Source organism: Hypomesus transpacificus, chromosome 19 (genome assembly GCF_021917145.1).
Source record: "Hypomesus transpacificus isolate Combined female chromosome 19, fHypTra1, whole genome shotgun sequence".
In the NCBI taxonomy this organism is placed as follows: domain Eukaryota; kingdom Metazoa; phylum Chordata; class Actinopteri; order Osmeriformes; family Osmeridae; genus Hypomesus; species Hypomesus transpacificus.
In genome coordinates, this window is record NC_061078.1 from 4,426,205 (window position 1) to 4,488,234 (window position 62,030).

The following is a 62,030-nucleotide window of genomic DNA, read 5'->3' on the forward strand; positions in this document are numbered from 1 at the left end:
TCCAACAGGTCTGTGATGTCGAGCTCGAGAGAGGGGAAGATCTTGTTGAACATCTTGAAGTCCTTGCCGAAGCGAGGCATTTGGATGATGAGGCAGGAGGGCGCCTGGGAGACGCACACAGGCAGAACAAGCGCACACACGCTGTCATATACGTCTACATACATCATTTCGCAGACTAATGACCAAAAGAGATGTAAAGGCACTATCTTGAGATACCACGGTCCAACAAGTGTCTGTCGTTTTTGTGTGGAACCAGTAAACAAAAAATGTGTATGTGTCTATGTGTATATATGACAGACAGGTCAGGTTACCTCAGCAAACTTGAGGTCACTGTTGATGAAAGACCACTCTATGAGCTGCTGGCTGGTGGGAACGCCCACTTTGTCCTTTTTATCCATGAAGATCTGGTAGAAGTAGCAGTCTTGGACCTTCTGCCCTGCCGACCTGAACACCACAGACAGCACTCGTCACGGCAGGCTTGGTGGAGACGTGTGTGATTGCACAAATACACCCCAGACAGCAACCCCTAGATCAGGGAACTCCATTGACGGAAACACCCAAGACTGATGATGATGAGAATGTGGGACTGACCTCAGCTTGAGTAAGGGGTCTACCCTCAGTATGTGGTGGAACAGGATGTTGAGAAACTCCTCTGGGTCTGCAACCGCAACGATAGAACCGTATGTTAGTCAGCGAGGTATTTACAGCATGTATCAGGTCCTCCCTCTGTCAGAAGCAGGCCCACATACCTTTTTCCTCCGAGGTGAAGCCTGAGGCAGCCTCCACCTTCTCCAGGATCCGCCTCAGTTTCATCACTTTAGTAGCACACACATAACCGTGTCTGAAAGGCAGGGGGTGGGGAAGAATGCTATTCATGCACGAGCAAGAGGATGGGTGAGGCTACAGTATGTAGAGATTATCGTCTCACAACACCACCACCCCCCCCCCCCCACACACACACACACGTTCACACTTCCACACACGTACATGCGAAGGGGGTTGACTATTTCTGTGCGTAGTAGCTCCTGGGTCTCTCTGTAGTACTCCACATCAGTCTTGGACTTGGGTCTCAGGAGGACTGTGTCGAGGACCGAGCTGAAGGAGAACAGACTGAAGGGTGCGGCGAGAGACAGAGAAGGGAGACAGAAACACAGACAGTCACCAATGAGCAATGACAACTAACAAAGTCACTCTGCTTGCTTCTACCTGGACTACTTGAGACATTCTGATGGAACATTAACTGTTAAAAACTAAATAAGTGATCTGTTCTCTGGCGTGTTCTCACCAGAAGAGGGTTGAGTCCAGGTAGCAGGAGTTGTAGTGGCCTTGGATTCCTTTCTTCTTGCCCACCATGACGTCCAGACCATCATTCTCAGTGCGTGGAGGCGTGTTCTCATGCACCACTTCACTCAGGTAGCCGCCAAACGCTACACACACACAAACAAAAGTTACACACAATTCCAGTTGAGCGCTGAAGGATTTCATACTCCCAAATACTCAACTCGTATTGGTCACTGAGCTTACTGACGCCAGGTACTGACCTATGGAGTTGCAGCGTTCTATGGGGTTGGAGGAATGGGGCAGGGAGGGAAAGCGGGAGTCAGGCCGGCAGCACTTGAGCTTCACAAACAGGGCCTTCTTGGGTGGGCAGCTGAAGTAGCGTGTTCCCTTGAAGGTACCATCCGTACAGCCTACACACTCTTCCTCCTGGAAGAACACAAGTTATGGCCGTTGTGATCAACACTGTAGTCACCTTCTACACTGACAGTGCAACAAACAAGGAACTCAATTCTGTGTGTGCTTCCGACGAGGCAACAATTAAACAAATGTGCCAGGTGGCAGTTGATCCAGAGTGGATCCCTCCAGCTCTGTTCCAGAGAGGACTCACCAGCTCCAGGCCAGCCAGAGGCTCCAGCAGACCCGGGGGCAGGCCCACCCAGCGGATGACCCCACACAGGGGAGGGTTCTCCTTCACCTCCACCAGGGAGCCCACCTCCAGCCCTGGCACCCCACGTGGGGGGCTGGGAGGCCGCGGGGACGAAGGGGGAGGAGGAGAGGGCTCTGGCTGCTCTCCCATCACCGATTGGACGGAGAGAGAGAGCGGCCCGTGACTCATGCTACCATTGGGCCCCGTCTTGCGGCTCAGGCTGAAGGGCAGTGAGTGGAACTTGTTGTCATTGGACAAGGAGGTGGAGGGCGGGGCCCTGGGGGGCGAGGCTTGGTTAAAGTCAGGGGGCGTGTCCGTGAGAGACTTGGCAGGGTCCTCCCCGACTGAGGGAGAAAAACAGACCAAAAATCATCTCTCACTTCTTCAGATGTTATACTCACAGACAGCATGTATGTGGAGTTATGACACGTTTAGAACCTGTTAGTATTTGCATTTAAATTGACATCCCAAAAGAGAATATCCCCTTAAACCATTAGGTTTTGTGTCGTTTTTAGTTTTTTTAGGAAAATAAATAGCCTAATACATAGCCTAACTCCACATTCATACATACTGTGCAGGCATGTTGGAAGCTGTAACCAAGATGGGGTGTTCAGACACCAATGTAGAAGAAGAAACACAGTACGTGAACAAGGTAGGCAGGGTGGCAGGAAGTGGAGCATGGTGAAAGGGGATGGGGGGGGTTCTGAGACAAGAGTGGAGAACACCAGGACAACACCTTGACAGGATCGCCTTTCAAGACCATCTCCAGAACTAGTCTAAACCTAACCCGAGATAAGGCTCAATCTATGAAAAAGAAGAGAACATTTTTTTAAATAAATATTTCTAATTATATGATGATTCAACTACATTGATATGATAAAACCCTTGGTATTGACCACATTCAATGTGACTGATTCATGTTGGTGTTTGTGATGACGATCACAGATGGAGAGAACCGAAAATCTACCCCTCATCTACATACCTGTCCCATCGACATATCACCCAGGACAATGAAGACACACCTCCTCCATAACAGCTCAGGGCTAAAGGCTTTTAATAAGCTCATAGGACTGGATATATGCATAGGAGTTATAACTTGTAATGCATTGCTTCCTCTCTGACCCCGAATAAATGTATTCTGGGAGGTATGGGACACTTGATTTAAAGGATCATTAAAAGCCTTTAGTGTTTCTGTGAAGACTGTATCACAAAACTATGATGCCATGCAGGAGGACTTGCACGTTGAATGGGAATGAAACAGGACTGAATGTAGGGTCTCGGTAGCAAGGTACTGCTCATTATTAGAGTTTACTTTTCATCCTTTCAAACCTAGTTAAAACCTAGCTCTAGGATTGTCATGGCTTTAGTTATTAATAGTAGACTCCCACTTGTTTAACTGAACATGCTCTGATTACTGATTGTTGAATCAGTGCTGGTACTAATCTACAACAAGAAACTTCAAACATTATAAATCTCCTGAAGCAAGGGCTGGAGAACAGAAAACTGAGACAGGACCTTGCTGGTAAGACTGTGGTGATTGCTTCCTGTTTGTCTTTTACCTTCATCAATGTACCATGTGCTTTTGGATTTGGACTGCGCTGGGGGATCAACAGAGCTGCCATTTAAAGTATAATAAAACTCAGACTTGCTTCTACTCCCACACTGATGACCTAGGCCTGTAAATAACACAAGTCAGATGGGGAAAGAGGGAAATAAGCAGGTGTGTGTGTGTGTGTGTGTGTGTGTGTGTGAGAGAGAAAAAGAGAGAGAACAGAGACAGCTCTCTGTGTGTGAGAGGGAGGACAGAGTGAGAGCTCTGTGTGTGCGTGGATGTTTTCCTCTGTCAAAGCAGTGCAGATGAGAGAGAGAATGGACGAGGCCCACTTACCGAACCATGCAAGAAGCTCAAATCAATATTTCTCAAGCCACACGTTTGCCTCTCCACACAACACCTTCACCTATTTTCCCCCCCAATCACTGTCGTTTCTATCACCATTTTTTTGTTGTTGAGCATTTCCAATACACAGTCAACATAACACCCCCTCTGTATTGGTCCCATCTTTTGTCCAGCAGCAGCTATGGCTAGTAATTCACATCAACTGCAGTTATTACTGTTGGGGTTAGGCTGATTGGGTGACAGCAGGCAGCACAGCAGTACCTTTGCTCTTTGGTTTGCTTTGGCCAGAGGAAGACTTGTCACTGCCGCTGCCTCTGGGGGCAAAACTGTGCTTTTGCAGCCTTTGGTCCTGCATGGCGTATTCTGCACAGCCCAGAGATACACTCACAATTAGAGGCATAACAATCCCCACCAGGACACATTGTTAGCTACTGTTAGCATCCACATCAAGCACTGTTGCTGTATCAATGCAGGGTATGGAATGAAAGCTAAATCTGGAGACTTTTCGGAGGGCATTGAATCAACGTTAATTACTCTAGTGTGTGAGGGCAGGTACTGTAGAACTTTCTAAATGTGCTACTGTCGGAACCAAGTAAGTGAAAACACTTGGGTCACACAATACACTGTAAACTGTCAACGGCGCAATACCTTTCCAGAAACGAAAAGAACACAGAATAAACGTAAGTTCTCAGGTTTGAAAGACCAAAGAGGCTATAAAAGAAGAGAATGCATTAGCGACCCCCCCATACATTTCGAGTGCATCCAAGCAGAAGCATCTAGAGAAATCTAGTTGGTGGGGAGCACAAGCAAGCGGGCAGCACACATAAACAAATCAATAAGCCAATGGCGAGAACAAAGAGGCTGAGCATCTCACTTGACTTTCAAACACAAGGCAGGCCATTACACAAAAGAGCCTCTGTGAGTCCTAGCAGTGGACCACAAACAGAGGACACACAGAGAGCCCCAGCTTAACGCCCACTGCTCATACGGCTAGACTCCCTGAATATGGCTCCAAAAACAGAACAAAATACCAATACCGCATATCAGTATTTGATTCTAGGAATTTCCCCCCCGAAAAAATGTAAACGGTTCAGAAATACGGCCGGACTCACCTGGCATTACGTCACAGATGGGTACGAGGCGAGTGTGCTCCAAGCTAGCAAAATTACACAGGAGCTTCCCATCGAAAACACCATCCCAGTCCCCGATGGGATTGTCCTGGAAGAGCGGAAGAGAGCGGCACCTTATTACCCCCGCGGGCGTTCCTCATCTCCCCAAACTGGTACTTCTGGTCCCAGCACAGTTATTATACCACAGCTCATCTCCACCCTGATGATGGGCCTGCCTTCGCACTCCCCAGCAGCACCCTCTCTCCCCTCCCCTACCGTAGGTCGAAAACACTCCAAAGTGGCTTATTTCCCCACGGGGTCAAAGTCCCCGCTACACCAGGCTAATCTCAGCAGGATGGACGAAGAGTGTTGTTGATGCTCTGTGCTCGGGGGAGGGGGCTGGAAGGCTGGCTGGTTGTAAAGAGGAGGTGATCTGACCAGTGGGCTCTCCTCAGCTGCCTGCTGCTGGCCCCATGCCATGCTGTTGGTCATACAGCAAGCCTGGGTATCTACCTCACTCCTCCGCGTGACTGACTACTGGCCTTTGTGCAAGTGGTCTGGACTAAGTAAGTGGGCGGCTGGCTAGTCAAATGCCTCGCTTCGAAGTTTAAATATCTTTGTCCAACTGCCATCTGATTCCAATAGCAACAGTAAACAAGGATATAAACACCTGACACCGAGTAAACACATCAATCATCCTAACCCAGCTGTCTTGTACATGCACTTACTTATACAAACTATTTCTAACCCTGTTTAAACTATAATTTAACTTAAAATAAAGGCAGAGCAGAATTTATTTAATGTCTTCTATCATTCCTATTCCATTATCATTGCATATGGCAAACATTACATGTGTTACCATAACTAAGGTAGCATGTCATCACAGATTTTTAACTCCATAATGCTCCAGCAACAGACTGAAGAGAATGTGTGTGTGTGTGTGTGTACCGGGGGGGGTTGGCATTGTCTTACCATATCAACTCCAACGTAGTATCCCAGGCTCTCATTGCCAGGCAGCAGGTCACAGAAGATGATGGTTCCCCTCTCGGGCCCCTCCCTGGTCTGTACCAGCACCCTGGAGTTAATCTCTAGAGGGGGGAAGTCCTGCTCCTCTTCTACTAACGTCACGTGGTCCACCTCCAGCTCGCCTTCTTCCTCGTCCTCCCACAGCTCCAGCTTGTCCAGGGCCACAAACACGCCACACTCGTCCTCGCAGCGGAACAGCTGCCGCCCCTGGTAGGAGCCCTCTGTGAAGCCCTGGCCCCGGCCCTCCTCCTAGCAGATGGGGAGGGAGATTGTCATAACAGAGGGAGAGGACGCTACAGCTAAGCTCAACCTGCCAGCTCAGCACTCTACAGGAGAGGGAAGTCAACATCACACAGCTGGGGGAGAGGGGTGGTGATCGATTACTGCGGAGGGCCCAAAGAGCTTGCTCCAAATGTTTCATGGCAGTGTTTCTGCGTAACTCTAAATAACGATTGTAATCAAGCCAAAACCCCGGGCACTGAGAAACATAAGATGGGGAACAGCCAGACGATATGAAGGTGTATTGAGTAATCTGAATTTGATAAGAGGCATTTGGTTTAATCGGGGTGTTGATCTGAAGCACATGAATGTGCGAGACACTTTCCACTGCACAGGGGTCAGGCTGCTTGTCCTCCTTCACCCACTCCTACAGCCTACAACTGGACTCCAAGGAATAAGTACAACATTGTGCTCTCCTCAACAGCCCTTTGTAGCTCTCTACTTCACTGCACAATGTCTTGCAAGAAATACTAAATTCACAAGTTTTCCAACGATAAAGACCATCGCAAAGGACTGTCTAGCTGACGCTGTTAACACATATATGGGCATGGTAATGGGAAACTAAACAAAAGGTTACGGTGGTAAAGATGACTCGCGAGTTCTCACCAACAATTCCACGCCGAACCAGATTCCAGAGAGTGCCCGGTCGGGCAGGAGCGAGCCCTTGAAGCGGACCACCCCTGGCAGAGACTCATCCCCCGAGCGGAGCTGCACACGCACCTTGGACCCACAGTCGATGTCACGGGCGCGCTCCAGGCGGGACTTGTTGCAGAGCAGAGCGTAGCGCTCCTCACAGTTGGTGATGGGGAATAGCAGCTCGACTAGCTTCTCATCCAGCTCCAGCAAGTCCCTCTCGTCTAGGCTCAGCACCACATTGGTCTGGTCCAGGATTCGCAGACTCCTCTTGCCCTTGCTGGGGGGCAGTGTGCGGCCCAGGCTGTTGCGCTCCTGGCAGGACTGGCCCAGGCTGCCACGGGGGATCCTCAGGGTCTTCTGGGCAGGTTTCTCCACTGTACATTCCTTCACTACCATGTAGAAGCGCCAGTCCTCCCTGAAGCCCCCGCTGGGTTTCTCCTGGCTCCACAGGGCAGAGCTCATGGCTGGAGATGGGGCATAGCAAGGCTGAGAAACTCCAGTGGGGAAGGCAGGTCACGCAAAGCAAGTTGAGGGGTACGCTCACGGGATCCTGGCCTGGAGTTCCCTCATGATCTCTCAACTGGCTGCTTGCATGTTCCACACCACTCCCACATAAACCCAAGCTGTACCTGTGTGTCTGCGTATCTGAAATAAAAATTCTGTCAATTAGATTTTTCAATACAAACCTCCAAGCTGTTTCATCAAAAGACAAAAAAAATGCAGTTTGATGTAATACGTAGAGACAAAACACCACAAGTCAAGATTGAAATCAAAATCACTGATCAGACTTCCACTGATTTGAAAGTAGCCCTTGTATGGTAAGAAAATGACACTGACATATTGCACACAACGCACCACCTCAGGGGGAAACATTATAATACAAGAATTAGCCACGCCAATATTGCAAACCAATTTGAGGAAAAAATATGATCCCCTAAATATTCTGAGCAAGCAATTATTCAAACACACTGGACAGACATGACTCACATTTGATTTTAAACATTGGTGATGGATAGACAAATAGTCTGAAGAAGAAGAGAGCTATGTGGGAATTCAAAATACGCAATTCCTTCCTGGTATTAGACAGGAACAGGGTCAACTAAATATGAAGGAGCTATACGTATTTCCGACTCCTCATCCAGCCACAAGATTGACGTTGTTCGTTTTGTGTAAACAGTAGGCTTGGCTACTACTAGCTAGAGACTCATTGATGCCCTAAGCACTGCATTTGTCATTACAACAGGAACACACAGGACATAATCGATAAGACAACACTGAAAAACAGTGAGACTGAAAATGAAACAGCTTTCTAGGTAGAGAGCTAAAATACATTTCCCAAGCTACTGTACATCCACTTTCGATCTTAAAGCACTGTGTAAGAGTAAAGATTCATTTAGCTATGACGACAGCTATGGTTTTGATTGTTTTCAAAGACAAGGGATGTCCTATAGGTTAGCAATCTCATGTTCAGCAGACGTTTCAATACCCATCAGTGACATCATTACACAAACTAGGCAGTCAGCTGGCAGTGATTCTAGATTCTAGGATTAAGTTGAATGTGTCACTTCCCAGCACGTAACATTATTTATGGAAATATGAATGCTGAGTGTATAATCATAAACAGTAAGACTATATTAGCTAACGACCGTAACGCCCTTTCATTGACCAACATTAGCTTTTTAGTCAAAATTAGCTAGTTGCTATCTCGATAGCATCACTTAGGCTTGGAGCAATGCTTAAGACCATGTCTTACTACCACCAGGAGGAAAAACACGCAATCGAAAATGTTTAGTGTTAAGCTATATTTCCTTACCTTATATCGATAATTTGTTATTTCAGTCCAGGGATTTATAATTTTCACGTGTTCATTTCAATTGAGTATCAACCAATGTGCTGAAAGCTCGCTAGTGTGGCTAGCCGTGGACAACGTTACCTAACTAGCTAGGCAAGATGCTAGCTCACTAGCTGTCAAAGCCAGAACTGTCAACCTCGAAAAAAGCTAACGCCGCGTTAGCTAGCTAGCAAGACAGCACTAGAAAGCTCTACGGCATTAAATGTAGCCAACCACCTAGCTAGTTTAACCGTTCTAACTGGGAATACATTACAGCAATACGTACTTATATATCAACCAATTTAAGTGACATATTAACAAAACCATGATGTAGATAAAAAGGAACCGAAATTATTTACAGGACCACTGGCCCAACCAAACTTTACTCTGTTCGTTTACGTTTCCTCAATCGTGACTCATTGGTCAATAATTGTTATTTCAGGAGGTAATAGGTTACGCCTCTTGTCACTGGGTAAGTCCCACCCCCTGGGGTTTTCCCAAGAGTTAGATTGAGATGTAGCCACAACTGCGATTGGGCTTTTGAGCAAAAGCATGATGCATATTGCAAATTATGTAGGCTACAAACTATTTTTATAAAATGTCCCCTTGGTAAACCTATCATGAAAGCTTTTATAGGTTTAGTGTGGTGTTGCAGTATACATAAGGCACAGGTGTAGAGCAGAATAGCATATTTATAGATTTTATTACACTTTTGCATTCTTCATTGTAACAATGAACCAACACAGGATGTAGGCTACTCTAAACTTTGTCTTTAGTTTAGGCCAAACACAAAATCTGAGTCACTTTTTACGCACATAAAACAAATACACATTTTTGAAAAGCCAAGAAACATTTTGAAATATTGTTATGTTACAAAAAGTTTAATAAATGGCAGGCACCAATATTTTGTTCAAACACTGTTCTCTGGGCCACTTAATCTACTGGATTTAATGTAACTAATCAGAACGTTAGTCGGGATTCTCTGAGAGTCAACTCCTCAACCTCCTTTGGACTCAGCTCGTTACCTTTCAACCTGACAGAGGAAACAATCAGTTGAATTCACACACAGTTTACTCACTGGCCTTATTCTCACAGAGATTACATGTACACATGTATTTAACAAAACCATAATAATCTGTACACTAAAAAATATACAGATATTAATGATTTGATCATCACTGTTATTTACATACCACACTGCCTCCACACTACTGTTGCTTTTAAGAGCTTGAATCAGGTATTCTATCCCCGTTTTGGTGATGCAGTTCTTTGTTAACCTACAGAGGAAATAAGAGTAAAGAGTAAATACAAAGAATGGATTTGACATAGTGAGAGGAAAATAACAAAATGCAAAGATATGTAATTATCAAACATCCTGTTTTAGTGTTTAGGGAGGGAGCCTATGTACACCATCAATTGAACAATGTTTTGAATACATAAGAATCTCTTTTCTATACTCACCACATCTCCTTTAATGTTTTACTTTTCTTTATGACTTGGGCCAGAGCACGAGCTCCTGCACTACCAACACCATTCTCTACCAAGCTGCCAGGGGGGACAACAGTTTATGAATGTATCACTGCAACCTTAACCTGCCTACTTTTAGGTACTTTGAGGACTACAGTGTATGTAAAATGACACACGCTACACTGGTACTGATTAACTTGTCGTTGCAGAGTTCTGGGACATGACTTGAGTGTCAATGAGTGTGTTGTTTGTTACCTAAGCCACACCAGGGTCTTGCTGTTCTCTAGGGCTTTGGCAATGGCATCTGCTCCTACATCCCCAATCTTATTCCCCCAAAGCCTGAGAACACATAGATAATGGAATGGAGAAACAATTGTAAACAGCACAACATAATCAGTCTTTGAAATCATCAGTCGTTATTCAATTATTCTCTAAATGGTGAGAAAGATCAAAAGTAATCTTACCCTAAAAACTGCAGTGAATGATTGAACTTCAGTCCTTCGGCTAGTTGCTTTGCCCCTTCTTCTGTGATGTTATTATTTCCCAGTCTTTTACAAGGATTCAGAGATACAGTCAGATTGACAGTAATAGGTTGGTCTGCTTTAATCACCATTTTCAATAAACAATGTGCTGACCTGAGGGAGAGGAAATTCTGTTTGGTCTTAAGGAGTTGAGCAAAGTGCTTTGTGCAGTCGTCTGTAAGCTTGTTGTTGAAGAGGCTTTTGAGAGATGCAAGATGTTATCCCACTATGAACCAATTGATAATTGGATATTTTAAATAAAAGATCTGTAAATTATATTGATAATTTAGATTACTTACGCAATCTTTTGGAAGCTTTCACACTGAATACCCTTCTCGATAAGTTTTCGGATTCCTTCATCTGATATGTTGTTGTTTCTGAGACTAATGGTGTAAAATGAAAGACAAGAAGCATGTTGGCAACTCTTGTGTTTTGTGATTCTGTTTGGTAATCCATTCAACACATTTACATAAAATATATGTAGAAATACCACAGCACAGCTTTCCTGTTTCTTTGTAAGTCACTTACTACAGAGAGCCACACACATGGAGGCAAGGAAGTAGCTGCTCCACACCGACATCACCCACAGAGTTATAGTCCAACTGAAGCCCCACAGGGCTCTTCAGGTGCTGGAGCACATAGGCCAGGGCAGTGCACTCCACAGGTCCAATGTTACAGTAGGTCAGCTTCAGATGCTCCACCTCCAGTTTCGCCATTGTTTCTCTGGCAATCTTTCTTTCCTGCATCTCGTAGATGCATTTGATGAGCCAGACAAAGCTTGGCATGGCGTGCATGCTCTTTTTTTCCCCATCCACTGGACGGGGGATAGACTTGAAGTGCTTGTGCATGCTTCTGGACAGGCACTTGAACACCTGCCTATACTTCCTGTCCAAAGATGGTGAAGGGCAGCATTGCAGCATGAGGCCACTGTGGCGTTGAGAAAGAAGCCCTGACACAAAGGTGGCGGTTATCTGAAGGTTGGGTATGTCTGCTTTGACAGTAGCCTCGGAAATTCCCTCTTGTTGGCCTGTGGAGGCCCAGCAGGGCCGCAGACACGCCGTAGTAAGATCTGGCTGCTGTCTTTCCTGGGGCCAAAAGAGCTTTGAGATGGTAAAGGCATTATTATTGTTGACAACAATGTAGACTGCTGCAAAGAAACACTGCATGGTGACATGAAGGAACTCGTAGTGTTTGCAACTCATAGAGGAGAGGTCCTTGCTGTGGATTAGGAAGCCCATAGATATGTCTTCCTCAGTCACCCCACCTCTTTCCAGCTCTGTTCCCGAGAACACATAACAGGAGGTCTCAATGCCCTCTAAGGCTAGCTGTCCAAGATGGTGTATGGTCTCCAGGTGATTGTGTAGCCAAGCATCCCCTAAAGATCTGTTCTGCGTTTGGTAGCGCTGGAAAAAGTGCTGCAGGACCATCAGGTAAACATCTGTAATGGTCTGAGGACTACCTCCTCCACAGCCCAGCAGTTCCTTATAGCACTTGGAGACAATCCAACAGAAGACAGGTTTATGGCAGAGACCCAATAGCGTTGAGTTGCTCTTTAGCGACTGAAGGACCCTGGTGGCCACTGTGGGGTCTCGATGGTGCTTCCTCACAAAGGCATCAATCCCATCTGGCGAGAAGCCCTTGAGAAGAACCTCCTTGCTCAGATATCTTTTTAGAGCTGGGCTCACAGCCTCCGGCCGACTGGTCACCACCTTACGTACCCCCTTCATCAGGGTGCCCTGGAGCAGGTTGAAAAGAAGGGTGTGCACAGGGGCAGACTGGGTTGGGCTGCAATGCCTCCGCTCGTCTGAGAAGCTCTGTTTGAGTTCGTCCAGGCCGTCCAGCGTGAAAAGGATCAAGTGTGGGTGGTCCAGGATGAACCGGAAGAGAAGATCCTGGTCCTGGTCAGGCCAGCAGCAGTGCAGGAAGAGCAGCTCCTTCAGGGACAGTTCCCTTTGTTCAGAGTTAAGTCTGCGACAGCTGAATGGAAAGAGCAGTTGGAATCCCTGCAAAGCAACTCCCTTTGCCCACTGCAGATGGATTCTCTGAAGAAGGGTGCTCTTCCCACTGCCTGCCTCCCCAGACACCATCACTGTGTCTGCATGCTCGTTCAAGGTTCCCACCATTCCGACAATGTCCTCGAGGCCCAACGCCCTCTGAGCCTCAGTGCATCCATGAGCCAGCTCCACATCACCTTCGGTGTAAATGTCATCCAGGGATAGACTACAGGTGCCATCGTATGTGCTGAGAATATGAGACTGGGCTGACACGGAGCTACGTAGCTTTTTCTGGTACTGCAAGCACACTACAAGAACAAAGAAATAAGAGAGTTTGTAAGGAAGCATGCACACAATACCACAAACTGGGATTCGTTTTAGGATACAGTAGTGTATTTTAGATTGGTTGTGACCAGTACAAGTCAACACACATTGATACTGAACGTTTCAGGGGAGTGCAGTAATGTACCTGTGGGAGGTTTCCACTCCTCTTGGTTAGTTAGTGAGTGAGGCTTCTCTTCTCTTTGAATGTATTGAAGGAGGACCTGAGCTGCAGGCTCCCCCTTTGAACTGACCAGGTCAAGCAACCGCCTTGCCTACGAGATAAAACACATTAATAACCAATAATGCGTTGCTTCAAAGACTTACCCCACCTCCGTCCTGTCTACTTACCCGTTGAGATGGGGTGTGAACACGCAGCTGCACTTCATCACAATCACACACCGTAAAGCTTCCCACTTCAAGCAGGGCCTGGAGAGCTCCGTCAATGCAGTCCCTTAGTCTCTCTACAAGACCCGGCCTCTCTGACAGGAAGATCTGGGCTACAGAGTCAGGTTTCTTCCTAGACTGTTCTAGATCCGAATCACAGTGTCCAAAGCACAGCCCAGCTCTCTGAACCTCAGGAAGGACCTGTCTGATGGAAGCCAACAGGAGAGCACAAGCTTCCTCTCCCTTCGTGTAGACCAGGTCCAGTAGTTCTCTGACGTTGGAGTACAGGGTTCTGCAAGGTACCCGGGCAGTCTGGTAGTCCTCCCAAACCAGCACACCGGTAGCCAAGAGCAGGTCCAGCACACTCTCCAGGCTCTCAGAAGACCCACTACTGCACAGGGTCTGTATCAGCTCTGCTCGCTGTCTCAGCACCAACTGCTGGGCACTCATATCTCCTCATGTTCCTGATCAGGACAAAGCTTTACACAACGTGCACAGTCTCATTTCTGAACTCGAGGCTTCATGTAACAGCAGCCACCGTCACAAAGTTAATTCTTAAATCATCTGTCAGAACGTGTCAAGAAACTTGATTCATTACTAAATTTGTGAATATAAAACAGATAATCTATTCATACATATCATCAATTGTCTGTGATTGTGCACATACAAAAAAAAGGAACCGGAAAACAAGAACAGGAAACATGACCACATGAACCAGCCTAACCAGATCGTAGATAACATAAGAAAAGATAACGCCAAACTGACAAACACCACTCTTGCCAAGTCCAGACTGTGTAGGCTATCTAATACTTATCGAGGCATAGCAAGGCCATTGTCTATATAGCCTCCTGTTTACCTATACAATATGACCATCAGGTCCACATGCAATCTGCCACTTTAAATCCTGCCAAATTTCAATCGACCCTACATTTAACTGATTATCATACTGAGGCTTTGAATAAAACTACTTACATGAGTCGATTTCTCCAATGGTGTTCTTTTGAACTCTTCCTTAGAACTTCATACAGAAACGTTGTCAAACGTACACAGCGTGAGCATCACTGTTTTACTTGTTTTACTTGTTGTAGACTTCCTCATTCTTGTGAAGTCTTACGTCATAGGGGTTTACTTCTCTACCTGAAGAATTCAAGTAATTGTAAAGGAGTTTCTGTTTGGATTGTCATACCTTGTGCTCCTTTCAAGTAATGAATGATACGCCTACACTCTGATATAACAGAGAAAGCTTCATGTTTTTAAATTTGTAAGAAATATTTGCCCACGTAGTTTGAAACAACAGGGATTTTCTAAATTGTGATTTAAAAAATCTCAAATTGACACCAGATTATTTTAATAATGTCTGGTCTACTTCCACGCCCTTTACTTGTTCAATTATGTTTTCAAAACAATGCTAGAAAATGGCTAATCTCTAAAAAATATCATGACATTTTCGAGTGTGGAAGTAGTTATTAGAATAACCTGGTGTTAATTTGAGATTTTTTATCACAATTTTGAAAAGGTTATTAAGATTAGCGTGGATTTTATGTTATTGTGAGAAATTAGCGATTTTCTGGCATTTACTTTAAAGTTTGATTGAAAAAGTAAAGGGTGTGGAAGTAGTCCAGACATTGTTAGAATAATCTGGTGTCAATTTGAAAATGTTTATCACAATTTTGAAAAGGTTATTAAGATTAGCGTGGATTTCATGCTATTTTCATAGATTAGCGATATATTTGCATTTGGTTTAAAAAGTTATTGAAAATGTAAAGGGTGTGGAAGTAAACCAGACATTGTTGGAATACTCTGGTGAAAATTTGAGTGTTTATATGCATAGAAATATTATGAAACACATACATTTTCTAAATTATACAGTTTAGTTTTCACCCGGTCCCTAATGCGACGCTGCAAAGGAGCGTCTTCCTAATGTGAGACTAATGTTGAAAGTCGAAAATGAAACTAACTTTACCTCAGTGCCTATATTTACGACACGGTTTAATTCCTTGGAAGATTACATGATGGGGCGGGTTGAACATTACACGTATATTCATATATTCCGTATTTAGATTCCGTATTTAGCCTACCCATGGTGAATCTTACAATAAAAATCAGTCAGTGAGTCGACTGCCTTCCCAATAATTGCATGGTAAAATTGCTACTGTTTAATTAATCTGTAGATTAATATTTCACTTTCATCACATTGCTGTGAAAGCATCCGTTAGTGAACATTGTTATCCATAGACTTACGAAACCAGCAGACAAGAACAAGCCTATACAGGTCAGTTTATGTAGCCTAAATCATGTTTTGTTGTATGAAGATTAGATTAGACTGCTTGGTGAAGTAACATCAAATATTTAGTTTGAGGATGCATGTTCTAACTATGGTTCAGTATGGTTGCAGTAGCATAATGCAGCCACTTGAGGGAACCATGGTGTAAAACAAGTTGACTGGTGATAAGCGATGGACCATGCTTTTCTGTCTGATACTCCGTGAAGATTCCCCTGACAGAATATCTTCCTTATCAGTCACTTGCCATTAACTATACGCTTCAAACGTTTTACAGAACTCAAGCACTAAAGCAATCCTTTCAGAAATGGGGATGATGTTTATTCCTCCACGTATCATCTCCACAGGGTTCTCCGTGATCACTTTCCAAGACATTTGGACAGTTAATTGTCAGTGGACTAATTGGGACGTCTTTGATGTCTGAACACGATTCCACGATTCAGTCTCGTAGCTAATGTGTTTGAATTAATTTGCTAAAAATAAACAGAGTAGGCTGTCCATGGTAAAAATCTTAATTCTACAAACAGTATTCAGCTGAGGTGTGAGAAACAGGACAAAATAATAGTTTATAGCTCTTGAAAGTGTGTAGCCACCATGCTGCGTTTCTGATGTAATCTTGAAGGAGCTCATAAAAACACTGGAAAATACAGCGTATTGTGATTTCCATCCACCCTTCATACTAACTTTGATCTGACAAATAAAATACAACTAATAAATAAATAAGAAACAGATTTTTGGACTGTCTGTTGTTTTATTATTATTACATTATTGTTTCCTCCTGTGCGCCATGATTGGTACATTGTTTCTCTTTTTATAATAGTCTGTGGGAGGAAATCTTCAAGGAAGGAGTAGCCTAATAAAAGATGGACTGGAGAACAACTTTTCTAAATTTGGTTTCCTTCCAAATCTGCCATGCAGGCAGACCTACCACGGGGAGGATTAATTCAGTGTCACACATATTTGTCACATATTCTCTTTAACCATCGAGAACACTGCAGGGGCATGGGTTTCATTATACACCTTTTGAACAGTGTAAATCTGACTCCTCCATCACCAGTTAGTTTATGGAGCATCTATCCACCACTGATGTCAGATGGCTGAGCGGTTAGGGAATCGGGCTATTACTCTGAAGGTTACCGGTTTGATTCCTGGCCATGCCAAATATGACGTTGTGTCCTTGGGCAAGGCACTTTACCCTACTTACCACTGGGTGAATGTCCCTGTACTATAAGTCACTCTGGATAAGAGCGTCTGCTAAATGACTAAATGTAAATGATGGATATATCCTACTCCAATAAAAGATTATTGAATCTAGTCCACAATGTTGTAACTGGAATGAAAAAGATCTCTCAGATACTACAGTCCTTCAAATCACCCTGAGAAATAGGAGGGAGACCAATAGAGGATAGAATGTCAGACAGAGATACTGTTCATTTTTTCACAATACCCAGGGCCAAATCCCAACATGGCGGAAATATTAATCAACATGGGGTTTCTTGAACATTTAAGTCTTACTCCATATGGATTCGATTCGGATCCCTTGCGCTGTACTAAAGCTGCTGGAGGGCAGTAAATATCTTTGTTCCACGCAGCCACCTCAACCTGATGGCAATGAATAACGTGAATCAGTACAGGTCCTCCTGGCTGACAGCAATGAATAACCTGGCTCTACACAGCCATTTCATCATCGCAAATTCTTACTCTCAAAGATATCCAAACCACATGTGGTGAGCTCAACAACGAGCCAGGTGCTCTGTGTGTTCACGTGTGGTGAGCTCAACACAGACAAGACACCTCATCCAGATTACGCTGGGCCAATAACAAGCCTATCTATGCGCACATTCATGTTTGACTTGAGTTGCCTTGAAGAGATTCAGCTGTTGAAATGAGGAAAGGGAATTACTGGCCCAGACAAAGTATGATAGATCAAAAAATGTGTGGTCCATTACAGGGCATTCTACTTTTTTAAAAGCAGTCACTTACAGTCACAAAGTCACAGGCCACACACTTCTAATCCAGGGACCAGCCTTAAATTGCTGCTTCTCCAAATAATGTCTTATCGTAATGTTTGTCTCGGTCAAACAGCGCACCCATAGGTCATCTACAGGAATGTAGTCTAAAACCTACCAAGTGCATCATCCCTGTATAAAATAAGGGGAGATCCTTGGAATCAGAACTATGTAATGTAAAATATGCAAAAAATGTGCAAAGTGGTTTGCAGTCTTTTATTGATACATGTTGATAAGAGTGACCAATTAGAGAGGTCTTTCCGAGGCTAGCGGGGGATGAGGCACTTAAAAGAGGAACCGGAAAGAACCGGAAAGAACTCAAAGGTAACTGTGTGTGGTAGTGGTAGTGTGCATGTGCGTGTGCGTGGGTGTGTGTGCCAATCAGGATTTAATTGACAGGAAGATTAAAGCTTACATCTGAGAGTCATCTTTTTTGTTCCGAGGGGTGGGGGGGGGGGGGGGGGGGGGGGGGGTAGCAAAGTCGAAGAAGCCCAGTCTCCAGCGCCTGCCTGGGGTTTTGGGGTGCTCCGCTCAAGGTTAGCGCAGGGCCCCTGCTGGGCGCGTGCTGTCTGAGATGGGTCCTACTTGTTGGACATTCATTATCAAACTCTGTTTGCTCCTTTCATCTGCAGCACTCCGCAGCACTCAACGTAAACTACAGAGGCACCTTGCAGCTTGACATCTCTCCATTCATGCTGTACCTTAAACAGCATGCTGCCACATCAAAGCAGCACAGCTGCCTTTGATGTTGCAAAAAGAAAGAGGCCCAATGATCCACTAAAACCAATGCAACTTTTTGGAGCTCCCTCTTATTCATCTTCAAGCCCACTTTCTTTGAGAAGGTTTCTCCTGCTTCTGAAGAACCTCTGTTCTTCTGTCCCCGAAAGTCCGGACTTTTAATTGGGACCATGACGAAAACGTTCCTCTTTTTTATCCCCAAAGTGAGCCAAACTTGCATGCCATGCGTTAGGGTTAGTGCTAAAGGTCAGAACAGGGAGGTATTCCAGAAAGCACAAAATATTCAAAAATCCAATAATGATGCCATAAAAGTCTCTCTCTCTCTCTCTCTCTCTCTCTCTCTCTCTCTCTCTCTCGCTCGCTCGCTCGCTCGCTCGCTCGCTCGCACGCACGCACGCACGCACACACACACACACACGCACACACACGCAGCATGTATCCATCTGGGATCAATCTAAACCCGTTGTTTTCCCTTTCATCCAAAGCTGCAGTAATTTGCAGATTTCTTTCAAAGCATTTTAAGATTGTGCAGACGACAAATGTCAAATGTTTATCGTTTGCTCTTTTTCTTTTAAGAGGGACCTTTAGATCAGACAGATATAAAAGGAGGATCTAGGCATTCTTTTAAATAAATAGTCTCTGGTTGACGAGAATGGCCCTTTGTTGCTATTGCTGTCCCTAATCTAAGGACAGCAAAAACGGGTCTGTTTACAGGCTGGCGCTGGTGTATCTCATGGAGAACATGATTGAGGTAGGCTGGAAACATGGGTGAGGCAGGTAGGGACCACGCTGGACCTGGTTCACCTCCCCCTACCCCTCACCCACTCCTCCTTCCCACAAACCCACCCAACCAATTCAGCCTCAACACCCAATAAGTGCAGCTACATAGATTTTTCACTTTGATGTGTGTGCTGAGACTTGTTGAATATATTTTTTTCAAACTAAGAGTAATTTCCAGTGTAAAAGCTTCAATTATAGTCTGTTGGACATAAACCCTCCAGCACTGGTCTTCTTCTTCCAAACACTGAATAATTAAGCAAACTGAATTCCTCCATTACAAACATCTTCATGTCCTCAGCAAATCCCTCAGCAAACTAACCTGTTGAAAGCTGACATCCCTGGGTAGGATTTTGCCAGCAGGAAAATACCTGAGCCATTTAGTTCCATAGCAGGCCCAGTGAAAATCAACAACTGCTGACTCTTCAATTTGTTAATCCACTAATACACCAGGCCTGGCTTTGAAGAAAAGCTAACGGTTCACAATGGAAAACTTAACAGAATGATGAGTCTAGGACACAGACCTTTGGCTCATATATATTTAAGACATAATGTTGGTGTCTCAAGGATTGACAGGTATTTGAAGCAGGAGCCTGTGGATGGCTGGGGAGTCAGAGACACAGTGGAAGTACGGGTGACACCAATGACCAATGATCATCAGCAGACACTGGATCAGAGGGGAGACGAGCCGCAAGCCCCTCCCCACAAGCCCCTCCCCACAAGGCCACTGAGTGATTATGGGGATGGCTCTTTAATCCAGTCAATTGTCATCTCATCTCATTTTTAACATGGGAGCCCAGCACAAGTGTCGACAATGAGAAATGATACCCACTGTCAGTGACTACTGGGGCAGGCGTGTTGAACTTCAACACTTTGTCAGCGTATTGCTTAATTCAATGAACTTGAAAATTATTGAAGTGCTTTATTTTTACCCTTCTCTGTACACATAAAAGGCTGCCACACCAATTAGCTTTAATTCTCTTTTTCCATTTTTCTTTTCATGCTGTTGAGTCTACGGAACCAGGCATATTCCAATCATTTGCATTATCCTGCAAATCTGCTTTGAAGTTCTCAGATACTGTAAGAAGAAGGGCCCACTCATCCTGCATGAAAAAAAGCCCATAAATACGCTGGAACAGATGTACATTATCATTGGATTTGCCTTTTTTCTCTTTGCTCCTGTATTGGTAATAGACTACCTCATGTCCTTCTCGTTCTTAGCGTTTAGCATGTTGCCACTACAGAAGCTAGCACCCTACTGTGCCAATCCGCACTTCAAAGCTCTCTGCCTATCTGCTGGAGACAAAGCACAGAGAACACATATGGCAGCCTCTCATTTTCCCACATTTAAGTCAATATCATTGCTTCTCTGCTTTTGACAACAAGAATATCGGGTTCATCTGTTGCTCAACCTACATACTCTCCTACATCAGCCCCCACCCTCCCCCCTCCCCCTTCCCAAAACCCCATCCTTCAACAACACAAATGTAACATGGCACTGAAGCAAGTAAGGGGTGTTTTTGAAAATCATGCCTGGCAGTGTAACATTCCCCAAGAAAGCCAAAGAATATTCTTACATGAGCATGAACACTGAGTGAAGATGGCAGGTACCCCGTTCCATTCTCAGGTTGATCCTAATTAGCCCCCTGACCCATTGAGCTGCATCACGCCCACTCCCGCCCCTCCTTGTCAGGCACCACCGGCTGGAGACGAAGTCATGAATGAATCACTAACAGGAAAGAATCACTGCACAAATGAATCAAATTCATTTCGTATTTCCTGTACGATATGTGCAAGAGTCCACCAGGGTATGAGAGTGATTGATGTTTGCGGGCGATGTTTAATACCCACTCTGTGATGTGAGAGCAGCTCTCTCCGTGAGTGTGCTCTCATCTCTCTCAGGGGCCGTCACACAGTAATTGCTGCCTGTAATTGCTGTACTACAGTGGGTTAGGGCTCATCCATAAATGATCATGCCTTTTTGGCTAACTCAAAAGCCTTCCACATGGTAGCCTCTTGACCTCCGCAGAGCCTTTACTCTCTCTTTCATACACACACACACATACAAAGGCCTACACGCACACACACGCACACACACACACACAAAGTACCGAAGCACCTATGCAGCACAGTGGAGATGTTGATCTGGGGTCAGCCTAATTATCCCTGTGGTTATGTCTCCATGGTGCTCATCATCCAAAGCCACCCACCCGCTCCCATCCAGCACAACAAACTGCAGACTGCACACACACTCAGCATCAGGTTTAAATAGGAATAGCAGGTAGTAAACAGGCTCTGATTCTTGGGAGTGAATATGAGGCAGAATCGACCAGCACTAAGATTCTGTCTGTGTAAGTTGTCGTTTTAGTGAAGTGTATGTCTGCATGTTCAAAAAGACATGCTGGTGACAGAGTGGTCTGTGGATGTGTCAGTGAAGGGGATGGAGGCGTTATTGCTGTGGTCTCTTCTTTTCCTTACAAGATTGTACACATGAAGATTCTAGCAGTAGAGTAGTCTGGCGTGGGACTGATGTGGTGACAGTTGAAATGAAGAAAAGTCTGGAAACGGTGAGACCAGGATGCAGAGCACATCACCAGTCTGAGTCCTGTGCATTCACAGACACAGCTCCATTTGGGAGAGGCAGGTCATGTTGCCTGAGAGGAGAACACTCTGCGGTCGTCCCAAACCAGAGATAAGCGCCTAAGCTGCATATCAAAGCGTGTGCATGTAGGGAGTGTGGCGTGCCGGGCAGCTGCGGACCGCCAGATTTGGGAGCCCTCTGAAGCACCATGGGGCAGGGTGGAAGGGATCTTTCTCCCCCCAAAACCCACATGATCCTACGTATACCCACATCAAACAAAAACACACGGGCACATCAAACACTCTCTCTCTCTCCTTTACACACACACAGAGATAAAGCTGACAAACATAAAAGCAACTAAGCCAACACCAAAATGAGGTAATGTATGCATATGAAGCCATTCCAGTTAGAGAAACACAAACACATCCAAACACAGTGTTCCCTCCTTATGGTCCACACTCACGCATCCAGTATACATCCATCGCACAGACATACACCCCCCTCCACACACACAGACAGACACATACACACAGCCCATTGAGAGGAACTGACACCAGTAGACAACTCATAGGGAACAGTTTCATACTTTAATGAAAGGGCATATTTCCCTTGGCACAGTTCTGCTTTCAAATAAATAAAGCAATTAATCAAAACCATCTATAGAAACTAAACCAAGTCATGAAAAACAGGTGGGAAGAACGCAGAAGTGAATCTGCTATTGAGAAACAGCGAGTGCTAGAATTTTTTTTCCATTTACGTCCAAAAGTACTACCCTTCCCTGCTAGCTCTGATTGGCACAGCGGATACTGCAGAGAAGTGACAGAGTAGGCAAGTAAGATAACTTGGCAGACGTTTATTCGCTCAGTCGTTCAAATATTATAAATAAGCTTATTTTTCTTCTACACAATACTGGTATAACCTTTCTGCAGTCTGCATCCTATTTACATTAGTTAAAAACAAAGATAAATGATTCTTACAAAATATAACTTAGTGGTGGGCTACATGAGGGAATGGTGTTCTGGCTGGGAACACTGCGGTTGTAAATCTGAGAAAGATTTGTTTGGCGAGTCATTTTAAAGCGTCCCATTAGAAGAGCCACTAATGTTCCCATGGAGGCACATGGCCCCATTCATCTGAAGGTGTGGATGGGGGAAGACAGAGAGGCATTAGGAAGGATGAGCGTCCTGGCAGATACCGAGTTAGCCATGGTGTCTGAAAGGAGCCGTGGATCACTCAGCTGTCCACACGTCACTGCCGGAGGCCGCGCCGCCGGCCCAGCGCCCCCATCTGAATGATACACAAGGCAGCACACACACACACACACACACCATGCCTAATGAGACCACCCAGGAAGACGCGGACGCTGTCTGGGCCTTAACAACAAGCGCTGATTTTCACGTTCTGGAAGACTATGGGTGGGGGGCAGGTGGTGGCATCATCACTCTCATAAGGGTTGTGGGGTAGGGTGAAAATGGTGACAATGGGCTGTGTGTATGCGTGAGTCCATGGGATGCCAGCAAAAGCGTCCTGAGGGGGTGTGCGGGGTGCAGCTGTGATCTCCCTGGAGAGCATGTGTGTGTGTGTGTGTGTGTGTGTGTGTGTGAGTGAGGGAGGGAGGGCCATCTCTATGGTGCCTGTGCTAATGGACAGCCTGCAGCTGTGTGCGGGCACTGCTGGGCTGGGGGCAGGCCAGGAATGCACAGGATTCCAATTTTCCTCAAAGCACACACACACACACGAACAAATGCATCCAAAGCCAATCCGAAGAATTTGGATGTTTGTTTGCATACCTGGTGTAAAGTTTAACACGCCTCTGGAGAGTTGCTATACATCTGGGTTTTACACCCTTCACACCTGCTCATAAAACACACTTAGGAGCTTTAAGTGTCCTCAACCCCGACTGGCTAACATAACCTCCACCAGATGAGGACACTGCTCCTCCAGACCCCCCCGATCGAGGCATGGATCCTGGGGGGGAAAAGAGCAGCCCGCCTACAGGGTGGGAGGTGGCTGTCCGTGACAGCAGGTCTGAGCGGGTGAGTTATGGGTGGAGTGGAGCCTGCGGGCCGGGCCCTGTGTCATGTAGCACCAGTGGAATGAGACAGCTGAGAGCCTTCGGCCGCTGCGCCTCATAAACAGAGCCTTGTTGGCTGAGCGCTGGGGACACATGGACCCCCGCTGAAGGGACTGCTGACAGCTGGGGACACTGGGGGAGTGAGGGGACAATGAGACTGGGGATGTCACTAGGACTGAGGGGACGGCCATGTGCCTCCAGCTGGACCCCGAGGACCAGGAAACGGGAACAGACTACCCCAAATCTACTTTCGGGACTGTGTGATTCTTCGTAAGAGCAAGGGGCGGTTTTTACCTCATGCTTTTGACACGTTGAGGTTTTGGGCTCAGGTCCTATGGAGGTCATAGCATGTGTGTGTGAATGTGCCAAGGACAGCCCGGGGCTCCATGAGTGTCACCGAGGTGAAGCTCCAGAGAACATCAAGACAAAGTGGTGGCCAAAACCAAACTGATCGGGTTCAAAGTGAAAAATGACAGATTTTTCCAATTGCTGATACAAACATATCACATTATCAATAAAGCTTATAATGACGATAAGAACAGTATACCTGTAGTGCTAAACATGTACATACAATATGTAAGTAATAAATGCACTATATGTCTGCAGATTGTGGCATGTTTTGAAAAAAGTTAATTAACATAGCATCTGAATAATAACAATAATCATAATACAGACAGTTATAATACTAGAGGTAGGAGCTGCTTAGCGTCTTCTATTCTGAATTAGACATTTCCTTTTCATTTTGTCGGCTGTCTCCTGTATTGCATGTTTGTCAGGGTCTTCGTTTTCCTATCCAATGCCTGTCTCCTGACAGCCCAAAGTGTCTCAAATACTACCGCACGACAAGTGCTCTTCAAGTGGTCTTCAGTGGGGACAGGGTATCTGACAGTCATTGAACACACAATCGTACACTCGCACCCACATACATATTTTGTTTGCGCACACACACACACACACACACACACACACACACACACACACACACACACACACACACACACACACACATCACATCCACACGCTCCAGGTACTGTTATCCCTTCAACTTGTTTTCCTTCATTAATTTACTTCTATACATCACAGTCTTTCTGACCCCCTCCTCTCTGAAGCAGTCATTTGAGCCAGTGGTGTGGGAGGAGAATGTTCTGGTTTGGCACTGTGAGCTCCATCAGTCTAGAGGGCTGGATGCAGAGCCACCAGAGGAGTGCTCTGTTAATACTGTTCATCCCAGGCTCCTCTGCTCAACCCTGGCACTGTCCTCCCGCCCAACATGGCGTCTGTATGTCTGGGCAACCTCAGGATGACCCCTCTTCCCACCGTGGCGGCAGTGGGGCTACAGCTCCCTCCTCCCCCATGTCCTCCTCGCACCCCTCAATCTCCCTCCCTCTCGACTCCCGCTCTGTGTCTATCTATCTTTGTGTTTCTTTCGTCTCCCTGTGTCTCCTTCTACAGTGCCAGCTCTCATGGCCCAGGGCCCAGGCCCCCACTGTCACAGTCCTGGCTGTGTTGTGTGCTTCAGGAGGGGCCTTCCTGTCTGCCAGGGGTGGAGCAGCAGGGGGCGAGAGGGAAGGCCGGCCGGCTGGCTGGGGCGGTGGGGTTCAGGATTGGTAGAAGTGGTGGTAGTGGTGGTGGTGTTCATGATGGTGGTGATGCTCGTGGCGCTGCACCACCTGGGACAGTCCCCCCTCGTAGAGCAGGACGCTGGGCAGGTCCCTGACCTGCTCCTTCTCCACCACCGGCCCAACAGACGCCCCCAGGGTGCCCAGGGGCCGATAGCCCAGCGTGGCCCCGTCCTTGGCCTTCTGCTTGTGTCTGCGGTAGGGTGCCGTGGACTGGTGAGGGGGGGTCTGGCTAGGCAGCGCTGGGGGAGGGGGCACACCCCGGCTCCTCATGACCCGGCCGGTGGCCTGCGTGGGGGGAGTGCGGCCGTGGGTCTTGGGGGAGCGAAGGGCGTGTTTTCCTGGGTCCTGGCCCGCACGGGGCTTGGCGGGACACAGGCCGTCCACAGGGCCGGCACCCTCCGGGACAGTCTGCGAGCGTCGGTGATGGGAGTAGGCGTGGCCGTTCTCGGGTTCGTGGGAGCGGGACCTGGTTTGGTTGGTTTGCCGAGTCTGGGGCTCTGCTTTCACTGGCTCTGTGGCTGCCGGGGCTGTGGAGGAGAGGGACACACACCAGCTATTCAACCCATGCTGTGTGAACAGCCCTCCTACATAAATCTTCATTTGAAACGCTGAGTCATTCTGTTAGCACTTTCAGGTCAGGGATCACTCTTCACAGGACACAATGTGACAGATAGCTTTTTACACTCGTTACAGCGGCCATGCAAAATAAGCATCATGTCAACACTGACATTTAGATCAAGGCGGCCGCTTATTAAACATAATTCAATTCACCCCAGCTCGGGCTCTTGATGGGGCTTAGCCCTGAATACATACTGTATTGTGCCTGGCTGGGTCCAGATGTTACTGCTGGCCAGACCTGCTGCAGATGATACACCTAATGGCAGCAAGCAGGTGCTGTAGTAATAAGGGAGGGAGGCAGCTCTATCTGGAAGAGACTTCAAAGGGCCGACCCTGTGGCGCTGCTGCCCCTCTCTCTCTCTGTCCCTATCTCTCTCTCCCTCTTTCCCTCTCCATTTCTCCCTCCCTCCCTCCCTCATCATTCCTCTCTGTGCTCGTCGCCCCCTCTCTCTCCATCATAGCCTTGACCCCAGCTGACCCCAGCTGACTCACCAGTACCGAAGCGGGAGGTGTAGTTCTCAATGCCAGCCAGGTCCAGGTAGTGGTTCCTCCGCTCCAGGTTCTCATCTACACAGTTCCTCTGGCATCCCTGCTGCGTGTGGTGGTCGCTGTGGTGGCGCCTGGCACGACAACGGAGACATTTCTCATCAGACACATGTGGCACTAAAGCACATGATCTCTCCAAGACACAAGGATTGTTTACTGGGTTCACCTTCTACTGTATGATACTGTTGGTCTCTTTTGCTGTTTAAATGAGGTTTCACCGTTATAAACGGTCCGTTTCAAGGCAGAGAGGGAAGAAGCTAAGTCAGTCACCTGAGGAGGGCCCGGGACTTCTTGTCTGCACTCTTGGGGTCTTCGATGCACTTGTCAGTTTTGTGTCTGGGGTGAGGCATGTCTGTGTGGCAGATAGAGGGAGAGAGAGAGGTGGAGAGAGTGAGAGAGCAGGCCATTATCAAAGAGAGCGATACAGAGCAGCCACACACAGCACTGACTACTACAGTCACACAGGCCTCAGAAGAAAGAAACCTTTGTTCACAGCCTCTTACTTTGAAGATCTATAAAAAGGGGGGAAAAACAACAATGCTTCATTTATTCTCTGTTCTACTCCAGGACTCATAAGACACAGGAAAAAACACACACCTAAAGCCAAAAGTTTATTAATGGTGTGAGATCTGATGTAGTTTGAAATTATCATGAAGAAAGCCTGCCCGACTTTCGAAACCAGCTTCTTTTGAATCACTTGACGGTTATAAATAGCCACAACAACAGGACATAAACAAACAGGAATACGTTTTTTGAACATTTATTCCCCACAATTCTTGTTTACTGAGTCGACAGTTAGAAAAGTTAAGTTGAATGTAGCTATATTTTCCCGACAGCTTGGAGGGAGAGGGGGGAAAAGAAAAAAGAAAAGGGCGGTGGTTATCAAACGTCTTAGCGCATCTCTTAAGGTTTCTCTCTGAGTATTTGAAGGCACAGGGGGGCTCTCTTGGCTCTGTCACTCCGCCCATCATTAAAAATGAACCCCATTGTGCTGGGGAGATGGAGCGATGGAGAGACAGAGGCAGAAAGAGAGAGAGAAGAGGGGGACTGACAGGCCTAAAGCAGGTGCCTTTTCTGCGTGACAACAAACATGTCACTGGATGAGCTGACAGCAGGCAACACAGGGGAACCCACACAACCCCCCTCCCCCAGTCCTCCTCCCAGCCTCCCCCTCTCTTCTACACGCCCCTGTGATCCAGGCCCGTCACCCCTGCCTGTACCTGTGACGCCCTGAGTGCAGCTCCTCCACCGCTGGCTGGAGTCTGGTGCCACGGAGAGCTTCACCCGCAGAGTCTTACTGCTGCTGGGGGAATGGTTGACGGAGGAGTCCACAACCTCGTAGATGGTGTGGAGCAAGCTGGTGATGTCCTGGAGAGAGAGAGAGAGACACAGAGAGAGAGACAGAGAGACACAGAGAGAGAGACACAGAGCGAGAGAGAGACACAGAGCAAGAGAGAGAGCGAGAGAGAGAGCGAGAGAGAGAGAGAAAAGAAAGCACAAGGTTTAAGCTCTGAAGTGACACCGCACTCCTAAGAGGTATCTCTTAGGCGTAGCTCACACAGGCAAACAGGCAGTGGAGGGAAGAACACCAAGAATGTCAGTTGTTTTAGTTCATCTCTTCCTGTAAAGTGATCGGGCAGGGGGAAAGGAAAGGGATAAATGCATGAAAAGAACTGTCTAGTAGGTAGGAGGAGAAACGCACCCGAGATGTCAAACCTGATGTACGACTTACTACACGCCCGCGACGCAATGCTCTCTTAATTTATCACGCTCACTTTTCTCTTTGACTTCAGACCTTTTTATTCTCTGTCTCTGTATGAATTCACATGCTAATCGGGGGTTTGTCTGTGTGGCTCTGGGGCATGAAATGAGAGAAGAAGAGTGAGAGAGAGAGAAGTCGGTACTGGGAGAGAAAGAGAGGGAGAGAGAGTTATAACCCCACGAGAGAAGGACACAGGGGCCAAGGAACACTCGTACAGACAGCAGACATCTGAAATATGCTCTCAGTGAAGACATGAAAGCCAGCTTAGGAAAAGCACAACATTACCATCCAAGGATTAAAATTGTATTATGTTTAATTATACATATTTCAAGTCTTGTTAGCGATTTCCCTATGAAGGTAATTACAGTCCTGCTACAAGTGCTCCCTCGACTGCTACTGGTGAGGAATGGGGGCTCTTAAAATGGCTCTGGAATGAGACTGCTCTGTTCGACTATTAACTCCAGCTCTCTCACCCAGTAATGAAGTCCAAAGTCTGAATTCTAAATTGCCTCTCTCTCTGACTAGCAGCATAAAGAACTATTATGAATTCCTCAGGGACCGGTTCCAGATACCGCTTCAAACACAGACATGTGTCATTTTTAGTTTCATTTCAAGGGAGCTGCAGAAGAAAGCAGTTTTTTCCCCTTTTTTTGGAGTGCGCTGACGCCTCATGTGCTGCGGGGCCACGGGCGATGCCAGAGAAACTGGAGATCCAGCCATACGGAGGACAGCTTTAGTCTATTCACACAGTTTCAAGAAAAATACAGGCCTTTTCGAGGGTGCCTTCAGATCTCCACAATGAGAGGGCCAGCCACGAGGTATCTTGGACATGGAGGAAAAGCAAAGAGTCTTTTTCTTTCGTTTCCTCGCTGCATGGAGGAAATGGATTAATGGGACTTAATCTGTCCGTGTCTTCTTTCAAAAACGTCTAGCTGCCATCTAGAGACGGTGGTGGGTGGGAGTGTGTGTGTGGGAGTCTGTGTGTAGGTGATTTGTATGTGTGTAGGTGTGTGTGTGTCTGTGTGTGCATGCTTGGATAGAACAAGCAGAAGCAAAGGAGACGGGTAAAAAAAGTTGGTTAATGCAACAAGAGTTAGCATTATTGGCACCAGCAGCTCTTACCTCTCTGGTGACCTTGCCATTGTTGTCAAAGTCATACAGGGTGAAGGTCCACTCCTGCCTGTTGTCCTCCTCTACCGACACTGCACACTCCAGCTCCTGAAAGAATGCAACATTTCATCAATACCGTCCTGTAGATGCAAGTGCGTGCGCAGGTGAATGCGTGTATCAGTGTGTGTTTACGTGTGTGCATGTGTGTGTTTATCTGCCCATCAGTAAAAGTGACGCACGGTGTGGTTGGCCTAGTTTCCTCCCTCCGGGGGCAGTCCTAAATGGCCCGGTCGATGTTAACACTCACTTCAAACTGGAGCTGCTTCTGTGTGCCTGCGGGCGCCTGGCTCTCCTTGCCCTGTCTCTTCTCCTCACAGCACCCGGCAGACTTCTCTGGGGGCAGAGCCACTGCGGACACACACACACACACATTAAACACAGGGTTGGGGGTTCAGAAACAAAGACTAGGGGCTTCCTTCATAACCTGGGGATGGAGAGAGAGGGGTTCTTTGAGAAGGTGCTAGCCCCAGGGCCAGGAGGATGGAGGAGGATGAATGGCTTCACACATAGCCAAGAGACAGGACAGGATATTAGGTAGGGTTTGAAAATAAAGGGCTGCACTGGAAACGGCATGCAAACATCAAAGGGCCCATGGGAGCAACCCCCCCCATCCCCCTCTGTGTTTGCTGGCATCATTGCAGCTGGGCTCATCAGTCTAGATGTGACAGGCATAATGTTCTCCCTGTATTACTGTAGGTCCCCAGATTGTACATCACACTGTATACCCGGGTCCACAGAGAGACTTCATCTGCCCCTTTTATTTTCTAGTGCTCCTCTGCCCGCTATTAACAACAACTAAAACCGTCAAAGTGCGAGCCTGGAGACTAGGTAGTGGGCCTGTGGCCCTGTGCACCTCTGCAGTGCATGCAGCATGAGGTGAGATTGAGACAAGGGAAAGAGAGCAACACAGTGCCGGCAAAGGCGTCTGATACACCCAGAGCCTCCATCTGCTAATTTTTTCCCCCGTTCAGGAGCTTAGCCGATCTGTTTAGCTTGCTATTTAGCTGCTCGCCAAATCAGGTTGATGGAGACGTTAAGAATAGGAACCCTCAGTCTGGACAGGCTGCACGTGAGGACTTTACACTGACGCCTGTGTGTCCCGCGGGTGACATACACTCATAGTGCGGAGTGTGTGCGTGTGTCTCTCTCTCCTCGTTCACCCCCCTCCCTTACCCCCCCCCCCCCTTCCCGTCCCCCGCTTCGCGCACTTTGAAGTTCCATTCTCGAACCTTTTGGACGAGGATCAGACCGCCTGTAAAACAGAATCACTAATTAATTAAGCCAAGTCAAAATCTGAAACAGTGTTTGTTGTGCGCGCCAAAAGAAGCAGACACAACAGCCCCCCGTTCTTCTCCTCCTGATCCAGGGAGATCAAAGAGGACCCGTCCCATCCCTGGGCAGACAGGCACCGGCAGAATGAAGGGCCTCCTTCCAGGGAGATTTGACCAACTTTTTTTTGTGAGAGAGGGAGAAGGGAGGGGAGGGGGTAATGTCGGGTCCTATCTTTTGATCATCTGAGGTGCTCAAAGAGAACATTGTGCATGTTAGGTAGGGGGGGGGGGGATCTGTTCAGTAGCAAGTCCAATATAGTGGAGATGCTTATCTGGAGGCTAATGAATGGCCTGGGGAGATACTGTAATCTGCCCCACACACACACACAGACAAACACACACCATGACCCCCCAATGGCTGACTTAAGCCTTGCCTTTGTAAGGGGGGAGGGGGGGGCGGGTACTGGCTGAAGATTATATCTGAAAGGGCAGAGATGGGTGTTCAGGAAGGGCTGGCACCCGCCACATTCTACCCTCTATGCTAGGCCTGTTTTCCAATGGCACCAGCTTTAACACACATTCACATACGTGCTCCCATTGATGTGGCAGTGACACATGCATCCCTACACAAACACTGCTACCAGAGCAAGAACAGGCGCACTGACACACTTTCTGCTAAGACACACTTTTTAGCGAGGCCACTGAATTACAAATGACCGATTCTAAGCCCAAATCGTTCATGTCGATTGGCCCATGTGTTTACTCTGGGAGACCGGATACAATGGCAAGTGTTCAAACATCTCAATGTAAGCGTTACCTGCGCTGATAGGGTTTCAGTCTGTGGACAAACACACTCTAACTCACTCCCCTTCACCCTTTCACACCTCACTGCTTAGTGGGCAGGATGAGACATCCTACAAACGCTTTCATCTTTGAGGCCTTTTGCTCTTCCCTTTGCAATTTTGCCAGCAAGATTTTTTTTCATCCTTACAAACTTTCTTTGCAAGTGCTTACTGAAGCCCCGAGGAGAGAATGCTTTTATATCTACTCTCCTATCATCTTCACTCCTTTCTCTCTCACTCTCTTCAAGACCCCACTTTGTCAGATGTGTGTCAGAGCTTGTAGTGGGTGGATTCTACACCAGGGTTTGAGTCAAGTCCTCACACAGATAACCCTCTAAAACACTCCGTTATTAAGGACAGTCTTCAGTTAAATTGGACTGTATCCGATTATTAACATGCACTGTTGCACTGTGTGTGAACGAATAGCTTGTACCACCAAAGTACATTTATGCCCATGACATTTAGAAGTCATAAAACTCACTATTGTATAAACACTAGTCATAGTGGGACTGCAGAAAGGACACAAGCACACCAGTTCACAAAAAGTCTCACAGCAAGGAGGTCCCGGGTTTGATTCCCGGACGGGAGCCCTGTTCAGTGCTCAGGACATGGGTAAGCAGGCTGACGTGCTGCTCACCCACTGCTCCTGGCTGCCCCTTAAGGACAGCAGGATGGGTAGAATGCAGAGGCTGTCGACACTCCGGCATGCGAGTTTGCGTGGAACACGATTGGTGTGATTAATAAACGCTTCTTTTTCTTCCACTTCCACCGTTACTCCGAGGAATAACAAAAAACGCTGTTCAGGACCGCCAGACTGGGACAAGACTCAGACTCCGGTGCCAAGCCACCTGACACGTGTGGCCCTCCACCCTCCTCTCCCCCTAAGTGCCCTCCCACTCAGAACCTAGCCATGTGTCCTTGTCTCCTATCCTCACAGAACTCTTGAGCCGGGAATCATGCCTCGCAGGAGGGGGTTGAGGACACACATGGGGGTTTGCGATGCTCGCGGGGGGATGGGTGGATGAGAGAAAGAGAGGAGGAGGAGGAGGAGGAGGGGAAAAGGGAGGAGGAGGACCGGAGGGTTTCATGCACCTCATCAGGATTTGTGGGGCTTAGTATGGGACGAGGGGAGGAGGTGGGCATACCTTCTAAACGGTAATGTTCATCACTGATCCCTTCTGCACATGCTTCACCCAAGGGGACCTGGAATGAAGGAAAGACAGAGGGAGAAAGAAAAGTCAGTGTTGACAATCTACAGACAGGCAAAAGGATCATTTCACATTGCAAAAAACAAACAGCTCTTAATGGACACCCGTAATTCTTCTAAGAGCTGTATGATACATTGCGGCAGAGTTGCATTGAAATGACGGCGGTCAGAAGTATGTGTAGAGTATCTGGCAACCGGTGACAAACGGAGGCTAAATAGAACCGGAAAATAGGCGCAGGCGGTAACAGGAAGATCTAAACGCGGCGTGTGTGTGAGGCTGCCAAGCAGGCCTGAGACGAGTGAAAAGAGCCGTCTCAATCACCACTCTCTTCCTGTCAGGGAATTCTGGGAAAAAGAAGGGGTGGCGTGGGGGTTATTTCTGCGACGGGTCTTTCGTCACCGAGGGTAGCGATACGTTCCAAGGCTTGTTATTTTTCGTTCACCAGAGCTCCGTCCTGGCAGCCGTGTGTGTGAGTGCATACCAGAGGGCTGTGTGACATGCGAGCTCCAGGGTTCAACCATGGAAAAGTCTGGCTCAGGTGTCCTCTCTGGTATTGCAGTCATCTGCACCAATAACCATTACTCACTCACATATACACACACCCAGGAAAGCAAACATGCATTCACACACACACACGGTATGATTATCTCTCAAGTGAACTAACGGTAAAAAAGTCACACTGGACACATCCCATACCCCACCAATGTGCATATGCACACCAACACTGCTTAACACGCTGAGGCGATATTACGGCACACCACATTTGGAGGATTATGGGTCAATTCCTGCAATGCTACAGCAGCCACCCATGTAAATGAAGGCCATAGCTACTAATGCTAGTCAGTGTGGAGCATTACTGGAGTTTGAAGGGTAGGGGTTCCCAGAGCGAGGACGTGTCGGAGGGATCTGTGTCTAATCCATACAGATCTAGAAGGTCAGCGGGTGTGATCCTCACCCAGTCAGCCTTGGTAGAGCTGTGCACCTCAGTGGGTGTGATCCTCACCCAGTCAGCCTTGGTAGAGCTGTGCACCTCAGTGGGTGTGATCCTCACCCAGTCAGCCTTGGTAGAGCTGTGCACCTCAGTGGGTGGCCCCCACTGGAGGCGTATACACACACACTTACACATACTGACTGGTTCTGTCTGACTCACTTAAACCTCTGACAGCTCCCTCCAAGCAGAAACCTTAGCAATATGCTATTTAAACCTTGCCTGAACCAGACTAATATGGTCAGGCTTAGAAGTTACATGGACCGGGAGATAGAAGTCAGATATTGTTTAAGAGGGGAGAGGGTGTGGGTGCTGGGAGTGGGTTACATGAAGAGGTTTTGTGTTGCTGCTTAGGGCTCAGCTTGTTTCTTTGAGCGCCAGCCAGCACTCTGCTGATAGCGAAATGGGAGAGCCTTGACGTGTGTATTCTGCTTTGGAAGGTCGACTCCAACAGGTCAGTCCAACTCTACAGAGACTTTCCCGAAGAGGAAAACACAAATCAGCAGTGCTTTTCAGAACATCTTTTAACAGACAGATATGGGAAAGCTGAAGCTGTAGGCAATTGTAAAGGGTGTGTTTGAGTATGTGTATGTGTGTGTGTGTGATTGTGAGTGACAGAGAGAGAAAAAAAGAGAGAGAGAAAGATAGAGTAAAAGAGAGAGCAAAGAATAAAGAGTGTTGACTGCACCCAAAACCTGTCCCCCCAGAGTGGCGTCAGGACCATGTCTGCAGGTCAGGTAGAGTTCCCTGGGTCAGTGGAGAGGCCAAACAGCCTCTAATACTCCTGGCTATAGCTGCAAACTATTTTTGTGGACAGACCAACCAACTGACAGAGCAAGCCATAGAGCTGGTCGTCGCAGCTAAAAATCACCCCTCAATCAACATTCCTGCAGTCTCACACCAGACCATGTGTTCTGACATCTAACAATGAACACTCTGGGCTTTAGTTACAGTAACAAACCATCCTCCAATCATGCACGCATACACACACTCATTCACACGGTATTGAGCACATTTTCGTTTTTGATGAATGACCAAAATTGTGGAGGGGTTAGCCAAGAACATGAGAACAGGGGGGAAAAGGAATGTGCTAATTGGATGTTGTCTGTGGTGATGGATGGCAGCTGTATTATTAGTATGTTGAGGTTACTCTCTGAGATGGGCTCTGCATCTTTGGTCAATTTTGAAAAAAAATCATTCAATACATTCATTCAAACCCCCTGATCTTTAGTATTCTGTTCTCTCTCTCACTCTCTCTTTCTCCTCATTCCTTCAGCTGAAATAATTGAGCACTGCATTTTCTGGGGCACTTTCTATTATTTAAATACTTCAGAGAATGCGAGTTCAAGGAACTGGTCAATTTGACACGAAGTAAATTGTGAAAAAGTCCCCATGTCTCCTCCATTCCTGGCAGCCAAATGTCCAACATTCCCTGAACTCTGAATCTTGTCCCAAAGGAACAATGAGACTAGTCTCTTTGTCCAGCTCCTGGACCTGTGGCTCCCCGGTTGGAAGCTTTAATGGCTGGAATAACCCATTTGGAGAGGCTCAGGTCCTCACCAGGCAGCGGAGGTCCATTCAGCGCTGAGAAAAAGAGCTTAATCCCCTGAACCTCACTTCTGACTCCGGTGACACCCACCGAGGCTTAGGCCCCTCCCTTCACAATTCAATGGAGGTCCTGGGCCTGCAGCCCTCCAAACCTGCAGGCCAGACCTCTGGGAATGCTCTTTTCTCCATGGAGAACTCATAAGGATCCAGGCAGCAGTTGAAAGGAGAGAAGATTAGCGACTTGGACAGCCACTGAGATACTGACCTCCCCCTCTCTAAGGAGATTCTATGTTCATTTTGGTATTGTAGCCCAAACGCAGTGGGCCAAAGTAATGCATGACCCCAAAGTGAATGGTCACAGCCAATACAGCCAGCATTCCAGAAGGTTCAAAGTTTCTTCTTCGGGTGAAACCTTGAGTTTGAATTCTTGTTTGTGTTGAATGGTTATGTTAGGCGCTAAATGCATGCTAATCAGTAGACCTTTAAAGAGTCATCAATCTTGACCTGCCCTGTCGGCGAATTAGCCAATCACTGGCTTGCTAGAAGACCTATGCAATCCTGGGGTCAAGGGTTACCGTGGGAGTGGAGTTTAAGGCAAACACAGAGAAGGGCAAGGCTAAGAGCTGATCATGCACTCCTTTGATCATCTTGAGTACGACTTAATGAACACAGCACCTTCTCAGAGTAAAACTCCAGTAAGTTTAGTGAGTAAAACTCGACATAAACACACACACACACACACACACACACAACTCCTTGCTGTTGTGGTTGCATTTGATAAAGATTTTTGAATGATAAATACCTGCATAGTTTGTGTATAATGCTGTTACTGAACCGTGTCTATGGAAAAATGTGTTTAACAACACATGTTATGAAGTGTTTATGACGTTTTAATGTGGAGCTACAATAAGGTGTCACTTTCCCAGGCCTGCAGAAAGTCTTGGCTGGTCTTAGGGCCTTACAGCATCATGAACACATAAACAAGAGCTCTCCTCCAACACTTGGGACCACCAAAAACAATTTTCCAGACATGATGTTTAATGTTCTGTGGAAACCAAAGTATAAAGCATTTCACTTTCAACAGCAGCCAGACCCTTTTGAGCTTCTTCTGTGCCTGGAGGAAGAGGATTGCAAGGCTCCAGTGTGTTTTAAAGTTGTTAGAAGCCCTTCACAGAGAGTGATTTACTCCTATAACATACATAGGAACACAGTGTGCAGCATTACAACATACCAGCTATGGGGATGGACAGTCTCTGGCGTTGTTTGATTTGGCCGTTGAATCTACATGGCAAACCAACGTCAACAACACGCACATAAATATGCATTTTCAAAAAGGAAAAACCAGATTTGCATATTTACAAACCATAATATTTTAAGAACTAGTATTGGGATAGACTGGATATACAGAGTGATTGAGGGTGAGACGTAAAGTTCCAGAAGCCATTAACTGCATGGGGCACAGAGCTCACTATAGGCTGACTGAAGTTTGGCAAGTTAGGTCATCGGGTTGCCAGGGGCCCTCCCATTAGTCTTATCCTGGCATTGTGCTCACTGAAGACTAGGCCAAGACTAGGCCAAGTGTGTGTGCATGTGTTTAAAACCCTCTTCTATTTGGCACATTAAGATGTTCGTGCCACATACTGTATAGTGAAGAGTCTCAAACAAGCAAGCACTGGTGACAAGCAGTCAAATTCTTGCCTTGAGACAAGGAGAATCATGTGTGTGCAGGTAGAGACCAACGGCTAGTGTGTTGCACACTCCAAGCAAGAGCGACTATAAGAGAGCGTGTTTACGTGTGCGAGAGAGGGAGTGTGCGGTTGCGGAAAGAACCACAAGGCTCTCGGCCTACACCGTCTGCCTCCACGCCACGCCACACAGGCTGACAATTTACACGGCCGACGACAGCTCCGCCTGATCGTGCGCCAGGGCTCCGTGGAAGCAGGCCTCTGGAGTCTCACCACTGTTGCTGGCACTCCATCAAAACCCAGGAAAAATCTCATTAGGCCTGTCTCGCCTTGCCTCCTGCACTGGAAAACACCTTCAGGTCTGACATTTACAGCGAAACAGCCAAGGCAGGGAGCGACACATGAAAGGCCGTTTAGCGAAAGCAGGCGAGACCGAAGGAGTCAGTCAGAGACGTGGAGAGGATGAGGGAATGGTAGCGATGCCTCTCTGGTTCCCTGTCTGCTCTTTTTGGCTTCACATATGGGATCACTAGAGAGTCTGACAGAAAGTTACCTGTTGATGGGAGAGGAGGTCATTCCTAGGTAAAAACTTGAAATAAGGTAACTAGGTAAAAAAATCCTGACAGACTTTTAGGGTCAAGATGAAGTTATCACATGACCAGACAAGTCATTCACAGAAGCATTTATATGAAACCATTTTAAATATTAATTTTTGCGTCACGTCTGGCAGCAAAGCAAAGATGGTGTTCATAAAAATAAACTTAAAGAAAAAAAGGTTTGTTGTGGATTGAGACCTTGACAAAGGCTGAATGCTTTGCAGCACACGAGGTGCAAACTTTGAAAACCAAGACTTAAATTTTTTTTGTTGGTATTTGTATTTTGGTATTTAGGACAGCAAAATAAATTAGCTTCAAGATAGTGTTATTAGTGCACCTTCGGAATGCAGATGTGCAACTCCCCCGCACATACAAAACTAAACTGAGATACTCTGGCTGCTGCCCGGCTTTTTCAGAGGATGGTGACCAAGCCTGGTCCAGACCTGATGCCTGAACATAGTGGAGAATCAGTCACTGGAGCAGTGGCAAGGCACAGTGGGGAAACATATACTGTCCACAGACAGACGCCCGACCCTGGCTCCAGACTCCACACGCACTGTGAACTGCTCCTCGCAACAAACATTACACAGGACTCCCGTCCCTCAAATCCGCACGTAGCGGCAGAACACGACGCCTTGAGATGGAGCCAAGATAGGGGGGTGTTGATGTGAGCTGGTGAACAGAGCACTGTGTCTGAGCTTTGGCTTCAAAGGGGATCGGTTTGCACACATGAAATTAAGATCTCTCGGATAATCATATGGAGCGAGGCTGCCTGCACATTTACCGAAGCTGAGAGACAGAGAAAAAGAGAGAGAGAAAGTAAAAGAGACGGAGACTATTAGTATGCACATTTCCAAATTAGGATGCATCTGAACTGTTATGTAAAAGTTTTCAATAATGTATGGTTTGTCTCTCAATCAGAGATTTTACTTCACAAAGGGATCTATCAGCTGAACCATCTGATACTACAGGATGTTTTGGCTCCAAAACAAAAGATACTTGGGTTCGCTCCCAAATTATAGATCTTTATTATGCAGAGACCCATAAAAGCAATTGAAAGACTATTTTTCATGGCAAGAGAATATACAACACCTGTGGTCATTTACACCACCCAATGCACACAGTCGACTCGATTATCAACGGGCTGTTGCTTAATACCTCAAAGTGTGTTGATCAGACTTTGACCTGAAGTCATTTTACCTTCAAAAGTAAGCCTGGACAGATAGGTTAAACCATTTTAGAGAAAACAAAGACCTGGTTCGACAGGACAAAAACAAAATCCCTAACGTTTGAGATGTTTCCTGTTTCGAACAGCGCTTCAGACTGAGAATAATTTGATGTCTGCCACAAAGGAGACACAGACGGCACCTCGAGCTGCAGCCTGTGGATGTCGGCAGACTCTGCGGCCCCCCTGTGTGACACCACTCAATTTCAGCACAACCACTTCTCTTCCTTTGCCAGCAGGAAGAAAATTATAGCCAGGGGCAGGGGATCCATCAGCGGCAGGGCTGGAGGGAGGAAGCTGCCCTGTGATTAGAGTGTGCGTGGTCAGCAGCACCAAGGGCCCTGGGCTGGTGGGGCCCACACATGCCAGGGGGCTTAGGCTCTTATCTCTAGTTCACTGGACAGGTCAGCCAGCCGCTCCACCAACACACACACAGCTTTGGCCACAAAGCCCTGTGTTGGACGAGGTGTGGTCTAATGTGGTCTTGTGTGCTGTAGAAGCCAAACCTCATGGTTTGCTCTGCAGGCCCATGTTTACAGATTTTAAGGCGTCAGTGCAAATTACATAAAGTTGCTGAACGCATTGACCTCATGAACTACTGTTGTGTTTTCACTAAAGTGCATTCGGTTCTCATCTCTTGATATGAGCACCCTTAACACCCCCCCCATCCCCCCTCTGCCCCCCCCCCCCCCCTCCCAAAGGACATACCATTGGATGGCTCAATTTTATGGACTTACTGTGCATGGCCTTCAGTCATTTTGCACCTCAGATTAACATTGCAAACATCCCTGGTCACGTTACCTCACCCACATCAAAGGCGGCCTCCTAAAGGCTCAGTGGAATATTAGCAGAGATTTACAGCTCTCATCTCTGTACTTCAGAAACATGCTGATTTGAGCTAATCTCCCTTCCCCACTCCCTCTTTGTGCTTCATGTGTGGAGTTAGCCAACACTTTAATGACCCATTTACAAAACTTTTACACCTGCACAGATAAGATTTTTACAGCTCCTCTAACCCCTGGGGCTGTGGAACCTGCCTGCCTCTCTAAGTGTAGGCATCTGTATAGCTTTGAAAAACATGCAACCAAAGCTATTAAGCTTTATCAGTCCTGTTTATCAAATGTGTCTCTCACAGAGGACTGGGAGAAGGAGTGAGGGATGGATCTAGATCAAGGGTCTTTAAGATCCCAGTCTACTCTCATGTGTTTTTCCTGGCAGATATGAGGTTAACAGGGGATATGAACTCTAGGTGGACTCCTCTTACACATTCTCCACCAGCCGATGAACCCGCCGCTGGAGCCGCAAGTCCCGATGGGGAGCTGGGGATCGGAGAGGAATGGAGACGGCCTGTCACTTGGCCTTGATTTACAGGTGGTCCAGTCAGCCAAGAGCAACAAATCACAACGTTATGGCCCTTTGAATACAGAGTGAAGCTCATTTCCAAAGAATGGAAGAAGGGAGCCGAGGAGGCACAGTGACACGTCACATTACAGAGGGCCCCTGGGGTTAGGGCTGCAATCAGATCCCTCCCCCCGCCACACAGGAAATTATAGAGCCATAGAACTTTGGAACATTCTAGGCTAACTGTACCTAGACTGACACTCGTTTTAAGACTGAATGTATGGGTGGTGTGTGTGTGCTGAATAGCTTCCTGAGGGCGTGACACAGTGTGTCTGCGAGTTCTGGGTAATTAGTTATGAGTTTCTCGAGAGGGAGTCATTCAAGGGTCTGTGTGGGTTCAGACACCAGTTTAAAGCACTATGAAGCGTGGGTGGGGGCAGGGGTTTAGCAGAGATCTGGTGGAAAGTGACAAGCACTTCAGCCTTTCACCACAGAGCTCTGGCAAGATGAGCCAAAACACACCTCTGCACCCTGTCATGGAATTACTTCTACACCTGCATGGCATAACCACCCATGTTACCTTTCTACCAGATAACCTCTTTCACAATTAAGTTTTGGACAGTTGAATTGCCTTATCTAGATCTTGTTGAAACATGACACAACTCCATGTGTTATCGAGTTCAGGCTGAAGGGATTGAGGTGGCTACCCACAAGAAACCTGTATACTTTCTCAGAGCAGACATCCTTCAAACCACATACCACTGCCTCTAAACATGAGATATGTCTGACCTTTCAATTTTCAGTACAGTAGCCTCTTTAATGACACACTTTTAACTTGGGAATAGACACTTCCCCTACTGTAAGCTTACTGGAACCAAGTTTCTATTCGTAGCAGAACATTTGAGAAGAATAAGGGGCTAAATAGTCACCAACAAAATCTTTCCTGAAGAATGCTCTTCGCATTGGTACTTCCACACTCACAACAAATACCAAGAGTCATGAGACACCAGATATTGCTAATAGCAGCCCTTTAATAACAACCCCGGAAGTAGGCAAGTAGTAGCAAAATAATTCTCAAAAAGTTTCAGAAACTTCGCCATTGAACGTTTTACTTTGGTTACTTCCAAAGATCTTGGAGAACGAACAGAGGCTTTGTAATCGCAAGTGAGAGCATTGCACCGACGGCATACAGCCGGATCTTTGGTCTTTGAAGCATCAAATAGAAATCAGCACAGTCAGTTTGTTCCACTTCCACTACCTGCAGGCTACCCCCTGTCTTTCATTGCTAAATCCGTGAGGTTTCACTGCAGTAGCAGAACGCCAAGGCAGAATAGCAGCACACAGCACACTTTAGCATGTGAACGATACGTTGGATACTGCTGGGGTGGATTTGTGGTGTTTGTTGTATATTCCTTCGTAGGAAATGTCAATAGGAGAAGAAATGACTCGGGGAGAAGAGGAACAGCGGTGTATGCCTATCTCTGCCTGGACGAGAGGCCTGTAGCCTGAAGCTCAGACCCCAGGATGGTGCCTTACCCTCTGGCAGACTGCTCACAACCCTGACAATGCCCTGGCAATGCCTTTGGAGACTGCCTGGAGCTGTTCAACACACACAGATTAACTATCTAAAACAACACTGTACAAACCATAATAATCCAAGGTCAATGCTAAACCAGCCATGTGCACTCCAGCAGAAAGGACAGTCCCACTGAGTGCTGGGGCGCCCTCTGCCACTTCTCAGTTCTATTCAGAGTTCAGTTCCACTCCAGCTCTGGTTAAATACTCTTCCTGTTGAGTGTGCTATGTTCAATGTGAGTGATGGGCCTAGGGTTAACAGCCGAGGCAAACGGCCCTTTGGGGAGTGCAGTGGCTGCCCTGCCCCATTGACAGTCTATGAGGTGAGGTCCTCTCCAGGGCTGTAGCACCTGTGGAGCATAAACACACCAGGGGAGGAGAGTCTTCTTTTCAGCTGGGTCGCTCCCGTGTTTGGCTTTCTCTCCACTGAAAACATCCCTCTAACAGACAATCCAGGCCACCTCCTGCCCTGGCGCCACAGGAAGAGTCCCGGCCCACCGTCAGAGAGGGAGGCACAATGCCCTCCCGGCTCTGTTTAGATAAACTCACTTCCTCCATTCTCTCTCTCAGGTGGCCGCCAGGACCTGGTCACCATAGCTCTCTCAGGCTTTAGGGGGATAAACGCTCCAGCAGAGCTGTGGCAAGCTGTGTAGCCCATCACTGGTGTCACCCTCCCTCTGTCTGACCAGCTACGAAAACAGATACAAAAGGAATGTGAGCATGCCAAATGAGGACTTATGTACGATGGTTAGCAATGCTAAGTACAGTAGGACTGTGTGTGTGCGTGTGTATTTGAGTAGATAGTAGTTTCATGCAGATGTTGATCTTGTCCTATTTATAAGAGTGCCGCGACTTGGACTGCTCAGTCAAATTATTCAATGCTTGCTACACAGGCCAGAGCGAAGCCCGCAGGGGAACTGATAAACAAACAAGAGAGAATTATTCAGGGTTTAAACGCTTAAACGCCCACTTCAGCACAGCCTTTTAAGTGGGTGATTAAAGCCGGCACAGAGCTCACATGGGAGGCTCAGTGGTACCCAATGACACCACAACAGCCGAATCCTCCACCATCTCTCCTCTCTAAATTTACCTCTCCATCACTCCCCTTCAATCTCTCCCACTCTGTTAACCAATTACTTGCTCTCTCACCTTAAATCTCTTTTCCTTTGTCACCCAGTATCCCCCACTGATATTATATTTGAACAGACTTCAAATCAAGGTCTTATAAAATATAGCTGGATAAATCACAAGCACATAAATTTACATCTGGTATCATAAACCGTCTATTAAACATTGCAATGCCCATTGGCGGGCCAATCCAGTATTATCCCAGTTGGTGGCGTATAATAGTGCAGCGCCCTTTGGCGTTTCGCGAGAGCCATGGTTCCATCTCTTAGTGCAGATCAACATCGCGGCAAACGTGTTTATGTCTATATATTTTTCGCAAATCACAACTTTCCACGTTTCATTGCACGTCATTGGGTCTTGAGAAACACACTGCCAGATTTGTTACAAATAATCCAGCAACAGAAACACAAACACACAGAGACGGACAGAGATTCCTGCCTTTATAGTTCAATAGTTTTCCATGCATCACTTCAATACTTTCCCAACTGCTTCCCTAGATTCACTCTGTAGAGATCCTGCATGCTTTTTAAGACACATTGTTATCTCCATTGTGTGGCAAAGGCCTTTTCCCTTTTAAAAACACATTAGAATGTGTCTCGACTACACACTTCAAACGGAAAGAGAAGAGAGCAACTCGGTGTGATGACATCAGCTTGATTAACTCTATTGATGGATAATCTGCTAATTAGTGCTTCTATAGACACCATTTTTATTATGCACATGCTTTTCAAATAAAAGCCAAACTGTTTAAGGGTTTAACCCACAACCGGCAGACAAAGACCTAGAAAGAGAGGAAAATACGACAGACACAACGGAGTCAGATGGCTGAGCGGTTAGGGAGTCAGGCTATTATCAGAAGGTTGTTGGTTCGATTCCCGGCCGTGCAAAATGACGTTGTGTCCTTGGGCAAGGCACTTCACCGTACTTGCCTCGGGGGAATGTCCCTGTACTTACTGTAAGTCGCTCTGGATAAGAGCGTCTGCTAAATGACTAAATGCAAAACAGCAACATCACCTTTGGACGTTAGAATATGATTTATCATTAGCATTTCCAGTCAATGTTACAGAGAAGTCTGTCTCCAGCCTACCCAGCAAATAAACAATACACAGAAAGCATCATAAAAGAGGGTGAGAACAGAGAAACACTTTGAAATGATCCAGGCCTATCCGTTGCTCCACAGTTAGGAGATATTTGGGAAAACAAAGGCTGAATCTCAGCTGCTAATCCCAGGAGGATTCTGAGCACATTCCCGGGGACTCCTTTGATCTCCGGAGTGCATCCGGACAGCCAACCCCACACACACGCACACACACAGGCGCCACTCCACCCCCCTGCACGCCCCCATATCTCACATAGCAAATCCCTATTTTTAACTGTCTGTAAACATAAAGTGTCACGCATCACAAAAATTACAGCCATGAAATTCATGACATGAACAATGAAGTGACATTCAATAGAAGGCACAGCACTGACTGAAAATAAACTCCACCTTCAGAAAATATACATAATAGGGGTAAGAAAAAGAATCTGCTGGGGGCAACCTGATCAGATATCAGTATTGATACCTTTGCCTCACTAAAAACATTCTCAGGTTTCCCTCACAGGAACCTGTCCAGGCACCATCATTCACAAGAGCAAATAAGGGATATCCGCTTCACATTGTCACTTTGGACAAGTTCCGCCAGCTAAGTAATCCATGTGACATAATATCAGAGGTGACATTAATGCCACCCGCGTCTCTTCTCTCTTCTGCTCATGGGAAAATCACAAAAGCCAGGTGCTGTGCCCCCTCTCCCCAGAGGCAAACCCTTTATTTTCTTAGACCGCAACTCCCAGCTTCTCTTAGACTCTTCAAAGATCAACAACAGGCCTGCGGTCCAATGGAAGTGGACAGGGGTAGATCCTGGTGGGAGAGGGGGCATACGACACAACTCTGGGGACAGCTGGTGGGAAAAGCACAGACATGGGGAGAGGACAGAAAGAGGGAGAGAAAAAGAAGAGTCTGCATTTGAAAGGTGCTTTCAGCTTCTAGACAAGGGCCGTGCGCATTGTGAAGACAAGAAAGGAGAACACAACAGGAGAAGTGCAAAAGTAAAGGGGGGAAAGAAACCTGCCGTGTCTTTTAGAAGACTTGAAGGCTTGCATATACAAAAAAGTAAGTACACATACATTTGCAAAAAGAGCATCAGGGCCTACTTCGAAAAATATTTCGACTTCTGCAAGACCCATAAACAATTGCCAGGCACCTAGTGAGAAACACATGGGTCAAGGGCAGAGGCTGCACAGTATTTTTAATGATCACTGATTTTAGTCAAGAGTTCTTAAATGTCATAAAAGGTGCTATGGAATTTTTGAAAGCAGTGTCTTGAGAGACTCCAACAGAGCTCTGGCTTCATTGGGGGGGGCTCTTTTTACTACAGAGAGGCCAGGGCCTCTCACCAGAGGAGGGGCCCTCACCAGAGGAAGGGCTCTCACCAGAGGAGGGGCTCTCACCAGAGGAGGGGCCCTCACTAGAGGAGGGACTCTCACCAGAGGAGGGGCCCTCACCAGAGGAGGGGCTCTCACCAGAGGAGGGGCCCTCACCAGAGGAGGGGCCCTCACCAGAGGAGGGGCCCTCAGTGTCATTGCATCCACCTCCCTGCAACACCCACTTCAGATGCAGCCTTTTTTCATCAGCAACAACCAACAAGGCCACAGGGTAAACGCAAGAAACAGATGGAGCCTTGGAGGAAAAGAGGGAAGCTAGGGAGAGGAGAAGAGAAGTGGAATAGGGGGAGGGGGCTTTGGGGAGTAGGAGAGGAGGACTTGGCAAAGGAGAGGGAAAATGCTTTAACAAATCATCAAATGAAATCTTTCAAGTTGCTTTCAACACATTGCAAATTCCCTGGACCATAAGCTAAAGGAGTCCAACTCACAACGCTGATTCCCCATTCCAACTCCTACGAACACTGAGCCTTCAGCAAACTCGGTTAGAGAGGCCTTAAGGCTTTACAAAACCATGCTAAAGAAATATTAACTGGCAAGTTGTAGCATTGGTTGTGGTGGTCGGTACTCCTTCTTCTGTGAGCTCCAACGTTTTACAAGGGATAAAATTAAGTCTCACACTTTGAGGGTGGGGGTGAATTCCAAGTCTAAAAAGTAAATGTGTCCTGACTCCCATGCTGTGGCCCCTTAAATGACAAATCAGCATAGCCACCTGTTCTTACAGTCCAGCAACTTAATAAAAGTGGAGACAAATTTTGATTAAATGTGATCAAAATGGCATTTTGTTAGTTTAACTAATAAGCGTACTGAAAAAATAAAAACTTCCCAGAGCTCTGGAGTCTCACATCTCTTCCCACCCACGACTTACCACTTAGCTCAATTCAATATAGCCACTGATGAAAACAAGCTTGCTAATGTAATCAGCTCAACTAAACAAACATGTGTTCTATAAAAAAAAGGGGCATTTAGCATGGCAGAAATCGCGTTTCAAAAAAATGTGGTTTGGGAGATTCAGATCAAAAGAATTCCAAGGCTGGACTCCCCACTGCTGCCACCATCTGACCCACATTCTCTTGGACCCCAATTCAGCTGGGAGGCTAGAAGAACAAGGGCTATAAATAGCTATCTCACCAGGTATCCTATACAACATGGACACATTTTAAAGCCAAGAGGGTTGACTTGCATTATCACCTAAGAGGTTTTATCCTATAGTCCTCTCAGTCCACAAGGGTTGGGCTATTTAACCCTATTCATTGAGGACAACAACTTCAGCTTGTCTGTGACACCGAAGTGTGTTTACAGGTTATTTAATACTGAATCAGTTACCTCAAAATCAAACAGTCTCAATATATATTAAAAACAATCTAAATCTTATAAAGGCAACACTCAACTGATTTGTCAGAGCAGCCAAACTTTTAAATAAAATATTAATGTTGTTTTGTTCCATTTTCCAAGACAATAGAAAACAAAAGTAAACAACGTCAGGAAAACATCCTAGTAAATATTGATGTAAGGCACACCTTTGTCCTATTTTATTCATTTTTCCTCAGAGCTGTAAAAGCCATTAGGCACACGGAATTCAATTATTTAGAAAACTGAACTCCACAGAGTCCAAATTGTTCAAACCATCCAACTTTTTCAGCGGGGTTCCTTTTTCAAGCTCGCCAAATCTCACTTCACACCATCTGGGAAATGAAAACATGCTCTACCAAACAATCCCACCCTTTCAGATGTTTCCCACAATGCCCTTCACTGGGCTGAGGCGAAGAGAGCTCCCGGTACATACTCCACCCAGGGGGCTGCGTTAGAACGCTTCTCTCATGATGTCATGGACAGAGTCCAATTACAATACGAAGATGTATAAACAAGCCAGAGCACACGTCAACCATAGTGACTTTGACACCATGTGCGTGCAACATGCAGACCTGGGCCTGACCCCTCATGACACTCAGTGCCACACTCGATCACGGGCACGTCATCTTAAACTGGGCCAGTCATAAAAGCCCGCTGGTTTTCTCATCAGCCTCCCGGCCTCACACGGTTGTGACCTGACTGGCTGTGTTTGTTATTAAAAATACCTCACAGAAAGGAAAACAACCGAGGACTTTAGACAAGACTTTGATCAAGAGATTTCGCCACCCTGCTCGATTGTGGTTGTTACTTCCTGAAGGAGTTCACGGCTGGCTTACCCTGTGTCTTCCTGGATTCCAAGCACATGGAATCCCTATTGAACTGGTCTGGCATGTGCTGTCTGTGCATGGTGGTTCTCTTTTAAAGATGCCAGCATGTCAGTTAAGCTGCATAACATCGCATGAAGAGATGTACTGAAGGCGGGTATCCCTTTCAGAGGATATATGCTCAGAAAATGTAAGACGTTTTAACATAGTAAAAAACCAAACAAATAAAAGGAAACCTTCACACATCTAACACAAGCAGCATGGCATTTTGTGTAGCATGATGGCTACTTGCTGGACTGGGTGTCTGAGACGCCCTGCTGAAGGAGTGGGTGGGGGAAGCGGAGAGTCCTGGTGGATTTTTTATGAGCACTCAATCCTCAAAAATTCTGTCTTTGAGAAGCATCCCTAACCAAAGAGGCTTATGGTTCGTCTGAAGCAATTCCAAAGGATTTCTTCTTGCTCTTGTCAACAACAAAACTGTGTGTGTTTACCAGCATGCCAAATACGAAACAGACATGACCTCCACCACCTCGCTCCAGCCTTACAATGCAACCCTGTCACCAGTCTGTCAGCCTGCAATGCTTTCAACTTTGGTGTGATCTATTACCTACTGAAGAACCAAGCATCTGTTCATAGTCTGACTCATTTGTTTCCACTACAGTCCAATGGGACATTTACCAAACCATAATGAAATGGTAAATTGTCAGGACTTCTATTGTTTGTAAAAAGTTAAATCCGTAAAAGGGGCTCCTGTTCATGAAAGGGTTGAGGACAAGTGAAGTTTGAGGTATTAAATGCATGTTTTGTTCGTTTTTTTTATTTGTATTCTAACCAAATTTGTCTTACTTTTCATAATGGTTGTGATTGTGTGTGTAGGCTGTGTTCAGGTTGGTGTTTTCTATACAAATGTCTGTATGATTGTCAATTACTATCTTTACACTGCCTTTGAATATTGATTAGCATTAAACACCTCAATTTTCTTCAATACAGACAACAAATGTTTTAGCAACTGGACAGCAATACTTAAGTTAGCCACTTCTGGTAGGTGAAGCATACTGACTAATTTGACATATTAGTCAGGACCCCAATTACTGTCGACCCATTGCATCCCTGCATATCTCTATTTTCGGTCTAGTTAAATAAGCAACCGAAATTCTCTCATTAAATTTGATATCATAATTAAAACACTGAAGTGTGTGAATTTTGCTCATACCAACAACGATTTTTTGTTCCAAACTGCCAAAGCAAATAAAACTGAGGCACATTCTTTGAGAACGCCTTTGAAGACCCCTGTCGGACTGGCCGATGAGGTTGCGTGATGTTGTAATATAAGCGGGTAACTTGAAGATTTCAATGCCAAAACATATAGCCTGGTTTCCCGCAACTGTCTTTTGCTGGTGACTTAATGGCGGTAACCGAAAAAGTTAATACATTTCAGTATACTTATTATCTTGAAGCCTAAATTAGGCGAAGTTACCTAACTTAGGCTACAAACCATTCGCTATACCTCGCTACAAGAAGAAAGTTGATGTTCGATAGCCCTAGTCATCATTGTGTCTAGACGGCTTCATATACAATGTAACGACTACAACAATAAAGAACTTAACACAATATCCAATACGTTACATGTAGTCACAGTAAAATTCATTGCTTACCCTTGTAGACAATCCGCAGCTATTCTTATGATGACAGTCCTGTTGCTCCAGCCGCGAGCCCGAGCAATAGTATTTCTGTTTCACGAGCCAGTCGTCGATCCCTTTCCTCGCCAAACAGGCATTGACTACAAAACTGTCGCCTGAAACCGAAAATAACAGACGCATTATAAGTAGGCTATGTTCACATTCATAGTAACTTCCACCACATCATGTTTTCAAGTATCTCTGTAACTATTTCCAATGTTTACCCGCTAAACTCTAGGCGTACGAGTAGGCTACCTGACAAAACAAGGCAGATTGAAAATAGATCTTTCAGTTAAATAAAACATTGGAAAAGACTATGTAGCCCAATATTAGTCTACTCACCTTCTGGACTCTCCCTCGGTTTACAAATAGCAGCTTTTGAGATCATTTGTGAGAAAAAAAGGAGAAAAGAATTAGTTGAATTACTCGAAAGTATCCCTGCAAGTGAGCATTCATTACGTCGACCATAGTGCATGTCACAGGAAAATGCTGAATCTTACCATGCTTAGAATGAAGTTTACCCATGTCTCTGCATTGAGTTGAGAATGTAAAACATCAGATTGATTTATAATCCAGAAATCAGCTATATCCAGATACGAGCGTCCGTAAGAAAGCAGCTTGCGCGCTCAGTACATCATACAGCAAAAGAGGCACACTGCCTTTGATCGGAGCAAGCTTTCCCCCTCGTCTCTCTTCTAAGCGTACAGGAGGCGGTTACCAAAACCCGCACTTCAACCACTGAAGGGACATGATTGACACCTCGCCCAAGATTAAACGACCAGCAGGCCGTCTCTGTGTTTTATTGGACCAAGGCGGCACATGAAAGCCAGCCGGGATTCTTACAGAATCTCAGAATATAAAAACAGTAAACCCGGCACAATAGCCAACCAGTCTAACAGACGCATTAGAAGTGTGGATGGTATTGTATTATAAAGATAGGTAGGGAATACTATTTCATTGATAAATTAAAACACATTATTTTTGTATGAAGAATTTGAGAGCATTTCTAAAGTTTCTCATTTTACAAATGCTTGAGTTTGTAAACTTGAGTATAACGTGACAGCTTGTTGGATGGAACCCACAATACAAATCTGAATTTGTATATCATTAATTCAGTTTACAAATCAAATTCTAAAATGTTCTCTTGAAGTCCCATCTCATCTAAAGATGTTAAAGATATAACAAAAATTTAAAAAAAGATAAACAATTTACATTATTAAAGTGCTTCTTAAAAAACAGAGGTGAACCATTCCACAGGATGGCTCCCACATGCACTGAATGTAATGGCCCCTAAATTACCCTGGGCCTCTTCGGTCAAGGCTATGTTTAAGTTTAAAGGCCTGCCATGCCCTGCTCTGGTTTACCCAGCCACCTGCATCCATCCACTAACAGACGCTGTCTCTCTCCTCCAACTCTAAAGACACCAGGCCAGCCTCTCTCCAACATCCTTCAGAGCATGTGCTTTCTCCTCAGGGCTTCAGACCATGCACCATTACCAGTCAGTCAGACACTGTGGCAGCAGATAACATCACTGGCACCGTTATGACTTCAGGCAGGCAGCCGCCGAAAATCCACTCCAGTGGACGACTACTCGCTCTCAGACATGGTGTAGTTGGGCCAAGAGGGTTGTGTCTTCAGCAGTCTGGAGATCTGTCTGGATAAGACAGGCTGAGTTACGAGGACACTGCTACTGGCGTCCATCTTTAAATGGGCCTCGTCTTTTCACTGGAGACATTTGGTCTCACAATTTTTTCTCCCTTTACTTTTTTTCTCTCTGTCTCTGTTTCACTCCCAAGCCTGAAAGAGACACATGTGAGAGCAGTTCCATGTGGGAGGTCTTAGAGCGTCTGACAAACAGGCACTCATCAGGTCTTTCTTTACCAGTTACCTGAACATGTAGCTGAGGCACATCACAGGCAAAAGTGGCTATGTACAGTGGATACATGCCCTTGACACAGCCGCCCCAGTGCATTTCTGCTAAGCAGCGCTTTCCGCATCCTGAGTCTATCATCACATGTTTTACCAGAGGAATCAGACTCCTCTTTGAACTTTCCTGCCACAGACACGCAGATGAGCTTGTTATTATAGCCGCTCGCCTGCATTTGCTGGGAAAGAGGGACTGTCCCTCTGACACACTTCCTGTACTTTGAAGAGGCCAATGGAGAGATGGCTTTGCGGGCCTTATTTCCAAGCCTGGCCTTTGATGCCAGGCAGAGAGGAGATGGAGGGGGTTTAAACCAGAATTTCATCTCATGGATCTCCAACCACACCCACTGATCCTGTACTTGGTAAAAATCAGTCTGGAAAATGTTTAGTGATGGGGTCATCTAATTTTCATTATTGAATAAATAAAATTTCTGACTGAAGAGTGTAACGGTCATGCGGAGGTCAAACCAGGGTGCTATCAGCCACACACTAGCCAAGAGCAGAGGATATGGTTTAAAGACCTGCCTTCCGTCCTGTGTATTCATTAACCTGGGAGAGCACCTACCCTGGTGGTCAGACAGAGTTCATTTCGCCATAAAACCCAGCATTCTCCCTGGAAACGGGGGACATAAAAGGGGACATTCAGCCTGCCGGATTGGGGGGATCTAATGGTTTGTCTGTGTTTATGTCCTTGTAACAATGTTAGGAGGCTGCCCGGGGAGCCCACTGGAGGCAGAGAGGAGGGAGAAGGGTTTGATGGGGGAGAGGGGGCGGGGGGTGTGAAGCATATAGAGAGAAGAGGGAGCAGCTGCCGGCCGCTTAGAGCGCAAACATGTGACTGTTGCCTTTCTCTAAGGGGACAAAAGGGGGTGGATGTTGTAAAGGGCAGAAGACAATCGTGATTGAAGTACAGTGTTGATTCCTGCAGCGCCGCTGACTCAGCTCATTGTGGCGGCCCAGCGTGCGACGTGTCGGACGAGGGGTCTGCGACGTGGCGACAGCGGCCTGTCGTGTGGATGCCTCTCCATATGGACAGCGGCTATGGTTCTCCAGTCTTTCTCCCTTTCATTGACTTAACGGCATACAGATATTTTATGAATATGTCCTGTGTTGTGCGGGCCAGTGTCTGCCAGACAAAGCCAACTGACATTTTCCCTTTGCAGTAATATGAAAGTGTCTATCTATGGACTTAATTGGTAAAGAGTGTGCCACTTAGCCTGTTAGAAGACCATTGATACACTGATGAATGAAAAAAATATCAACATTTTCAAGGCAATCCATTAACGGTAGAGTTTTCATTATTTAAAGGAGTGTTGGGACCATGTACACACAGTATCATAGTTCTATCTTGAGGTACATTTCTTTAAATCAATTTTAAAAACTTGGCAAAATAAAAATGACAGCTCTGCAAACTGTAATATATGCAATACCTTAAAATAAAGAATCCTCCGGATGGCGCTTTCTTTGAAAGACTATCTTAATTAGCTGCTGATCCAGAGTTTTATGTTATGGGCTTGTGGTGTAAGAGGGTAAAATGCTGGTGTCCCACTTAAAAATTCCTTTTTATCTGATAAAGGCAGCATGTAAAAACATTCTTAATAGGGCCTTAAGCCCATTAAATCTTTTCTGCTAAATGTTCTGAAGTAGAGACGAGTAGTGTAACTGATGGTACATAGTATAATGAAGTAAACTCACATTTTTTCTGACTGGAGTCATGGCACTGAGTGTTTGTGTTAATTTCCCCCGTCAGAAAACTCTGCCCAAATTTAGCTCTATAATCAATACTTTCTGCTTCCGTACCTCTCTTTGCTATCTGCACCCGGCACTTGCTTCTTTTTGAAGCGGTGGGGGAGTAGCCCCATCCAGAACGAGGACACAATTAGTGTATTCAGACGAAAACAGTAGGGAACCCCCTTTGATGTGGGGATCAAATGAAGGAGCTGTGTGTTTTTGTCCAAAATGACAGGCTTGCCAGGTTTACTAATGGGTAGCTAATAGAAAGAGAGGTTTATGATGCTCATTAATTACACGGCCTGTCATGTGCTGGAAGGGGAGAAGAGAGGAGATAGGAGGAAAGAAAAGGAGAAGGGGTGCAACAGAGGAAAGGGAAGAGATGGGGTGGGGGTCGAGGTGGAAGTGAGGGAGGCTGGGTGTACCGTGAAAGGAGAGGAAATTGGAATGGGGCGTATTGAAAGAGTGCAGGGAGACTCAGGGACAGAGGCAGAGACACTGAGGAGCGGGATGGGGGAGGAAAAAGGTCTTCTGGGGGGAGAGTTCTGCTGGGGGCACAACCTGAGGAGACCAAGAACGGAGCAAGAGAAAAATGAAAGTGTGGAACAGAGAGAGAAGAGAGAGAGAGAGGAAACAAGAAAGCTGAAGGAGAAAAGAGAGTAAAGGAAGGAGATAAAATAATCCTTTCCTGAGATAAGAGAAGCCACCAAGACAGGAGCTTCAAAGAGCTGGAGACGCTCTCGTGGGAGCACGCTGTAAACCTTTTCCACATCTTCAGAGGAAATTCAGTCCCTGATCCAAACACACGCCCTGGCTCTCAGCACCCACGACTCTGCAGGCGTCCGAGGCCTGGTACCTCCCGGGGTGGCTCACACACTTCCAAGCAACACAGGTTTTGAACTGTCTGGCCCCCACGTTGCGCAGCGATGGTGATCTACACACAAGGTGCAAATGTGAATGGTTAATGAAGAGAACCACAAAATAAATCACAGCCTGCCACTCCCACCAGTGGGAAAAGCAGTGATCTCTCATATCAGCTCCAACCAGTTCATCCCACATCCACCCTCCACAGACAGGGTTTGTCATTTCAAGCTGAGGCATTAACAATCCCCAAGCCTGACTAACTGCCTGCTATCCCACATGACAGAGGAGTGTGACTTGTGGGGCCAATGGACTTGGGTATTAGCAGTGGAACTGGCTAAATGGGCATCACAGTGCAGTGTTGGGCCGACCAGTGACCTGTGAGTGACCAGGCTGCCCTCCTCCCAATAGGGCCAGGCACCATCAGGCTACTCAGCCAGACTAGGTTTATTTAGCTAAGCTCAGAGTCTCCCACATATTGAGGCCCGGATGGCCATGGAATTCATTATCCCTGGCTGGAAACCGGCCTCCCATGTTTTGAATAGTTTCAGCACTCTTTGAAAGTGCACTTCTCGCTCTAGGTTCAGGTGCGGCAGATGCGATCGGATTGCGGCCCAAGTGCTATATCATCTTCAAGATATTCGCCTTGAGCCGCAAGGCTGTGGCCCACACAGAAACACAATGGCCCGCTAATGCCCAAATATTTACCAGGGCCTTCCTAGGCTCCAGATAGAAGGCTTTTTGGAATAATAAGAACAGGGGGGTTGCCAGGGTAGACCCGCAAGCTCTGGTTACAGACAGGCTTCCTCTCTATAAGCCTGGGATACGATGACCTTTCACCTACAGACACACGGGAAGTCAGGAAGACAAGCTTTCCCCATAACACGATGAGAGAAAAAGGAGCAGGAACATGGAACCATGGGAGGAAAACACAAGATCAGATGGACCACTACAACAGAGGAGAAGGTGAGAGAGAAAAATGGAGAAAGAAAGGGAGAATGTGAAGTCCATCATATCTCTCATCTAAATGCAGGACAAAATCACCCAGAAATCCCTGGGGCCCACACCCAAGGGGGAGGTGAGGGGGAGGGGCTTGCCTGGACTGGGGGGGGAGGGGGTTGATGCTGAATTCCCTGTTTGCCTCTCGACTCTTATTTCAGTCTGAATGCAACACCTCAGCACCACAACTCGTCCTGAGAAAACCCAGATATGTTTGTTGTCGTCATCTGTCTATAATTAGCTCCTGTAATGAATTGGTGCACACGTCCTATGTTCAGGCAAAGTAACAGGGTAATGTACAATAAAACACTTAAATCCTTGTATATCATCTATGTGCAACATGTTGCCTTCTAATCAAAACAGGATTTAGCTTAGATATTGATGAAAGCATGGTCTCTGTCTGTCAAATTTGCTAAAAGTATGGAGGAAAACACCTGTCCTACATTTGAATATGACAGTTGTGAATGGGATCCATGAGTGCCACCAGAAAAATATTAATGTTATTTGTTCCTCACAGGTGTGACTGGTCAATTCAAATTCTGTTGTCATATCAATTGTTTTTGATGTCACTTCATGAACTAACTAAACTGAAATGAGGAAACCCTGAAAAGCACAGAGCAATGCAGACACTTGAAGAGTCAAACCTTCTTTCGACCAAATACTGGGAAAACAGAGTAATAAGGCTCACTTTTAGAATGGATCTCTTTATTTTGTAGAAAAACACCCATCGGCCATATGCTTTGACATTGTTTTGACATTGTTTTTTATTTATTTGTTTACTTAAACACTTCTTTAAAACTGTTCTTGGTTTTAGCCACAGACGCAAGCTTTACAATGCTGACAGCAGAAATTAGAATGCCTCAAGCAGCATTGTAAAACAAGCACTTAAAATAATTTTTCCACAATAATAAAACATTTCTAAGTTGGCTCGTAGCCACCCCCACAGAATTATTGCCTGTGGTAGTTGAGCAAGAGCGCAGTGAGCAGAGAACAGTGAGGACATTTCAGGAAAAACAATAAACGTAATACTAATTCTTTATGGGCAGATTTCTACCACAATAAAATGTTTAAACAACAGCATGTTACGACGTACAAATATTAAAACAGATTTTATGTCTTTTATAGCAATAACCCTATTTTGGACTCAAAGCTTGCAATATATGACAGTTGAAATGCCTGAGTTTCTTTCTACAATAATGAGGTATAATATTTTCTAAGAAGCCACTTGCCAAGATTCAGCCCAGTTTATTTTGAGGTTTGTGCCAATCCAAACACTTTTGTCTGCAGCACTGGTGATTCATATATTTTCTTAGAGTTTAAAAAGATCCATTGAATTACTTGTATACTTCCTTACAGATCCACAGTATACCTCCACTTCATTCCTGTCTCTTCTCTATTCGTTTTCTCTTACACATAATGTGAGAAGAGGACTGGATCTTTGTCATCCTCTGGAGGAAATCTTTACTTCCCTCATGAGCTGATCAAACTTTTCAAACTTGGACCAGACGGTTCTACAGATGTCTGCGTTCTTTTGCTTGCGTGTCTTGTGGGAACCTTTGCTTCCCACCCCCAATGCGGAAGGGGGCAAAGTTTGCTGTCAACACAATACTGATGATTTGTGTCCAAAACCCCTGAGCTGAAAATGTCTCCTTGTTCCCACAGTGGCACACAAGCTTAGCTCCACATCCTAAAAGGTGCCTCCTGCCCACCATCAAAGACCTTGAAGCCTACTCATACACCAAGCCAACTCACTGAACTTGAACCATTTTCAACCATGAACACAAACACAGTCCAGCATCCCCAAAGACACAGGATGCTGAAGATGACACTGCATAGAGAAGGGCTCCAAGTCATTAAACAAGCCACATTTCACACCTATCGGTACATATTGTTTCTGGGCCTTTGGATTAACACCTAAACATTTAGATGGGGGGCGGGGGAGTGGGGGCATTGGCCACAATTCCACTGTCCATGAATTAAAGGCAAATGTTTTTTCTTACTAGGCAGGATTTAGCTTCAGCTTGGCGAAATAGATTTGAAGGACATATTGTATTAGAAAAAAAGGCATTTTGCTGGATCAAGCCAAACAATGAGATTGAAAATAAATGAAGTTACTGCTGTTCCCCTGGGCTTGGCCTGAAAGAGGTCATGTGATCCCTCTGAGAGGAAGGGGTGGTCCAGTGATCCGTTACATGAGATGTTTTTGAAACACTGGGTGAGCTGACCCTTGAAGCTGCGTCGCGGCACGATGCCCTGATGTCCAGTGAGGCCCCACCCTGGCCTGTGAGCTGGGCAGTTGGCTCTTGACAATAAGACAATTCATCCCCCTAATGAAGCTGTGCTCCTTGAACAGCGCAGAGCAGAGCGAGAGAGAGGATGGAGGGGGGACTGGCTGGCAGCCCTGTCTCAGCTGGGCCAACTTCTTTTGTTCAGGGACTCAGAGGGAGGGGAGCGGGGGGCGTGGATCAGGAGGGGGCGCAACTGGAGGGGCCAGTGATGTCATCTCGCTGGACGCCAGGCTCTTTGTTGCCCACTTGTGCCTGGGAAAACGCTGCACGGGGAGAGAGGCTGGTTGATTAGAACGAAACAATTCCATGTGAAGAGCTGTGGTCCTAGACAGAGTGAACGTGAGGAGAGAGATGGGAGGAGTGAGAATGGGAAGAGGAAAGTGGAGAGAAAGAAAGGGAGGGAAAGAGGGTGGGAGATTAGGGGTTTGGACAGAGGTGGGAGGAGACAGAGAGGGAGGAGGTCGAGGAGAAAGAGAAAACAATTCGTTTAAAAGTGTTTTCATCCTCAGTGGCCAAGGTTAGTTTTATGCTCTCTTTGCACAATCTTTCACTCACTTATTCCCTTCCTTACTACCTAGGGCACACGCAAATATTAGACTATATAAATGAATACATTACAGATACAAATACGTTTTATTTTTAATTTGGCTTGTAACTGACTATCAACTGATCACATCTTTTAGACCTACTGTAAATACTAATTCTCAGGGCCAGTAGGCAGTTTCTGCAAATAGTCATGCAAGCCAGCCTTGCCTTGCTGAGGGCTGAGGGCCAAACTCTGTTTCTCAAACCCTGCTGCCTGTATCCCTACCTAGCATGCAAGGAAACATCTGGACAGCGCATGGGCCTCCACAGCACCATCCACTCAAACATAACAGCCCTTAAAATCACCTGTGAAAACACAGTGTGTGCCAGCTACTTACCTCACACAACAGTACTCACTTCACACAATAGTATTTACTCAACACATCTTCCCCCCATTCTCATCAGTGCTGAGACATTGTTAGCATGGCTGGACCATAGTTGGGCTGTTGGATGGTTCCACAAAGCCCGTCACAAATCATGATTTCCTGTAAAAACACTAATCTTGCCTTACATTGACTTTCAGCAAACTAAGAAAAGATGGTGCCCAACACGTAAGACTGTATTTGTTCTGAACTCTCCTCTATTGTTATGCCATGTTGTGAAACTAGTGTGCTTTTGATGAGAGCAACTGTTTAGGTTTCCTGGAAAGTGGGTTTTATGGGTATCTGTGTCACTTTAAAATCGACAGCTTCCACATTTGTGCCTGATGTATTGTTTAAACTGGTAGAACAAGGCCCTCCTAAATGTTAGTTTAGTTTAATCCAAGATTAAGAATGTTCCAGGCACTGAACATGTTAATTCTATCAATAATCTGAGGAATGCGTTTTCAAACATTGCAGGCTGCCAGCTGAAAGTATTTCAGCCCAAATAAAGAGTGTATGCAACATATAACTGACTTCCATGGCAACAATGAAGTGGAATAACAAGTGAAAGAAAGATGCAAGAATGCCAGTCTGTTTTATGATTTTGTTTTGACCTCTGTGGATTTTATGGGCATGGCGTGGGCCATTCCAGGCCAACCGCAGCTAAGACCGGGTTCAAGAACAATAGAAATAGACGGGCCTGCACTTCTCACGCAAGCAGATTCCACTGTAGTAGGAACAGGGAGATAACAAAATGTAATCCAACACGATTGCAACATAGTGCATCTCAATCCTGACCTGTTTCATTTCACATGATCCTACCCAATATCCAATCATACTCCCTTATACTGCCTCCGATAATCCACTAATGCCCCTTGTCTGTATGTCCTACATTGTAGTGAATATCTCAACAGGGCCTGATGGTGGACTGTACCTTTTTCGATTATTTCTTTGGTTCACAGGCTTTTTCCCTCTCTGTTTTGTAGCTGTCGGAAGACCTTCCCGTCCAGGAGGGGTTTTAGCACGGCTGTAATTGGGTACAGGCGCAGAGGCCCCCGCGTGCCTCCCCGGTGATGTCAGCCCAGGAAGACGAGGGACAGGCGCGGAGAAGGGAAACGTGCGGTGAGCCCGGAATGTCTGCGAGGCGGCTCACACACGTGCCGCAGGTCTGAGGTGGGCAGACCAGGCCGCAGAAATCCACCACCTCCCAGTGGAGATCTGTGGTTGCAGTTCTGAGCTGGTAAAACACATGCTTCACGGATAACTTAGTAAGATAATAAGAAATGGTCAAAACAAATAATTACTTTCACCCATTTAGAGGCTCATAAAAGAGATACTGTAGATACTTATCAAGGGAAATTACCATGCAATTCAATATTATGATTGCATCACTCACTCAAGGTCATAAGTTCAGACATAATACAGAATGAATTCCGTACTGTTGTGGAATTAGGATAATGAAAAGGTTACTTTATGACTTAGGCTACCTCAATGTGAAGACTAATTGTTCCCTGTGCAATTTACCCCCATCAAAGAGAAGTCAGTAAAGCCTTTGTCGAACCTGTAAATGCTAAGCATCAATAAGGCTGCTTTTTTTGTCGTGTTTTGTTTATTCGAGGTGCTGTGATCTAAAATGTAAATGTCTCCTCGTTAAGCGCTTTGCTCCATCCTGGTGCACACAGACAGCGCCCACCCAGAGCTGCCCTGACCCATTTCACTCCATGCAGGACATTTGCATGAAAGGACTGGAACTCGATGCCAAAATAAACATCAATTATAGCTGTCATCCACCACCAAAACAGCTGCAGCTTTGAACACCCAGAGCAGCGGGCTTCAAACGCAAGCCGTCTTTAAAGGACTGCTTCACATGGACCAAAGGCCTGGCTGAAATTAGCCCAGCCTAGGTTAGAGCAAGAACCCCCCACCCACATACACATATACACACACACACACACCCTGTACAAATGAAAGCTGTGACAACACAGAAAATCCTGTGTTATTGGAAGACATTAGTTTGTGATTATCACTTTCTTTCCCTCCCTTTAATTCTGTACCTTCTGGTCTTCCATAGAAATATAATTAACAAGAGAGGACATTTAGCTAATGGTGATGTGACTGGCTCTAATGGTGAAGCTTTGGTAGAAACGTAACACACAATAGAGAGAGAAAAAAAAGAAATTTTCGCAGACAATGAATGAATGTGTAGTTTCCCTCCTCAGGGCTTTTGGTGAAAAGTACAGGAAGCGCCTAAATGATTGGCTGATACAGTCTTGGCTCTGATAGTAATCCATTATGGCTTCTCTGCTCCTGTTCATTTGCTCATACTGAGCTCCCATTGGGCATCTGCCATGTCTCATTACTGCCACAATACCTAACAACTATGGCCTGGACATGCCAGAATAGGAAGTGAGGTTAGGTAAGGACTATATTGTGTTTATGCGTTGATGATAATGACTGAGAGGAAGAAAGGAAGATGGAGAGTGTCCAGAAAGTGGAAGTAGACATAAACAAGTATACACGTAGCTGAAACAGGCCTAGCACCTACATCCACATAATCATAAAAAATACATAACAATGTATTTGTACTTTGTTATTATCTCAACTCATCAACTGAGGAAGTTAGGATATCAGTTCTCTGATACGTTTTTCACATTAGTTCTGTGCAACAATATTGAATGAGAAGTTGGGTTCACACAACCATCACTTAATTGACAGAAAATCTCCCTAAAAATGTTTAATCAAAACCCTATTCCAATAATAGCTTTAGAGCCAGCCTTCTCTAAATCTCTGAAGGGTTCATAAGCAACTCCCCAGTTTCTATCTCCAAATGTGAATGATGTGTATTATTGTCAGTGTGCCGCCACAGGGAGAGACCTACGGCGCATCTAGTTAAATGCATATGGTGGCAAAAGGCATGCAAAATGTACATTTCACAAGAGCCGTTCTGAGGCCCAGAGAGCTGCAGCATACGATGAACCCTTTGCAAGACAAGCATTATGCTCTCTCACACACTCATTCAGTCCAGGAAAAGTGTTGAGTATATATTCACATTCACAAAGAACCAAAAATAAACATTGGTTTTGTTGCCATATTTCATATGAAAGGTAAAGCAAGCTGGGCACCTATGGAGTCGTTGTCCCAACACTCAAAGGGAAACACATTTCTGCCGAGGTAGACAAGAGGAGAAGGGCCCAACCAAATTACCAAATTAACACTGAGTCAGTAGAACGTGGAAGAGATGGGGGGGAAGCCTTGGACTGCTTTGATCTGGCGTCGTTGGGAGGGATCTGTTCTGCAAAATGTTAATCTACCCTACATATTACAGATTAGTTTCTTCTTCCAAATGTGACTGTTCTCAGATGGTCAAGGTAATTTTGACCCACTTAGGCTTCTTTGATCCAAAACCCCCTTTCACAGATCCTCCATGCAAGAGTTCAAACTGATTTTGTCATTGCCGACCACAGCCCTCCAGATTCAGAGGATGGGAGCTAAGCTCTCCCTAGCTGCCAAAGCTGCTGACAGTCAGCGGAGTTGAAAGCACTTTCTAATGCTGACGATCAGTGTGGCTGACTAGCTCATAATGGTTTGCTCACCCATTTTTTTTTCCACTCTCTCTTTCTCTGTCTCTACTTCAGGAGTGGAACATTCTTTATTTCCCTTCAAGAAAATTATGAAGTAAGCAAATTATCTTGTTTGTTCTTGTATTCCTCTAGCATTCACTCAGACAGGATGACAGCCCACTTGGTGTGGCTTGCCTTTTAAAGTCTCTCTCTTCTCTGTGATCCTCTGTTCTGTGTGCCGTGATTAGTCTACGATTCGCGACGGTGCATTACAGTAGCTGTGTGGTGACTCACACAACTGTGGGACAGCAACAAAGCATTGTCGCACCAGTGGCACGTCAGCACTGGGACGGTGATTAAAGAGCCTGATAACGAGACTGAACAACAAAAGAGAGTTG

At 46.1% G+C, this 62,030-nt stretch overlaps 3 protein-coding genes across 10 annotated transcripts in view; all 3 read right to left on the reverse strand.

The window, feature by feature from the left end:
- cylda (cylindromatosis (turban tumor syndrome), a) overlaps positions 1–9,113 on the reverse strand; it is a 12,979-nt gene extending 3,866 nt beyond the window's left edge. The window contains exons 1-14 of one of the 4 annotated variants that reach the window (XM_047041839.1): positions 8,688–9,113; positions 6,845–7,519; positions 5,906–6,208; positions 4,937–5,042; positions 4,086–4,187; positions 3,487–3,603; positions 1,889–2,271; positions 1,542–1,707; positions 1,286–1,427; positions 988–1,110; positions 750–841; positions 592–658; positions 312–444; positions 1–104 (exon numbers count right to left, since the gene is read on the reverse strand). The exon at positions 1–104 is cut by the window's left edge and continues 5 nt beyond it. In XM_047041839.1, coding sequence (XP_046897795.1) covers positions 1–104; positions 312–444; positions 592–658; positions 750–841; positions 988–1,110; positions 1,286–1,427; positions 1,542–1,707; positions 1,889–2,271; positions 3,487–3,603; positions 4,086–4,187; positions 4,937–5,042; positions 5,906–6,208; positions 6,845–7,336 — 2,330 coding nt within the window. In that variant the 5' untranslated portion in view covers positions 7,337–7,519; positions 8,688–9,113. The remainder of the gene's footprint in view (positions 105–311; positions 445–591; positions 659–749; positions 842–987; positions 1,111–1,285; positions 1,428–1,541; positions 1,708–1,888; positions 2,272–3,486; positions 3,604–4,085; positions 4,188–4,936; positions 5,043–5,905; positions 6,209–6,844; positions 7,520–8,687) is intronic. The other 3 variants (XM_047041840.1, XM_047041841.1, XM_047041843.1) reach the window with 3 other exon arrangements.
- A 276-nt stretch (positions 9,114–9,389) lies between these two features.
- Positions 9,390–14,509, reverse strand: nod2 (nucleotide-binding oligomerization domain containing 2). 5 transcript variants are annotated; one of them, XM_047042489.1, is made up of 11 exons: positions 14,368–14,508; positions 13,360–13,874; positions 13,157–13,283; positions 11,222–12,995; positions 10,993–11,076; positions 10,808–10,891; positions 10,637–10,720; positions 10,428–10,511; positions 10,167–10,250; positions 9,899–9,982; positions 9,390–9,738 (listed from the first exon to the last, which is right to left on the reverse strand). In XM_047042489.1, exons 2-11 carry the CDS (start codon positions 13,843–13,845, stop codon positions 9,666–9,668), a joined length of 2,964 nt encoding a protein of 987 aa, XP_046898445.1. In that variant the 5' UTR covers positions 13,846–13,874; positions 14,368–14,508; the 3' UTR covers positions 9,390–9,665. The 5 variants fall into 5 exon arrangements, with proteins under 5 accessions (XP_046898445.1, XP_046898444.1, XP_046898443.1 ...); XM_047042488.1 differs by lacking the exon at positions 10,808–10,891 and having other exon boundaries at positions 10,637–10,807; positions 14,368–14,509; XM_047042487.1 differs by having other exon boundaries at positions 9,390–9,982; positions 14,368–14,509.
- Positions 14,510–22,349: 7,840 nt separating this feature from the next.
- Positions 22,350–50,022, reverse strand: nkd1 (NKD inhibitor of WNT signaling pathway 1). Its single transcript, XM_047042275.1, has 10 exons — positions 49,821–50,022; positions 49,663–49,695; positions 49,297–49,436; positions 32,832–32,889; positions 29,821–29,921; positions 29,526–29,621; positions 27,862–28,009; positions 26,912–26,993; positions 26,588–26,715; positions 22,350–26,004 (listed from the first exon to the last, which is right to left on the reverse strand). The coding sequence occupies exons 1-10, from the start codon at positions 49,843–49,845 to the stop codon at positions 25,454–25,456; spliced, it is 1,362 nt and encodes a 453-aa protein (XP_046898231.1). The 5' UTR covers positions 49,846–50,022; the 3' UTR covers positions 22,350–25,453.
- Positions 50,023–62,030: the final 12,008 nt, after the last annotated feature.

Bases quoted from the DNA above. Each gene is read 5' to 3' on its own strand.
- nkd1 (XM_047042275.1), bottom strand. From the start codon at position 49,845: ATGGGTAAACTTCATTCTAAGCATG. The intron at 29,622-29,820 runs GTGAGTGTTAAC...GCATTCTTTCAG, and splicing joins AGAAGCAGCTCCAGTTTGAA to GAGCTGGAGTGTGCAGTGTC. The intron at 26,005-26,587 runs GTGAGTCAGCTG...TCTCCTCCACAG, and splicing joins CACCTCCCGCTTCGGTACTG to CCCCGGCAGCCACAGAGCCA.
- nod2 (XM_047042486.1), bottom strand. From the start codon at position 13,845: ATGAGTGCCCAGCAGTTGGTGCTGAGACAGCGAGCAGAGCTGATACAG. The intron at 11,077-11,221 runs GTAAGTGACTTA...TTACACCATTAG, and splicing joins CATGTGTGTGGCTCTCTGTA to TCTCAGAAACAACAACATAT. The intron at 10,251-10,427 runs GTAACAAACAAC...CCCCCCTGGCAG, and splicing joins AAGACCCTGGTGTGGCTTAG to CTTGGTAGAGAATGGTGTTG.